Genomic DNA, 72,089 nt, shown 5'->3' with positions numbered 1-72,089 from the left:
TATTGAGCAGAACAAGATTGGGAAGGAAATCAAGAAGATTTGCAAAGGGCTAGCTTTTGCACAAAACATCTTATGATTGTATTCATACAGATAAACGTAAGATGATACAATATATCCTTTAGTAAGTGAAACAAAGGCCTCAAAAAGGTCATGCCTTATTCTTCTTGAAGCTGACACAAAGGGACACACAAATGGGACACAATGATCTCCTAGCGGATCAAAACAGTTAGAGATACAAGAAATTAAGGACTTCATAATTAAAAATAGAAATGATAGGGTTTAATTAAACTCTATGAGCTGGGGGACATAATATAATCAACTCATAGATCATCAAACCATTAATTAAAAACACATGCTAGCTTCAGAAACAATTATTTCAATAGATAATTTTTACTCCTCCAATGCAAATTCCTCAATCAAGTTTATCTTGTTGAGTGGATTGAAGGCATGAATTTCAGCACAAGCACATTTGCTAGGTAACACATAGGATCCAAGTCCATCAAGTGGTTGAACACAAGGCAATGGCAACTTACGAGCTATGACCACAGAATTAATCACCTCATCCGTTGGATGGTACACCGAAAGCACCTCGAATCCTCTGAGATCACGAGGATCAAGAACAGGATATAGAAAAGCGCGCGCATCATGTGCACTCCTGAGCATCAGGGTTGCCCCTGGAGCCATATACTTAGCCAGATGATCGACAAACTTAACTTTCTCTTCCTTATCCATACCAACCAACGCGGCCAAGAAGACTACATCGTAGTCCTTCAGGGCACACGTTACATCCATGACATCCGTCGTGTGAAAAGTCATCCGATCAGACAAGTCAGGATCGGATGCCACGAGACGAGATGCCAGGGAATTAGCCTCAGAACTAATATCATAGTTGTGAAAGTATGTAGTTGTAAGATGTTTAGTAGCCAAAACAAGAGAAGTGAGAGGGAGAGGGCCTGATCCAATAAATGCTATTTTGTTTGGGGGTTTTGTAGTATTTTTGGTAAGGATGTTGAACTCAAGCAAGCTGAGTTTGATGTAATTGTCAAAATATGGGAAAATGTCAAGATGGTGAAGGGGGTTTTCAAAAGAGCCAAGAATCTTGGAATAGTGACTCTCTAAAAGACCTTCAGCTTCACCACATAGTTTGATGAGATGAGACCTAATTTCTTGAATTTTTTGACAGAGTTTTGAAACATCAATGGGATTAGGGGGCATGCACGTGTGAACAAGCTTTGTAAACAGTATGTTGACATCTTTGGAAGGGCTAAGGTTCTCCAATCTCGAGATCTGTTCATATAATTCACACACTTGTTGTACTACTGGATTGCTATTTGGGCACACCATGTCGACACTATGAAGATATGAAGAAATTGGCAAAGAGAACAAATAGCTAAATAGCTAGAAATTTTCCTTGGAATTATCAAAAAGGAATTGCTCTAAATTTTCTTTTTTTGAAGTTCGAAGGACACACTCAATGATCTGGTGCTCATGAGGTCTCCACAAGTCGCTATTTATTGAGGATTTTTTGGAGGGACCCAGAGATACACGAGAGATGGGGGGTGGGGTCATTTATTATTATTTTGTTGCATCATTTATTGTTCATTGTTAGAGATTTTTTTTTATTTACTCAGTAATAATTGATTTGAAATTAGAATGAGTAGTTGGGCTTCGTTTATTTCATTTACAGGTTAATCAGTTAAGCATTTCACCTTGATGAGCAAAGTTACGTCCACCGTTGAGAAATTAAACTAGTACATGGCATAACGTTCAAGAAAAAAAAAAACTTTTTGAAACATGTTGTCCCAAAAGGTTAGAGGATAAAAGCTTTGCCAGACCATAATATTTGTATGACAATAAAAGCTTTTCATTAATGACAAAGTAGATAAAATAAAAAGTTTAAAGTAAAAATTATTTCTAAATATAGAAATGCATCATTATTTTTAGAATAGACTAATAAAAAAAATGTGTCATTTAAATTGAAACGGAGGGAGTATTACATTACGTATATATTAATAGTTTAAAGGTTTTAAAATATATTATTGCAGGTAATTTTCCTTATTTTCATGAGCCTAATGTACAACTCTCTTTGTTTTGTTAGAAAACTTTTTTGTCTTGGATCAACGGTATATGATGTTTTTTTCCCACGAATATGTTAATTGCTTAACAGGTAGTAAGTCGTAAATTTAAAGCATGAACTTCATTGAAAACTTATTTCATAGTATTTCTTTGGACCTTTGTTGTTTTCTCGGTTTTGCATTTCTATGAAAACCCTAGTGTTCCTGGTGAGTAGTTAGGCTTAGTTGGCCCACAAAGTGATAGTTTCTTGGGACTTGGGACCGATGCATATATATTTATTGTACTCCAAGTTATTAAGTTATAGTAAATTTCATGATCATCCAAATTTGTGTTTCACTTTTCTTTCTTTTGTTACATAAAATTATTTTACTTTACTCTATTTATCACAAAAATTATATTTTTCAGAATTATAATACTTTTACTTGAAAAGTCTATTATGTCCTTTACATTAATCCTCTCATTTGTGTAATGCCTTTTATATTATATACTATAATATATTTTTACCTAGGTATTTTACTTATAATTAAAATAAATTTAAATTATTTTAATTATTTTAATAATATATCCATATATTTAATTTTTTCATGACACTCAATTTGTTTAATCATATTCAAACATAAACATATTTTAAATATAAAAATGATAAAAGAAATTTATTTTTTTAATACTTATTGAAAATAATAAAAACGGATTTGTTTAACAAATGATAGTTTTTTATAGTCAATAAAATTATAAAAAAAGTTTCAAAGATATTTGAATTTAATATTAAGTTTTTTAAAGCTTTATCTGTTAATATTATTTATTTGAAAGTATTAATATGATGTCTCATTTTGCTAAATGTGGGTATTTTATTATTAAATTAATGGGTATGGCTTGGCTGATAAATCAATGAGCTTTGATTTTTTAATTTTTATTAAACATATTTTATTAAGCATGATTAAGAACGTGGACTTGAGATCCATGGTAATGTTACTGGCAAATTAAATAATGCTACTTATATATCTTGAAAATTAATATTAAGAAAAAATTAAATGTACGAATATATTATAAAAATAATAAATAAAATAATATTAAGTTATTTTAATTATAAATAAAATACTTGAAAAAATGATATTATATAGCATATAATATAGAAGGTATTACATAAATGAGAGGATTTATAATGTCAAGGGCATAATAGACTTTTTATGTGAAATATTTGTAAAATCTGGTCAAAGTGATTATTGTGATAACTAGAGCATAGTAAAAAGAATTTTGTGTAACAAAATAAAAAGAAAAGTGACTTTTGGGTAATGAACACAAAGTTGAATGACTTTTACGTAATAAAAGAAAGAAAAATGACTTTTGGGTAATGAACACAAAGTTGGATGACCACCCATGAAATTTACTCTCTTAAGTTCAATGCAAATGACTGCATGCTAATAACTTCTCATCTTTATTTTATTACTCCCTTCGGTCCACAACAAGTGATCAATTTACCTTTGGCACACACATTAAGTAAATATGAACTTCTAGTGAAAAAAAGATGTATTTACCAAATTAACCTTAATTAATTATTATCTTGACACATTGAAATATGTAAATAAGGGCAAATTTTGAAAAAATAAAATTAATTCCTTCTTGATTATGTAAATGAACACTTATTTTAGATCAAAATAAAAAAGTAAAATGGTAACCTATTGTGGACCGGAAGGAGTACCGTATAACGGAAGTAACTAAGGAAAATCCATCCTTCAAATCATACCATCCAGCGTCTGGTCTAATTGTTTTTTTTTTCTTTTTCTTTTTTTGTTTGTTTTCGATTATGTAAAAATAGTCATTTTGCACCCCTTAAAGCTTCAGAAGAACATTTTCCCTCGATAACATATTGAAAACGCATTCTTTGTGAAAGCCATTTGCACATCAATTACGACGTGAATAGCAAGACGGAATTTTCTATTTTACATGAACAGTAAATAAAACTCAACTTATTTGAAATTGCGGCAAAGTAATTATCGTTGTACATGGACAGTAATTATTCTTAAAATGAACACTCATATTTCGTTTCTAATCTTTAAGGCATCATCTATCTCTTGTTTTTTTCTTTATTTTTAATACTAAAATCAAAACGTCATGAATGACAATGGGAAGAACGAACTTAGAAGAAGGAAAAAACCTAGGAATACTGGGAAAATGGCATGGATAATGCATAAGAATCTTGTAATACAACATCTACCTAGTCAAAATCGTCGAATAGGGCAACTTTGATTATGACATCGGATTCTCATTCTCAAACTTCTTATGCTTTCCCACTTTGATTGTCCACACCACGATTCCACTGCACGGCCAAATTAGGTGCTTTAATTCTAAGCTATTTTTTCTTTTGATTTTATCCTATACCTCTCTATCTCGAAATGGCGTTTCCATTAGGTTTTCGAAAAGTCAAAACGAACTTCGACCAAGGTTCTTAATTAACCTATTATTCTGTTGTTTCCAAATAAGAAAAATTTGCAAGTTATAGTAATTCCGATTCGATTTATGAAAGTACTACCTCTTGTTCATGTTATATGTCTTTTTATATCTTTTTACATCCTTTAAGAAATACATTTAATAACCTTAATCATAAGAGTATTTTTTCATACTACTCTTTATTTCTTCTTTAAGCATTTCACTTGATTACTACTCTCTACTTAAAACACTAAAAGCAAGAATATATGAGAAAAAATAACAAATGATTTCTTATTTTTTAAAACCTCAAGTATTTTGAAATAAATAATTTACAAAACCTACAACTAATATTTGGGACCATCAGGAGTATGAATATTTTTACTTTTAAAAGAAAGTAACTTGTATATAATCTAAATTAAAGTTGAACAAATAGCATTTCAAAACTATTTTTGAAGGAGGCAGTATTTCTTATTCTCAATATTGAATGGACTGCCTCTATCATTTTGGGGTCAAGGAAAGGTGGCATATTTTGGTTTCACACCAAGTCTGGCAATTAAATAAGAATTGATGTACGGACATAGAGAAACTGTCAATTTTCTTGTAACCTTGCGTGCAAGCATTTGGGTCCATGCCTATCTCAGCGATTTTCCACATATATATGGTTCCAATGGACATGATTTTACGTTCGAAAGGTTTTAGCAACACATCTTTTTTCGACTTTTTCTTTAAGTATTCATTAAGTCACTTTCATATACTTCTATTCAATCTTCAAACCTTCTATATCTTTATTTTTTGGGAGATACATCAAATCTCATGAATAATTAATCGTAATTAGCATCATGAAAAATTACGCTTATAATTTTTTTAAATGTGTTTACCCTAAAAAAACGGATAACAACTGAATTTATATGTGATTTTAAGGATATGTAAACTAATTCAATACAAGTGATTAATGACGTTAGATTAAGCAAATGAAAGACGTAATAAATGGCCAAACCAATGATAAGGGTGATTCCGAGCTCGGTTGATGGCTCGATGAGGAACCTGCCCTCGATTCCGAACTTGTACTTATGAAGAACTTAAGAACAAAAGTAAGAACTTTAAACAACAAAGAGAATTGAAATAAATTGCTTTGATATGCGAGTTACAATGTGTCACATGAATAATAAGCTTTACCCTAAGTACAATTCTAAGAAAGGTAAAAATCTTTTATTTTGCTAATCACTGGTTTTCAGCCGATACGGGCCGAGATTCACGCCGTGATATCCGGTTGGTCACGGACATCACGACCCTTTATTAGTCGTGTGCAGTTGTTTGGTAGTGCTCTCCGAAGTTTTGATCCTCAAACCGGACCCGGAGGACATGACCCTGATATCCTCGAGGTCAGGTGTTTTGCCCGAGCCCCGATACGAGGGGCTCCTCGCTCTGGCTCCGATTCATTACGGTCACGTTCCTGCTCCGTTTGACTTACCGGAAAATCGAGGTGTTCAGTGGGCCCGGTTTACCCGTATACAAAATGGTCATCAATCATTTTTTGCAAAATTCATTTAACCAATTCTTATTATCTTAAGATCGTCCAAGTTATGATTTTTCTATTAAATTGTCACTAAATTAATTTTTGTCACGTTAAAATTACTGAATTTTTAGCTGGCTACCCAGAAAATAAATCTAGTCTGGAAACCCATTAAATCTAGCAGGCAAGTGAAGTAGGCATGTCAAATGAACTACGTACTTAAAATACCAAGGTGGCATTTTATGGAAGATTTTGTTCTCCACCCTCATTATTTTGTCTTGTCAAGAAAATAGAAAAATTTCATTCTTTTTTTTTACTTCTTATAATAATGTTTTATATATATATATATATATATATATATATATATATATATATATATATATATATATATATATATATATATATATTTAAATAAAATCAGAAAAAACTAATTCACTTTAAAAAACTGTGTTGTGACCCTCTTATTAGTTCGATCCCCTTCACATAAAATGGGATATGCGAAATGCTTTCGCCTTCAGTTATAACATTAAATGGAATAATGTTGAAAAGAAACCAAAAAAGTGAGAGTTTTCTACTTGGAAGCACAATAGCAAATTATAGTTGGAAAAAAAGAGAGAAAGAAAGACTTGGAAAGAACAGCAGTTGGACAGACTGTAGCTCCGACATTGATACTTACGTAAAAGTTGTTAATTTTAATTTCTTAACTTATCTCCATCACTCCATGTGCTGCAGCAACAACGAACAGCATTAGCCCTTGATAGTGCATATGAAATTAGCAGCACTATTGTGGCATTTCTAGAGTCATTGTGACAACACCTCCTCTGGAACAAATATAGCTTAGTGATGTTTATAGCTATTGTTTTGGCTAATATGTTTAACAAATAAAAATGTTATAAGAGGAGAGAGGGATTCGACAGCTGCAAACCCTTAAGGTAGAGGGGAGAGAGGCAGATGCATAGCCACAATTTAAAGTTTATAAATTCTGAATTTGTTATTATGTCATCGTTTTATTTATTAGGTTTACAATCAGATATTTATACGTAATTAATGAATTTTTTAATACAAATACAAAATTTAAAAAAAGTTACTGAATTCGTCCGAACACGTAATCAACATTATAGCTCAGCCCCTAAGAGGAGTGGGGTGGGGGTAATGCTCCTAAGAGTGGTCAATTTACATCTTTCGTCGAAAAATTATATTGTGTATAAAAAATATATATTAGGTTTTGGAGGTATATAACATATATTGAACACCCTATATCAGAGAATTTGTTTTACTTATTTCAAGTTTGAACACCTTTGGAGAATTTATTGGCTTCGCCACTGGGTAACACATCTTCTTGAGGAATAGAGCATCTACAAGAAAAGGAAGGGGGAAAAAAAACAAATGTATATTGGATGAGAAACAAATGAAAATTTTATTTGTTTTTTCCTCTTCTTTTCTAGTGTTGTTGATAAACCTGCACAGAAAGATAGCATATATATATATATTTGGTTAAATGATGACATGTATTAAGCTTTGGTTATCCTTTTATTTATGCAACTACTATACACCAATATGTTAACAATCTGGATTTTCTTAAGAAGAAAATGTTCTATTTATTTGAGTGCCGACCTACAACTTTCTTTATTACTCCTAGTTACTTTCTATGAGTGTGATATCATTGTTTGTGGCAACTAATAAAATATTACAGTTTCAAATTAGATTATTGTTCTTTTCGCGTTGCTATGCCTCGACTAAGGTGTATGCATGGGGAGCTAAGCTCTAATAATCGAAGTGGTTCAATTAACATGTTCTGGTCACTGTACTAACAACTTACTTGGCGACAATCCAACGGGCTGTCATTTCAGCTAAGCGTAAACTTCACAACTTACCAACCATAATGTTTTTGCGCTTAATTATACCATGAGCTAGGCGGAGCTAGCCATCCTCTCGACACTAACTAAAGGAGTACCCTCAAACTTTTCCATAACTATCATTCTTAATAACAATATTTTATTATCATAGTCAAGTTTTTCTTAAAATTAATTATTTATGTTATGTTATAATATATGTTCTCAATAACAATATTTCGTTATAATAATAAAATAATATTTAAAAAAAGCTATTATAGAGAAATTTGTACTTTATTTTTTATGAAAGTATTTCTAGCTGTGCATGTTTTCAAAATCGAGGGGTTATTTTGCGCTTTTTATGCTCCAATGCTTGCGTCCAAATTTTAGACGGTTTTAACTTTTGGAAAATAGGATGATAGTCTAAATTTTCAACACTATCATTCACTTAAAATGTACTTTTTGTCCCAAACGTATTTTATATGAAGATGTTTGATTGATAATGTAATTTAAGAAAGAAATTTTTTTTTTTTGGGCAATAATCTGTGAATAAATAAAGATTTTTTTTAACGTGTAGTCTGAAACATCATAGACATTGTTCTAGTTATAAATTTAATATTAATAAGGGGTAAAATGAGTAGTTTAGAATGAGGGAGGGTAGAAGGTGAGAATTTGGTAATTACATTTACGTATATTTTATGCTAACGCAACCCAGTGATCGAATATTGTAAGTTGACAACTAAGTTATGTAAGAATAATAAATTACTGGTAGAAAGTTCGACAAACACAAGAAAATGGAATAAGAATACCGTAAGGAAGAAGCAGCAATAGATATAATTAACTATCTATACGGTCAAAATCGGTGTCGACCTTCGTATGATTAGTCAAGATTGGAACATAATGGACCGAAGATATCAGGTATGAGATCCGAAACCAGGTTACCGAGCTCAAATTTCTGGGACCGATCAAATACCGAACTCGAAGTCATTACCGAGCTCGAATCCAAATCGAACTATGATGCGAAACGGCGTTATCGAGCTTGAGAGCCAGAGACCGACAAATACCAAGCCCAAGTTAATACCGGGTCCCGAGTCAATATCGAGCCCGAGTCAATATCGGGCTCTAAATCTGAAAACCAACCAATACCAAGTCCGATCAAGATCGAGCCAAGGGACAGGAGCCGTTACAGTCGCACTAAGGAGAGAGAATCTCGGCGGGAATTAGGGAAAAACTATTTTATCATAGGTTCCCAACTATGTTTTTAATTATATCCAAAGTAGGATCCCTCCACTATAAGAGGGATGACTATTATTTCTGTAAGAGATCCACATTAAGGCATTGATACACTCTCATATTATTGATTATTGATATTCACAGAGAAAAACATACTGATATTCATATAGAGATTATCCTTTTTTAGGTTTTGTATATTGATTCGTCTTGCTTGTTCATAAACCATTTTCCATTCAGTTTGGTTCGTATTTCATTCTTTATATAGTCAATACTCAATATATTTCTACTCACTTTCCGATTTGTGCCAAGTTATACCACGTATCCTTAGAACTACGTATAAATTCAACTCTATCTGTTTTTCGGGTAAACAGTTTGGTGCCCACTGTGGGACTAAGGATAACAGTGGTTGTTTGGTACGAATCTCTACAAAACATACCATTTTACACTTGCTCATGGAAGTATCTTTGATTTCAGGTTGAAAGCGATGAATTCTCAATTAATGGACCTACCTATCGACAACGAAGCTAGCCTTCAAGATGAGAACAACAACTTAACCCCTGGGGGTCGAAGGCCACTCGTCGATCCCGTTGGAGTTCGGGTCGAAGAGCCAATAGACGTCAATTCGCATGCGTCCGTCGAGGTGAACCAACATTCCGACCCTGAAAATAACATTCATGGTGGAACTCGGTCTGCAGCTCGAAATACCCAAAACGCTGAGGAAAACGGAATCAGCTTGCGTATGATCTTCGAGATGTTGCAAGCTCAACAAGAAGCAATAGCCCAGTTGCAGAGCCAAACCCAGGCACCGACCAGACTCGAGCCCAGTCAATCGAGCAAGAATTGGGGACTAATCTCGAAATTGCTAATATGCTCGAAGAACTGACAAAACGAATAGAGTCGGGAGAAAGGAGGATCAAGGTAAACGACAAGAAAGTGGAAACATATAACTACAGGGTTGATCGGGCACCACCGATATTGAAGGGCTTAGATTCCAAAAAATTCGTACAAAAGCCTTTTCCCCCGAGCACGGGTCCTAAACCGATCCCAAAGAAGTTTCGCTTGCCCGAGATTCCTAAATATAATGAAACGACCGACCCCAACGAACATGTCACCTCTTACGCATGTGCCATCAAAGGGAAAGATCTAGAGGACGATGAGATCGAATCTGTATTATTGAAAACATTCGGTGAAACCCTGTCAAAGGGAGCAATGATATGATATCATAATTTACCGTCTAACTCTATCGATTCTTTTGCTATGCTTGCAGATTCTTTCATAAAAGCACATGCTGGGGCCATAAAGGTCGAGACCAGGAAGTCGGGCCTATTCAAGGTAAGAGAAAAGGATAACGAGATGCTAAGAGAATTCGTATCTCGTTTCCAAATGGATCGAATGGATCTACCACCAGTTACAGACGATTGGGCTGTTCAAGCTTTCACTCAAGGTCTAAACGAACGAAGCTCGATGGCTTCACGGCGGCTGAAGCATAACCTGATTGAGTACCCAGCTATTACTTGGGCCAATGTGCACAATCGGTATCAATCCAAAATAAGAGTTGAGGACGACCAGTTGGGTTCTGGGTCCGATATTAAAAGGGATATCAACCGAGAACCAAGGTCAAACAAGGATCGATATCGGCCGTATAACGGAGATTGTAGGGGTAGCGAACCTTCACACAACCCCGTACGAGGCGAAATGAGAAATGATCGAGGCCAAGGGCCTCGAGGGCTGATGAACAGGAATGGGTTCGACAGGCATACCGTACCTAAGGAAACACCTCGGTTATCGGAGTATAACTTCAGCATCGATGCATCAGCTATCGTGTCATCTATCGGATGCATCAAAGATGCTAAATGGCCTCGACCTATGCAGAACGATCCTGCCCAGTTGAATCCAAATCAAATGTACGAATATCATGGCACTCATGGCCACAAAACGGAAGATTGCAGGCAACTAAGAGAGGAGGTAGACCGGTTATTCAATAAAGGGCATCTTCGAGAATTTTTAAGTGACAAGGCCAAAAACCATTTCAAAAACAGGGATTTCAGTAGACAAAATGAACAAGAAGAGCCACAACACATCATCCACATGATCATGGGTGGGATCAATACCCCCAGGGGCCGGTGCTTAAACGCACTAAGATGTCGATCGTAAGAGAAAAGCGATCTCGGACTCAGGATTACACCCCTGAAGGAACCTTGTCCTTTAATAACGAAGACGCGGAAGGAATCATGCAACCACATGACGATCCACTGGTAATATCTGTACTTATGAATAAAACTCAAGGTAAACATGTGATAATTGATCCAGGTTGTTCGACCAACATCATTCGATCGAGGGTCGTAGAGCATCTCGATCTACAGGACGAGGTCGTGCCCGCAACCTTGGTACTAAACAGATTCAATATGGCATGTGAAACAACTAAGGGCGAAATAATCCTGCCAGTTAACGTGGCCGGGACCATCCAAGAAATGAAGTTCCACGTGATCGAAGGCGATATAAGATACAACGCCCTGTTTGGAAGGCCGTGGATCCACAATATGAGGGTTGTACCCTCGACCCTCCACCTGGTTTTGAAGTTCCCAACATCAAAGGGAATCAAAATGGTCTATGGGGAGCAACCGACCGCAAAAGAAATGTTTGCCGTCGATGAAGTGATTCCGATATCATCATTTTCACCAGCAAAAGGATCGGATTCGAACGAGGAATGAAATACCAAATAGCAATCACAAACGTCAGCTTCGGCCCAATTAGAGAATCAGAAGACTAACGAAGATGATGAACACGGGGTCCCTCGATCCTTCCTGGTTCCCGATGATTCCGACGTTACCCATTCAACAATCGAAGAACTGGAGCAAGTCATACTAATCGAATATCTGCCCGAACGAAAGGTATACCTGGGCACGGGGTTAGATCCCGAGCTAAGGAGAAATCTTATTCAATTTCTTATAGCTAATATAGACTATTTCGCTTGGTCCCATCTTGACATGACAGGGATCCCACCGGGAATCACCACTCATAAACTAAGCTTGAACCCAAAATTCCACCCAGCACTACTAGAAATTCGGTAAAACTCTACCAACTTTGGTCGGTAATGGCCAATAACCATCCAAAACGTGATCATTTACGTGTGGACGGTATTTTAGAGGTAGGAAAGGCATACCGACCAAAGTTGGTCGGAAATTACCGACCAATTTTGGTCGGTCAATTAAATTCAAAAAATAAATATTGCAAATGAAAACGACCAAAGTTGGTCGGTTTTTTCCGACCAAAGTTGGTCGGTATTTTAATTATGTAATCAAAAGATTCACCATCTGGAATCGAACCGGGGTCTGTACTGTGATAGGATACTATTCTACCACTAGACCATTGGTGCATTTTGTTTTAAGACTATTTTATTTGATTTATACTCTTTATTTGTATTTTCGCATGAAAATAACCGACCAAAGTTGGTCGGTTTTATTAAAAAATAAAATTACCGACCAAAGTTGGTCGGTTTTTTAAAATAACTGGCCGAATTAACCGACCAATTTTGGTTATTTTTTTAATATTGATTTTTATTTATTTTAATTGAATAACCGACCAAAGTTGGTCGGTTTCTTGAAAAATAAATTTCGCAGGACTCAAAAATAGTTTCCCACATTTTGTGCCAAAGAAAACCGACCAAAGTTGGTCGTTTTCATAAAAAAAATTTAAAAAAAATATTTTAAAAAACCGACCAACTTTGATCGGTTTTTTGGCCGTTTGTTTGACTGACCAAAGTTGGTCTGTCGACCTTGGTCGGTTTTTGCCGAATTTTTTGTAATGCGGTAAATCAAAAAAGAAGGCCCCGGTCCGAGGTCAAACATGCCTTCATCAAAGATGAGGTAACCAAACTTCTTAAAATAGGGTCCATTCGGGAAGTGAAGTACCCCGAATGGCTAGCAAATGTGGTGGTAGTCCCTAAAAAGGGGAACAAGCTTAGAATGTATATAAATTATAAAGACCTGAATAAAGCATGCCCTAAGGATTCTTTTCCTTTGCCTAATATCGTTCGTATGATCGATGCCACGGCCGGTCATGAGACTCTCAGTTTTCTCGATGCCTATTCCGAGTACAACCAAATAAAGATGAACCCGTAGGATCAGGAAAAGACCTTATTTATCACTAAGTACGGGACTTACTGTTATAATGTAATGCCATTCGTCCTAAAAAATGCTGGTGCAACTTATCAGCGCCTAGTAAACAGAATGTTCGAAAAGCAAATAGGAAAAACAATGGAGGTTTATATTGATGACATGTTAGTTAAATCCCCACGAGCAGATGACCATTTAAAGCATTTGCAGGAAACTTTCGAGGGATCGAGATTAACCCAGATAAGATTAAAAGTAATCGAGGACATTACAATAGTAGATAATGTAAAGGTCGTGCAAAGGCTAACGGGATGGATAGCCGCCCTGGGATGATTCATATCGAGATCTTCGGATAGGAGCCACTAATTTTTCTCTCTTCTTAAAAAGAAAAATCAATTTTGCATGGACTCTGGAATGTCAACAGGCTTTAGAAGAGCTTGCACAGTATCTATCGAGCCCTCCGTTGCTTCATACCCGGAAGGCAGACGAACAACTTTACCTATATCTAGCTGTCTCGGAGGTAGCGATAAGTGGAGTCCTAATTCGAGAAGAACGAGGTACGCAATTCCTTATTTATTATGTCGGTAGAACTCTAGGTGAGGCCGAAACTAGATATCCACACTTAGAAAAATTTGCGTTTGCTTTAATAAGTGCCTCTAGGAAATTAAAACCATATTTACAGTGCCATCTGATACATGTTGTAACACTTTATCCTCTACGAAATATTTTACACAAACCTGAGCTTTCAGGTCAATTGTCCAAATGGGCCATGGAGATCGGCGGGTACGACATCGAGTATCGACCTCGAACCGCTATCAAATCTCAAATCTTAGCAGACTTCGTGGTTGACTTTACGCCGGCCTTCGTACCCGAGATCGAAAAGGAATTACTGATAAAATCGGTTACCTCTTCGGGAATCTGGACCCTCTTTACGGAAGGTGCATCGAACGCAAAGGGGTCCGGACTGGGCATCGTACTAAAATCGCACACAGGTAATGTAGTTAGACAGTCTATTAAAACTACAAAATTGAATAACAATGAGGCCGAGTATAAGGCCATGAATGCAGGTCTCGAATTAGATAGAAGTTTGGGAGCCGGGGTCGTAGAGGCTAAATGTGATTCCCTCCTCGTGGTAAATCAAGTCAACGGTACTTTTGAAATCCGGGAAGATCGAATGCAGAGGTACTTGGATAAATTACAAGTGACTCTACATCAATTTAAGCAATGGACTTTGCAACATATACTTCGAGAGTAGAACAGTGAGGCCGATGCTCTTGCAAACTTAGGTTCGTTGGTCGAAGATGACGAACTCAACTCGAGGACTGTCATACAACTCATGAAATCGGTAATCGAAGAAGGCCACACCGAAATAAACTCCACAAGGTTAACCTAGGATTGGAGAAACAAATATATAGATTACTTCAAGAACGGGAAGCTTCCGTCAGATCCAAAAGAATCGAGGGCTCTGCGCACAAAGGCAGCACGGTTCACCTTGTCCGAAGACAGAACGCTATTTAGGAGGATGTTAGGTGGTCCACTGGCAAAATGTTTGGGACCGGGAGACACCGACTACATCCTACGTGAGATTCACGAGGGCACTTGTGGGAATTATTTCGGTGCCGATTCATTAGTCCTCAAAATAATCAGAGCAGGGTATTATTGGATCGATATGGACAAAGATGCAAGGGAGTTCATTCGAAAATGCGGCAAATGTCAAAGACATGCGCCCATGATTCATCAACCCGGGGAACTTCTCCACTCGGTCCTAGCTCATTGGCCTTTCATGAAATGGGGAATGGACATCGTCGGCCCCCTCCCATCGGCCCCAGCTAAGGCTCAATTTATTTTGTTTATGACTGATTATTTCTCTAAATAGGTTGAAGCACAGGCTTTCGAGAAAGTCCGAGAAAAAGAGGTGATAGACTTAATTTGGGACCACATCATATGTCGGTTCGGGATGCCATCCGAGATTGTATGTGACAATGGAAAATAATTCATCAGAAGCAAAGTAAGAAAATTTCTCGAAGACCACAAAATCAAAAGGATCCTATCAACGCCTTATCTTCCCAGCGGGAACGGACAGGCCGAATCGACCAAAAAACCATCATCCAAAATCTTAAGAAAAGATTAACCAATGCTAAAGGAAATTGGAGAGAAATACTACCCGGAGTCCTATGGGCATATCGCACAACATCGAAACCGAGTACCAGAGCGACACCATTCTCGTTGGTTTATGGTGTCGAAGCTCTTATCCCGGTTGAGGTCGGAGAACCTAGCATCAGGTTTCGATATGCGACAAATGAGTCAAATAACGAGATGATGAACACGAGCCTAGAATTATTGGAGAAAAACGAGAAACATCTCTCGTCCGATTAGCCGCTCAAAAACAGCGGATCCAAAGGTATTATAATCAAAGAACCAATCTTCGATTTTTAAAATCGAGGACTTAGTGCTAAGAAAATTCACCCTCAACACCCAAAATCCAAATGAAGGAAAACTGGGTCCTAACTGGGAAGGACCTTATCAGGTTCTCGAAATCGCCGGTAAAGGATCCTACAAGCTCGGTGTGATAAACGGCAAACAACTACCAAACAATTGGAATGAGTCACACCTAAAACAATACTACTGCTAAGGTACGACCCTCCCATGTTCATTTATATTTCGAAACTAACCCTTGTAGGAGTTCGACCAGGTACAGGGATGGATTATTCAACCTGAAGCCTTTAGGCCTGAAAGCATGCGTTGCACTCTTTTTCCCTTAGACCGGTTTTATCCCAAATGGGTTTTTCAGCAAGGTTTTTAATGAGGCAACTATTGATCGTGCTAACTTAGAACAGTTCAACAGTATTTAAAGCCTCTTTACAATCAACCTCGAATACTGGGGGACATTACCGTCGAATATATCAAGTTCGATCATCAAGTTCTATACAAGGAAATTACTTCATGACAACAAGGTTTCGATAGGAAAAATTGTAAGAGCCAAATGGTCAAAACGAACCATGCTTGTGTAGTTTGCTCGATCCCTGGCACAAAACATGAATACATGTATAATGACATAAAAAGAAATTTCTCCTTTACCGATATCTCATATCTCAGAATCCATCCTCTATTTCGTGATCTATTATGCAAACAGGCTCAAGGGCCGATCATTACCCCATAAATCAGGGACTACCAACCGAAAAATCAACGAGATCAAGCCCCACATAAGTCTACTGGCTACATAAGCCTACGGGATACATCACTTCAAGTTTGAGCAATCACTCACTCGACTACCAAACCTAAGGGCTAATCTTATGTCGCGTTCGAGCAATCACTCACTCGACCACTAAGCCTACAGGCTACATTACTTCGAGTCCGAGCAAACGCTCACTCGACTACTAAGCCTAAGGGCTAATCTTATTACGAGTTCGAGCAATCACTCACTCGACCATAAAGCCTACGGGCTACATCACTTTGAGTTCGATCAATCATTCACTCGACTACTAAGCCTAAGGGCTAATCTTATTACGAGTTCAAGCAATCACTCACTCGACTACTAAGCCTAAGGGCTAATCTTATTTCTAGTTCGAGCAATCACTCACTCGACCATAAAGCCTACGAGCTACATAACTTTGAGTTCGAGCAATCAATAACTCGATTACTAAGCCTAAGGGCTAATCTTATTACGAGTTCGAGCAATCACTCACTCAACCATAAAGCCTACATGCTACCTTATTTCAAGTTCGAGCAATCATTCACTCGACCATAAAGACTACGGGCTACATCACTTCGAGTTCGACCAATCACTCACTCGACTACTAAGCCTAAGGGATAATCTTATTACGAGTTCGAGCAATCACTCACTCGACCATAAAGCCTACGGGCTACATCACTTCGAGTTCGAGCGATCACTCACTCGACTACTAAGCCTAGGGGCTAATCTTATTACGAGTTCGAGCAATCACTCACTCGACCATAAAGCCTACGGTCTACATCACTTCGAGTTCGAGCAATCCCTTACTCGACTACTAAGCCTAAGGGCTAATCTTATTTCGAGTTTGAGCAATCACTTACTCGACCATAAAGCCTACGGGCTACATTACTTCGAGTTTGCGCAATCACTCACTCGACCATAAATACTACGGGCTACATCACTTCTAGTTCGAGCAATCACTCACTCGACTACTAAGCTTAAGGGATAATCTAATATCGAGTTCAAGCAATCATTCACTCGACAACTAAGCCTACGGACTACATTACTTTGAGTCCGAGCAAACGCTCACTCGAGATTACTAAGCCTAAGGGCTAACATTACTTTGAGTTCGAGCAAGCACTCACTCGACTAATAAGCCTACAGGCTACATTACTTCGAGTTCGAACAATCACTCACTCGATTATTAAAGCCTAAGGGCTACTCTTATTTCGAGTTCGGGCAAGCACCCACTCGACTATTAAAGCCTACAGGCTACGTTACTTCAGGTTCTAGCAAACACTCACTCGAACTTAAAGCCTATGGGATACCTTATAAAGCCTAAGGGCTAACATTACTTCGAGTTTGAGCAAGCACTCACTCGACTACTAAGCCTAAGGGCTACTCTTACTTCGAGTAAGAGCAATCACTCACTCTACTATAAAGCCTAAGGGCTACTTTTACTTCGAGTTCGAAAAACCAAATACACTCGACTATTAAACATAAGGGGTACTTTTTATTTCAAGTTCGAACAAACGCTCACTCGGTTATAAAGGCTACAAGGTCCGACTTCGATCAAATTGCCTAAGGCCTCGAACTTATGAAAACTTTCATAAGGCATGAATAAAACAAAATCTTCACAAGGCAGAGAATAAAACAGAGACAAGTCGGGAAAGGAAAAATCTTTATATATATAAGAGTATTTGCAACGTCCGGTTAGGACCCTACACAAAAAGATTAAAAATAAAAAAAATCCTAAGGTAAAATAAAAATAGAAAAAACCCTAAGTTTCCTGGTTATCTCCGGGGGCAGTCTCTTCTCCATCGGGCTCCTCCCCGCTCTCAGACCCACTCTTGCTCCCCTCATCATCATCATCATCGGAAGCCAAGGCTACGCGATCGACTTCATGCTCTTTAGCCTTTTTTATCTCTTCGGTAAGATCGAAACCTCGAGCATGGATCTCCTCGAGGGTTTCCCTCCGAGATTGACATTTGGCGAGTTCAGCAACCCAATATGCTCGGGTTTGAGCGGTCTCTGCTGCCTTTTTTGCTTGTACTTGAGCGGTGATAACTAGGGGTTTTAGCCTATTATTTGCTCTCTTTTGCTTAGGTTTTGGGTAAAAAAATACGTAAAGGTATTCTTGAAAACTAACTTAATGTGCTTGCTTGCAGGGTTTGGTCAAAATGGGGCAAATAAGCCATAATCAACTCATGAAGGAGTCAAACTTGCATGAATCCAATGTTGAGACATGAGCGCTGAGAGCGGCAGAAAAGCGTAGCAGCATAAGGACCACCGTTGACGCGACCACTATTACGCGGTCCGCAAAAGTAGATTTAGAGAAGCTGCTTTGAGTACTAAAATCACCGCTAACCGCGTTGGAAAAGCGCGGCCGCAAAATCTTTGGCGCGGCCGCGAGGGGATTTTTCCTAAGAGCGTGGTTCGAGGTTCAGAGACTCTACAGTTTAGGCTCAAATGAAGAACGCGGCCCGCGTCCAAATTACACGGCCGCGATGGAAGCACACGCGGACGCGGTTGAAATTATGCGGTCCGTGAAACTAAGCCCAATCCAAGCCCAGTATTGAAGAAACGCGGACCACGCTCATTATTACGCGGCCACAAAGGCTCAAGCGCGGACGCATTCAGAATTACCCGTCCCCGAATCCTCCGCAGGGGCATTTTTGTCCAAAAATTTCAGCTGTGTATAAATAGACCTTTTTGACATTTTTAGGTTAAGTTTTGTTTTAGGAGAGCACGCGAACGGCTGGTTTTTCCTTTTTTGGGCAATTTTAGAGTAGATTTACCTTCAAACTTTAGATTTTCATCTTGTACTTTTATATTATGGCTTATATTTCATCTTTATCTTTGAATTCTGCAGTTATTATGAGTAGCTAGACTCCGTAGCTAGGGTTGTGACCCAACCCTAGTGTGGGTATTTAATGGGTTTTGGATTTTAGGGCTTAATTATTTATGGGTTAGTGATATTTAGCCTAATTCATGCTAAAATTGTAGAATTAGTGGTTGCAAACACTGATTCATGCCTTTACGACTTAGGCTCTTCTTGAGAAAGAGGACTAAGTCTAGGAAAATTAGGCTAACAAGGAATTGGGGTGAACTCAGGAGATTGATAGCCCCAATTAAAGGGTTAAACCTAGAGATAGTAATACCCGACTTGAGCCAATTTCACTTGTATTGTATGAACACCCAATTGGGTTTGAGAAAGCCAAATGTGGCAAAATCACTCAAACTACCGAGAGGTATAGAGTGAGCACTTATGTGTCATGGTTATATCATGACCTCAATCGTAACAAGCTTGTCCTAGATTCTTGATACCCATTAGATACTCACCTAGGTGAAAGTCATTTCCCTAGTGCCTTTTAACACTTAAAAACTTTCACCAAAAATATTGTACTTAGCTTACACTTAGCATACAATAGTATAAAATTAGAATAGAATCAATCACAACAATGTTTGGAAGTGCAATTAGGAATAACACGCATATCTAGATTAGTTAGATACCCAACTCCAAGCCAAATTAACTCCCAGTGGAAATCGATCCCGACCTCGTTGGGTAAAACACCATTGACCATTCTCGCTACTCTATAGTAGTGTAGGTTTGGCCCCGATCACTTTTTGGCGTCGTTGCCGGGCAGTTAGACGGTGTTGGCTATTTATCTAACTATTTGTGTGTCTTGCTTTTCTTTCCTTATGTTTTTCTAACTTTTGTGTATCAATCGCTTTAGGTACCAAATGGCTCAGAATGATGCTCTCGGACATGTTCTTCCGGGGGAGGAGGTAGATGACAATGATGAGGATGAGGTTAATCTAGAACCTCAAGTCCAAAGAAGAGGCCGTCAGGCAAATGACAACATTCCAAACCTTCCCCCACCTCCTCCACGGGCAGCACATCGGGTGCTACCCAATTAAGGTTACGCAAGTGCAATTTTTCCGCCCTGGATTCGGGCGGGCAATTTTCAAATTACAAATGTCATGCTAACCCTATTGGAACAAAGGGGCTTCTTCACTGGAGCTCCTCATCAGAACACATACAAGCATCTAAAGGGTTTTGTACACCCATGCTGGGGGAGCAAGCAGACGAGCGTGTCGGAGGACGCTCTGAGATTGAAACTTTTCTCATTTTCACTTAGAGGGAAAGCTTTGGACTGGCTCGAGAGGCTACCCAACCACTCCATACAAATGTGGGATGAGTTGGCAGAAACGTTTATAGCCAAGTTTTTCTCACCGGGTCATATGGCAACATTGAGGGATGAGATCTTAGCCTTTAAACAAGAACGTAATGAACCCCTACATGAAATTTGGGAGCGATACAGGACAATGGCCAAGGAATTCCCAAACAATGATATGACTAAAGCAATGATTCAGCAGACATTCTATAGAGGCGTCAACACGACCGACCAGTGTGTGGTGAATCAGGTAGCTGAGGGAAATTTTATGAAAAAGCCTTATGCCGATGCTTGTGTCATACTTGATGAGATGGCTGACACATCCTCAGCTTGGCAGAATCGGGCAAATGTTCCTCAAGGTGACCCTAATGTCATTCATCTTCACAAGGAACTTCATGATCACGGACAAGCCATAGCCGAGTTGACAACTAGTATGAATCAGTTAGCAAAGGCCCAGCTTCAGCAAGTTCAAAGGACAAAGCAAGTAAATGCCATGGAAGGGGTAAATGTCATGGTCAACAAGAGGAGACAGCGTGGTCAACAAGTGCAAAACAATCAAGATCAATATGAGCAAAGTGGTAGTGGTGACAATCAAGACGATTCTTATGATGATCAAAGTGAGGAAGTGTTATATGCCAATAACTACCAAGGTCAACAGAGCAATGCTCCAAATCAACAATGGAGATCGTAAGGGAACAATCAAAATTGGGGCAACCATGGCCAAGGGAATTGGAACAATTGGGGGAACAACAATCAGAATTGGGGCCGAAATGGAAACCAAGGGGGTTGGAATAATAATAATCAAGGCAACTGGGAGTCGGGCTTTCAAAGGCCCCAGATGTATCAACAACCCAACAATCCTCCTCCATATTCGTCTCAAGGGAAAAGTTTTTCAAACAATGAGATGGGGCGGATAGAGAGTATGTTCAAACAAATGATGGAAAGGAATGCTGACTCTGATGCCCAAATAGCCTCCCATACTACCTCTATTCGCAACTTGGAAGTACAAATAGGTCAAATTTCTCAAGCATTGAATACTCGCCATAAGGGGGCACTACCAAGTGATACGGTAGTAAACCCGAAGGGTAGGAATAATACAGGTCATGCTATGGCGATGACCACAAGAAGCGGTAGAGGTGGAGATGCAAGTACCTCTAATCCAAAGAAGATTGTGAGTGATGATGTTATGTTGCAAGAAAATGATGAGATTCAAGCCAATGATGAGCATGTGAGGATCGATATTGATGATAACATGGAGGAGACTCAAAATGATGTGAACCCGTCTAGGGAACACATGAAAGACATATCGGAAACGGTAGTGCCTAAAGACAAGGCCCCTTTGCCAAGGCCTCCTCCACCGTATCCTCAAAGGCTTGCAAAGTAAAATAATGAAAACCAATTCAAGAAGTTTATTGAGATGATGAAAAGTTTATCAATCAATGTGCCCTTGGTGGAAGCTCTCAAACAAATGCCGGGATATGCCAAGTTCATGAAGGACTTGGTAACTAAGAAGAGATCTATGAATTGTGAGACCATCAAAATGACTCATCAAGTGAGTGCCATTGTGCACTCGATGCCTCAAAAGCTTGAAGATCCCGATGCCTTTACAATTCCATGCACCATTGGTAGCCCCGATTTTGCAAAAGCCTTGTGTGATTTGGGAGCAAGTATTAATTTGATGCCATATTCCGTGTTCAAGACACTAGGTATTGGGCAACCAAGAGCTACTTCCATGAGATTACAAATGACGGATCGGACAATGAAAAGGCCACTTGGTATTATTAATGATGTTCTAGTCCGGGTTGACAAGTTTATTTTGGCTGTTGATTTTGTGATTCTCGATTGTGAAGTCGACTATGAGGTGCCTATAATATTGGGGAGACCTTTCCTAGAAACAGGGAAGGCATTGGTTGATGTGGAAGCATGGGAGCTCACCTTCCGAGTGGGCGATGAAAAAGTTGTATTCCACGTGTGCAAATCAATGAGGCAACCAAATAGCAATGAAGTTTGCTCTTTGTGGATCTTGTGACAGAGGTGATAATTGATGACACGAGTGCCATGATCAATGTGGAAGACCCTTTGGAAGCTATTTTGTTAAACCATGATGATGATGATGATGAAAAGGAAGGCTTGGTTGAATGTGCAAATTCGTTGCAAGGAATGGGATCCTACTCATATGGGGCCCGTAAACTTTCCTTAGAGTTGGAAAACCGGAAGACTCCACCAACAAAGCCCTCAATCGAGGAGCCACCAACATTGGAGTTGAAGTCGTTGCCTTCACACCTCAGGTATGTATTCTTAGGCTCTTCTTCCACATTACATGTTATTCTTTCTCCTTGCCTAACTAACATGCTGGTAGACTCCACCCTTGCGGTGATTCAAAGAAGGAAAAAGGCAATTGGATGGACTTTGGCTGACATTTGGGGTATAAGCCCCGCCTTTTACATGCACAACATTATACTAGAGGATGATGCCAAACCCTCCGTAGAACATCAAAGGAGATTGAACGAGGCTATGAAAGAGGTCGTCAAGAAGGAAATTATCAAGTGGCTTGATGATACAGGGGTTGTGTATCCTATTTCGGATAGCTCATGGACTTCACCGGTACAATGTGTGCCGAAGAAGGGGGGTATGACTGTGTCACAAATGAGAAAAATGAGTTGATCCCCACTCGTACTGTCACCGGATGGAGGGTATGTATGGACTACAGAAAGCTGAACAAAGTGACCCGCAAAGACCACTTTCCATTGCCCTTTCTTGATCAAATGTTGGACAGACTTGCCGGGCGTGCCTACTATTGTTTTGAAAGACCAAGAGAAAACCACCTTCACATGGCCGTATGGCACATTTGCATTCTCACGGATGTCGTTTGGTTTGTGTAATGCACCGGCTACCTTTTAGCGGTGTATGATGACAATATTTACGGATATGGTGGAGGACTTCCTCGAAGTGTCCATGGATGATTTTAGTGTTGTGGGGGACTCATTTGAATAATGCTTGGATAATCTTGACAAAGTGTTGGCCCGATGTGAAGAGACCAACCTAGTGCTTAATTGGGAAAAATATCACTTTATGGTTGAGGAAGGCATTGTCCTCGGCCATAAGATCTCAAAGAACGGTATTGAAGTGGACAAAGCGAAGATTGAAGTTATTTCAAAACTCCCTCCTCCTACTTCCGTCAAGGGAGTTAGGAGCTTTCTTGGGCACGCAGGGTTTTACCGAAGGTTCATCAAGGATTTCTCAAAAGTGGTGAACCCCTTGTGCAAGCTGCTAGAAAAGGATGCAAAGTTTGTGTTCAATGAAGATTGCATGAAAGCTTTTGAGCTTCTCAAGTATAAATTGACAACCACTCCCATCATTACCGCACCCAATTGGAGCTTACCATTTGAGCTCATGTGCGATGCTAGTGACGTGCGGTAGGAGCGGTTTTGGGGCAAAGGGTCAATAAGATATTTCACCTGGTCTCTTATGCAAGCAAAATGATGAATGACGCCCAAGTCAATTATACGATGACCGAGAATGAGTTATTAGCCATTGTCTTTGCCATGGAAAAGTTCAGGCCATATCTCATGGGTGCCAAAGTGATTGTGCACACCGATCACTCGGCACTCCGTTACTTGATGACCAAAAAGGACTCGAAGTCTAGGTTGATGAGATGGGTTCTTCTTCTTCAAGAGTTTGACCTTGAAATCATTGATAGAAAAGGAAGTGATAATCAAGTGGCGGACCACTTGTCCCGCTTAGAAGAGGAGGGGAGGCCCTACGATGGCCTCGAAATTAATGATTCGTTCCCGGATGAACAACTCATCTCCGTGTCTTTGAATGGTATGCCTTGGTTCGCCGATGTGGCTAACTTTCTTGTGACCGGCATTATCCTGAGTGAGCTCTCTTCTAACCAAAGGAAGAAACTCAAACGGGACATCTTGGATTATTATTGGGACGAGCCCTATCTTTTCAAGATTTGCAATGATGGTGTGATTCGGAGATGTGTCCCGGAAGAGGAGCAAATGAATATTCTTGATGCTTTCCATTCCTCGCCCTACGGTGGTCATCATGGTAGGGTGAGAACTGCTTCAAAGGTTCTTAGCTATGGATTTTATTGGCCTACCCTGTATAAAGATGCAAGTGAGCTTGTTAAAAGGTGTGATGAATGCCATAGAGCTGGTGGAATTTCCATGAAGGATGAAATGCCTATCACCACTATTCTTGAGATCGATATTTTTGACGTGTGGGGCATAGACTTCATGGGGCCATTTATGAGTTCCTGTGGTAACATTTACATTCTGGTTGCTGTTGATTATGTTTCCAAGTGGGTTGAAGATGTAGCTTTGCCCAACAATGAGGCACGAAGTGTGGTGGCGTTCTTAAAGGAGAATATCTTCACACGATTTGGCACTCCTCGGGCAATCATCACTGATGGGGGTTCTCATTTCTGCAACAAGGCCTTCGACACTTTACTTTCCAAGTATGGTGTCAATCATAAGGTGTTAACCCCTTATCACCCCTAGGCTAGTGGACAAGTTGAGGTCTCTAACATGGAGATAAAGTGTATATTATCAAAAACTGTCAATGCAAACCGGACGGATTGGTCAAGGAAACTTGATGATGCTTTGTGGGCTTATAGAACTGCGTACAAGACTCCAATTGGTATGTATCCGTACCGGTTGGTATTTGGGAAAGCATGCCATCTTCCGGTTGAGTTAGAGCACAAGGCCATGTGGGCACTCAAGAAGTTAAACCTTGAATGAGATGTAGTAGCCAATCTCCGGGTAGAGCAACTCAATGAACTTGATGAATCTCCGGGTACCACCCTCCCATGTTTATATTTCGAAACTAACCCTTGTAGGAGTTTGATCAGGAACAAGGATGGATTATTCAAACCGAAGCCTTTAGGCCTGAAAGCACGCGTTGCACTTTTTTCCCCTTAGACCGGTTTTATCCCAAATGGGTTTTTCGGCAAGGTTTTTAATGAGGCAACCATTTATCGTGCTAACTTAGAATAATTCAACAGTATCCAATGCCTCTTTACAATCAACCTCGAATACTGGGGGACATTACCGTTGAATATATCAAGTTCGATCATCAAGTTCAATGCAAGGAAGTTACTTCATGACAAGTGACAACAGGGTTTCGATAGGAAAAATTGTAAGAGCCAAATGGTCAAAACGAACCATGCTCGTGTAGTTTGCTCGATCCCTGGCACAAAACATGAACACATGTATAATGACATAAAGAGAAATTTCTCCTTTACCGATATCTCATATCTCAGAATTCATCCTCTATTTCATGATCTATTATGCAAACAGGCTCAAGGGCCGACCATTACCCCATAAATCGGGGACTACCAACCGAAAAATCAATGAGATCAAGCCCCACATAAGTCTACGGGCTACATCACTTCGAGTTCAAGCAATCACTCACTCGACTACCAAGCCTAAGGGCTAATCTTATTTCGCGTTCGAGCAATCACTCACTCGACCACTAAGCCTACATGCTACATTACTTCGAGTCTGAGCAAACGCTCACTCGACTACTAAGCCTAAGGGCTAATCTTATTATGAGTTCGAGCAATCACTCACTTGACCATAAAGCCTACGGGCTAATCTTATTACGAGTTCGATCAATCACTCACTCGACTACTAAGCCTAAGGGCTAATCTTATTTCGAGTTCGAGCAATCACTCACTCGACCATAAAGCCTACGGGCTACATTACTTCGAGTTCGTGCAATCACTCACTCGACCATAAAGCCTACCGGCTACATCACTTCGAGTTTGAGCAATCACTCAGTCGACTACTAAGCCTAACAGCTAATATTATCATGAGTTCGAGCAATCATTCACTCGACCACTAAGCCTACGAGCTACATTACTTTGAGTCTGAACAAACGCTCACTTGAGACTACTAAGCCCAAGGGCTAACATTACTTCGAGTTCGAGCAAGCACTCACTCGACTACTAAGCCTACGGGCTACATTACTTCGAGTTCGAACAATCACTCACTCGATTATTAAAGCCTAAGGGCTACTCTTACTTCGAGTTCGGGCAAGCACCCACTCGACTATTAAAGCCTATGGGCTATGTTATTTCGAGTTCTAGCAAACACTCACTCGAACTTAAAGCCTAAAGGATACCTTATAAAGCCTAAGGGCTAACATTACTTCGAGTTCGAGCAAGCACTCACTCGACTACTAAGCCCAAGGGCTACTCTTACTTTGAGTAAGAGCAATCACTCACTCTACTATAAAGCCTAAGGGCTACTTTTACTTCGAGTTCGAGAAACCAAATACACTCGACTATTAAGCATAAGGGATACTTTTTATTTCATGTTCGAACAAACGCTCACTCGGTTATAAAGGCTAATAGGTCCGACTTCGATCAAATTGCCTAAGGCCTCGAACTTATGAAAACTTTCATAAGAAAAGAATGAAACAAAATCTTCACAAAGCAGAGAATAAAATAGAGACAAGTCGGGAAAGGAAAAGATCTTTATATATATATAAGAGTGTTTATAACGTTCGATCAGGACCTTACACAAAAAATCAAAATAGAAAAAACCCTAAGTTTCCTGATTATCTCCGGGGGCAGTCTCTTCTCCATCGGGCTCCTCCCCCCTCTCAGACCCACTCTTGCTCCCATCATCATCATCATCATCAAAAGCCAAGGCTACGGCATCGACTTCAAGCTCTTTAGCCTTTTTTTATCTCTTCGGTAAGATCGAAACCTCGAGCATGAATCTCCTCGAGGGTTTCCCTCTGAGATTGGCATTTGGCGAGTTCAGTAACCCAATATGCTCGAGTTGGAGCGATCTCGGCTGCCTTTTTCGCTTGTACTTAAGCGGCTTCAGCATCGGCCCGATATACGGCCACGAATGCATCCACCCCGGCTTTTGCTTTTTCGACTTCAGATTTGGCCTTGGCAAGTTAGGAAGCCAACCGGGCCTCGAGCTCCTATATTTTTCTTGCTTGAACCGAGCTCTTTTCCTTCACACCTTGAAGTTGACTTTCGGCCGATGATAATTGGGCTTGAGTAGTCTCTTTTTCTACAGCGAGGCGGTCCATGCCTTCTTTCCACCCCAAGGTCTCCGCCCTTATCGTATCGACCTCCTCACGAAGCAGCCCGATCACCTCAAGCTTCTGCTGCAACTGTGAGATCGAAATATTAGCCGCTGTTCCCGAATTGAGCCCATGTGTTTTTAAGATTATCATTACCTGCTCGGTCAGGTCGGTCTGATCTTGGTATGCCTTGGCCAACTCGGCTCTAAGATATTTTATCTCTTCCTCTTTCTGCCCATTAAGAAGTTTGAGGGCATTTGTCTCCTCCGAAAGCCCTCGGAAGTCGACCTCACGTCGGCTCAGCTCCGTCCGAGACTTGGAAAACTCCTCTTGATGAAGAGCTAAAGCCTATACGAAAAAGAGAAAATGAAAGGCAAAAAATGGAAAAATATGACATCAACAAATAGAATCGAGACTTACCTGATTCAGGGTTCATTAAACCTCGAAGAAAAGACCCGACGCGTCACTCGGGCTGGCAGCATCCTGAATACCGATAAATAAATTGCGAAAGGGGTCCTCTCCCTCATGGGCTCCATCTACCTCGAGGGTCCCCAGAGCTCGAGCTTCCCGAATCGCCCCTTCGGAAAAAGCAGGGAGAGTAGGCGAGTCTCCGATTACTATTGCCCCAAGCGAGTCGCTTGGGGCATTCTCCTCAGTTGGAAGAGCTTCAAGGCCGGCCCCTTTAGATATACCCACCGTTTGTTGACTTCGGTGGGAGGCATCCTCGATCTCCAACGACTCGGGGACTTTGCCCGAGTCCTTCTATGACATCCCCTCAGTTCAAGATGGAGCCTCATCAAACGCCATTGACCCAGCTGCCTTTGGGGCATCAGTTTTCTTCACTCGGGCCACCAGTATGGACCCGTCGTTTTCTTATTCTCCTTAGTCTTCATCCCTTAGATGCCGAACTGATTCTTCGGTCAAAGGGATGGTATTCTTCCTCGGCTTACGAGCTATCCTTGTCTTAAGATTTGGATCCTCGGAAGTAGAGGCCCTTTTTCTCTTGTTGTCCTTCGCCAGTTTTGGAATCGGGGCCAAAGTCTCTTCCTCGCCAGACGGGGGCCTCATAACCGCATCTTTGCCGAGGCCTACACACAAAGAAATTGGTTAAGTATAAGAAAAACATTTTGTTCGAATCATCAAAGATACGGAAAAGAGGCTTACCATGATTTTTGGCCTTCCATCGGCCCTTGATAAATCGACGAGCGCTCGGCATATGTAGAGGTCGAAGCCAGGTCCCGTACCCAGCTCTAAAGGTTAGGAACTGCACCGGGCATACAAGAAACCGTTGCATCGCAAAAAGGATATCAGTGAGAAAGAAACGAAGGAACAAAACAATAGGAGCTAACCGTAGAATTGTACTTACGCTTCATGTTCCATTCCTCGGGAAATGGCATCTTCTCGGCCGGGATTAGGTCTGAAGTCTTCACTCGAACGAACCTACCCATCCAGCCCCAGTTCTTGTCCTCGTCTATGCTCGAGAACAATACTTTGGTAGCCCGGCTCTGGAGTTTTATTAACCCACCTCGATAGAGGCGGGGGTTGTACAATCTAATGAGGTGGTCGAGGGTGAAAGGCATGCCCTCGACTTAGTTCACGAAGAAGCGGATCAGAATAACGATCCGCCAAAAAGAAAAGTGGATTTGGCCTAGAGTTATTTGGTATTGGCGGCAAAAATCGATGATAATAGGGTCGAGGGGCCCCAACGTGAAAGGGTAAGTGTATACACTTAAAAACCCTTTCACATGAGTAGTAATATCTTTTTCGGGAGCCGGGGTTATCACTTCTTTGTCCTCCTGGTTGCAATCTTTTCTTAACTATTCAAGATCGCACTCGGTTATCGAGCACATATACCTTGATACTGGCTCACATCGACCAGGAACCGGCGAAGCTTTGTCGATCTTAAAATCGGAGGTAATAAGATACCCCTCCCTCCCTCCCCCCCCCCTCCGGAACACACTCCTCAGGCCGTGGCTTCACCGGTGTTTTGTCGCCGATAGGCCATGAAGAAGAAGCTTTTTCTTTCTGAGGAACAATTTTTGACATTTTCGCCATTGGGATTTGAAGATTGAAGAAAAAGGAAGATGACAAGATCTGGTGTTCTAAAGAGGGATTTCTGCAGTGAAAATCACAAATTCACAGATGAAGAACTCAAAAGATGCGAAAAGGAACTTAGAAGATTTGGAGATGTAAAAGTAAGAAGTGGTAAAAAGAGGGGTTATTTATAGGGTTGGCAATGACGGTTTAGTGTCAACAATGGCCGACCATCGTCTGACACGCATTTAATGCCTTAGTAAACTGAACCGACGGAACATCTATCACGTACGTCATGGTCGGGCTCGATACAAACGTCAGTTTGTATCGAGTAATACCACTTGAAAATCATATCGTTTCTCGCCACATTCTTTCCGAAAAACGAGGGGACTATCTGTATACTGTCAAAACCGGTTTCGACCTTCGTATGATTAGTCAAGATTGGAACATAATGGACCGAAGGTCATTTTCATAATATCAGGTATGAGATCCGAAGCCAGGTTACCGAGCTCAAATTTCTGGGACCGATCAAATACCGAACTCGAAGTCATTACCGAGCTCGAATCCAAATCGAACTATGATGCGGAGCGGCGTTATCGAGCTTGAGAGCCAGAAACCGACCAATACCGAGCCCAAATCAATACCAGGCCCCGAGTCGATATTGAGATAGAGTCAATATCAGGCTCTAAATCTGGAAACCAACCAATACCAAGTCCGATCAAGATCGAGCCAAGGGATAAGAGTCGTTACAGTCGCACTAAGGAGAGAGAATCTCGGCGGAAATTAGAGAAAAGCTATTCTATCATAGGTTTCCCACTATGTATTTTTAATTATATCCAAAGTATGATCACTCCACTAGAAGAGGGATGACTATTATTTCTGTAAGAGATCTACATTAAGTCATTGATACACTCTCATATTATTGATATTCAGAGAGAAAAACACACTGATATTCATATAGAGATTATCCTTTTTTGGGTTTTGTATATTGATTCGTCTTGCTTGTTCATAAACCATGTTCCATTCAGTTTGGTTCGTATTTCATTCTTTATACAGTCAATACTCAATATATTTTTACTTACTTTTCGATTTGTGCCAAGTTATACCACGTATCTTTAGAACTACGTATAAATTCAACTCTATTCGTTTTTCGAGTAAACAAACTATCTTCTGAATTATGAGCTTAACTCTTCCATCCAACACTAATGCATCTTATCTTATCCTTGTTTGTTTCGAGCCATTTCATATACAGAAGAAATTGTGAGATTACTACAAATACCGAAGTAACTAAATTAAAATAAAAACATAGATTGTTTCTGATGTAAAAGAAGAGGCCCCGTTTGGACTTAGACAACTCGTTGAAGATGTTGCAAAAGACCGTTAACAGCTTGTTTGGATGGTTGTTACATATCGTTTCATAATATATTGTATCGTATTATATTATATTGTACTGTATCGTATGATGAATATAATGTTTGGATAGATTGTATCGTTTGCCATCGTTTTATGATATCACGCACCAGCAATATAAAGAATAAACTTAAAATATTACAAAGAAAAATTATGATACGAGGTAAAATTATTATATAATAAAATAGGAAAAATGATAAAATAAGATTATTTATTAATAATGAAGGGCGAAATGAGAGAAAAAAATAAGGAAACAACGTGACCACACCAAATTGGTCGTTACGTAAAGTGACACTTTTGTCGTTACGTAACGACGAATTTAACGATACGATACAATAAAATTTAAGTAACAATCAAAACAAATATAGTATTTGTCGTTACGTAACGACGGATTTAACGATACGATACAATAAAATTTAAATAACAATCAAAATAAATATAGTATTTAAAATAACAATACGATACAATACAATAGGTAACAATCATCCAAACAAGCTGTAAAAGGGCGTCTAAGAAGGGTTGAGATTTTTCTGCTGTTAATTAGATTTTGAGTTCGAACTCTAACATATAAAATCTCCGCATTTTTCTGTCATTTAATAAGCCTACTTAACGTGAATTAGAATTATAATAAATTTCGATGTCAAATATCTAAAATAAGATTTTGCAAAAGGAGTAAAGGACCCGATAGATGTTTTAGGCTTAGCAATGTTTTCTTTGTACTATACGGCTCCATTTGTCTCGTTTTATATGACTCACTTTTCTTTTTAATTTATTTAAAAAAGTATTAATTAAAATTTTATTTTATTTTTAATGAAATAATTTATAATTAAACAAATATTTTTGTTTTAGACCATAAGTTTTTTAAAAAAAATTGCTTTAACCCATTGAACAATTAAACACCATTAGGACGGAGAGAGTAATATAATTATACTACGATTTATTAAGTTAAAGCTATGAGGAAAACAGAAGTGCCCTTTATGCAATCTGAATGGTCACCCCTTGGAGAAGTACCCCAACAGGCTACTACAAAACTATAATGTTGACATTTCATGTCATGAGAATTATATTACTTATTAATTCAACTTACTTACGATGTGATGTTGCTCTTCCTTTTTGTGTCTCTATCTTTATTTACTAGTATTCCTTTGCTTTTTTCCCCCTCAACTTCAATGGTCTAAAATAGATATAGGCATTCACTTTTAGCCTTTCTGTTAGTGCTCACCTCAATTGGCTGCTTGTGAATCATTTGGACTTCCCTTTTCATTTATTTATGATACAAATTTGAAAAAAATAACGCTTTCAAAATAATAACCGAAAATATATATTTTATACTTTATATATATATATATATATATATACATATATTTTGTGTGTTATATACAAAAATAATACAAATTTTATATATTTTTTCGACTAACGAATATAAATAGTTTCTGATGCGGGTTAAAAATAATAATACCCCTACAACTATGCGTTCTCTCAACGGAAAAAAACAAGTTGATTTCACTGTCTTTTAACTCTATATATGTTAATATTGCAAAAGAAAAAGAAAGTAAAAGTAATGCTCATACGAGTAACTCTCTTTTAAAAAAGAAGCATTGAAGTGCAATCATGTTGATGAAGAATATTAAAAAAAAAATCAGAAAGAATGTATTTATAAATACAAGTAGGGATATTTAGTGGTTTAATTTACTAAGGAAATGTCATGAGGCATTAATGCGTATCTTCTATTACTATATAGATTTGAACAGACAGAAAATATTTCGGTACTTTTATGGTCAAGTTGGAACAGCTATAAATGCTTTGCATTTTATTTGATATCATTGGCCTATACACTATTTCACTCCTAAAAGTAGGACTAATGCGACTACTCGACTCTGAATTTGATTTCACTATTCATTTTTGTTCTGTTTCTCTTTTTAAAAGTGATTGGACACACTTTGGAGAGCTTGTCTCATTCCCCTGTAATTTTCTTATTCTTCTTCTTCTTTATTTTTCTTTAATAAAAAATTGGTAACATTGAGCCTGTAAAAATTGAGGAAAGAGATAAGCTCGCTCTTAATCAAAAAATTAAAAGAGGAGGCTTTTCTTATTGAAACCTCATGTTAGGGAGAAACTTTACTTTGTCAATCATATAACTGAGACAAGTTATGTGAGGGTTGTCTTTGTTTGGTAAATAGTGTTTGTGACTCAAAAATTTAAGATTTTGGGTTGTAAATTTAACTTGTCAAATATAGACGAATTCTCAAACAACTTGTGCTAATTGTGTGAGACACAAATTAATTTTTTGTTTACCTTGAATAATGTAAATTGTGCACGAAGTTGACTTTAACATGGCAGTACAATACAATTGTTTATACTATATATTCCAGATTCACCAAGCATAACAGGATACTTACTATATATTCTAGATTATCAATTAATGGTATTAAATATAGTTATTTGTAATTATTTTTTAACTAACCTGATAGTGAATATGTTTACACCGTTAATTCAAAGAATTTAAATAAATTTATGGCCTAAGGTTCACTAACTCTGTCTCTCTTTTATTCTTTTCTTCCTAGCGTTCCTTCTGTGGGCTCTAATATTAAAACAATTCACTTCATTGGCTTAATCGTTGTGCAAAACTCGGGTAGGAAGACAAAAAATAGATAAATAACAAAAATGGTAGTAATCTGTTCTCCTCCGTATCTTAGCCTTATTCTTTTATATCTGTTCTTTTAGTATTCCCTTTCCATTAATTGATTCAAGAAGAGTTTCTAGTCTTTAAGCAATCTCTATATTCTACGCAAGTTTGGCATAAAAATCTAGTAAATGATAAAGAAAGAATCTGTATATCCAAATTGCATAATATTGAAAAGTGAAACATTATCAACCAGAAGAATAAATCAACTAGACGAATATTATGGGGTCAAATTATATAGCATGTTCTTGGGCTGCAGTGAAAGTCAAAATGATTGGCCCGTGGCAACCACAAGACATCGCGTGTCACATTCTCATATGTCTATTTCGGATTTGACATTTTTATGTTCTCTACCTCGCGCAGCATAATTTTTGTTGAATTATTTCTTTTCCATTATAACGTATTTGGAAAGTAGTGTATCAAATTTTATGGAAAATAAATTAGCTATTTCTTTAAAAATACGAAAGAGGATTTGGCGGATCCTATCTATTTATAAACGAAATGAGATATTACAAAAAGGTTTTAAATTTTTGTGCATATGCAAAGTATAATTCTTTAATAGACCATCGGGTTAAATTAAACTATAAATACATGTAGATAAGTAAGAGATATTAATTTGGTAACATGGAAAATCAACTATATAACCAGTTAAAATGTATCGATGTGTAAAATAATTTAAACCGTTAGTGTAGATAAGATAAATGTGCTACTTTAATAAGAAGATCAAGACTTTGGAAATTGCTGGCTTACTTTTTCGTGTGCGTTCTATTATGATGGGATGGTTAGCTGCTCATTTTGGACAAGCAATAAGAGGGTTCTTTTTCTTTATTTATTCTTTGCAACAAGCAGGAATAGGGATTCTTTGTCTTGTTTGTGTCAGTATTCTTGTTGGTTTATCTTTTGAGAATTCGGCACTTGATTGCGTATTCTTCTGGTATTTAACTGTCAAGTTATGTACACTTCAAATGAGAGAGAAATGCATTTGAAGAAGCAAGAATTGGAGACGTTTTAACCTCACTACTCACTGGCTCCTGTAAAATTGGCGCATTCGGAACATCAGCCTCCACATTTTTAAACTTCAGTGTCTCAGAAAATCCGTTGGCAATAAAGCAACTTTCTTTACTATCTTTACTTTACATATGAGCTGCTTTTAAAATGCAACATAACCACAATCAAGGGAACAACAAGTCTAATTCCTGCTTTCTCATCAGAAATATATCCAAAGCTAAACCAAATTCATTATGTGTGGGCTAAGAAATTCTACTGTGGTGTCATTTTACAAGTCAATGAGGTAAAAAGGTTCCTATAACAGACTCAAATATAAACCTCCTCCTCCCCTCCCCAAACAAATCCCTGTACAAATAGTGATAAAGCAAAGGACAAATGATTCATAATATGAAAAGAACCATGTATAACACAGCTTGAAATTAATCTGATCTAAAATTCTTCACGGACTTCAGGGTCCTCATAAGCAGGAGCCTCATAACTACCAGACTCGTCAGAAGCTTCGCTTGAATACGTAGTTGATTCACCATAATTGGAGTCCTTGGGGACCTCGGAACTTTCAGCTATACTATCCTTGTAAAATTCATCTGACAGAGTTGCATCGACTTCTATTTCCTTTAGTTGGAGAAATACAAGTAAATGATCCATTCCGTTAACTAAATCATACACCATCAGCCCAACCTTTCCTCCAACCCAACTGCCCAACTCGCTTCCAACCAGGTAACCAAACCTACCCATGGTCTGCTCCCCCAGATAGCCAACCCAATAGGCGCCAAATAAGGTACCGGAACCCCTCAGGAACCCCTCAGTTGGTGTACCTCCAAGATAAAGTGCTTCAAAAAAGTCCCATCCCCCAGAAATAATCGGACCAACAATGCGCTTGGTTTGTCGCACGGCCAGTTTTGCAGCTTTTGCTCCTTCTTTCTGAGCTAGCTTAGCTGCCTCTTTTGCTGCCATGCCTTGCGACACGGCATCAGTCAGAGCAGCCTCGATTGCTGAGTTCCTTGCTCTCTCCACATGAGAAGACCTGATGTTATAAGCGTACAGCTTCACACCTTCCTTGACCAGACATGCTACGGTTCCCGTACTCCCATCAAAACAGTGCAACCAAGTAAATTCCCCACTCTTCGATGCAGCCTCTTGACCAACCAACTCCCTACATTTTTCAGCTATAAAGCAACAAGACATTAGAAAATTATTGGTATATATAAAATAAGGTTGAGCAGAATAAGCAAAACACCAAATAATGGTATGTAGGACGGTTAAAACCAAAGGAAAAAACCCTTATCCTTAAATGTTGTGACCATGTCAATGATATAATTCAAAACACAAAATACTAAAAAAGAATTGCCTTAATATAGCCCCTTGGTGAAACTGATGCTATCTAGGGAAATACATGCAAATTATGAAGTATGAACATAAAATTATCCTGTAGCAATTTACCTTACCTTATCAAGAAAAAAAATGTATCCTGTAGCAATGAGTGCACAATATGATAACAAAAGTGGAACATATCAAAGGTTTAAAAACTTCCAACATTCAATGCAAAGCGATTGCTAGATTGAGAACATGGTAAGTAGTCGACCCACATAGCACTTAACTTCAGGACTTAAGCATGAAATATTTCTCTACATGATATTAACCACGACAGGAGTAAAAACTTTAAAGGGTCAAACCACAAGATTAATCTAGAGAGAGAAAATGGAAGAAATGAAGAATTGATGCTATAAAATTGATTACTGTATCAGAAATGGAGTGCGCTTTAAGTTTCAGGAGTTGTTCTCAGCAATTGACTCATCCAACATTCTAATATGAAGACTGAATGAACACTTATATTATAGGAGATGCTTATACAGATTGGTTAAGCCATCCAGATAGTCCATATTCGAACACTATATTTGATAAACGAAAACTTGACATGTGTGATTTGGAGCAGCATCTTTTACAGAATTAAAAGCCATAGAAGTCTGCTTCGAACACTATATTTGATAAACGGAAACTTGACATGTGTGATTTGGAGCAGCATCTTTTACAGAATTAAAAGCCATAGAAGTCTGCTGAGAACTACTCTCAGGTGTCAGGAGTCAGGTCCAATAGGACCAAGAATCTTGCTCCCCATCATTGACACCCCTAGGAAAGAAGAAGATTCTTATGGTGTCAGAGAACCCCCTTTTGGCTCCATAAAAAACTAAGAAGCAAGATGTGGTTGCATGGAATATCAACTCCAACACATTCCCTAAAAGCTAGATGTTTAGTTAGTTTGTTCACTTGGAACCTTCTTTCCCCTGTCAATAGTGTTGACACTTCTTTGGATTTTGTTAGCTCCCTGGTTCTAGCATAGGTACTCTTGTACTGGAGCTTACAATGTTTTTTGTCTCTTGTACGGGAGCTAACATAATTTCTGTTCTTGTAATTTGGCATCTTCCTGGTGCCCTTTCAATGATATTATCTTACTTCATCAAAAAAAAAAAGCAAGATGTGGTTGCAATGTCCAAGGTAGAAGACGAGAACCGAGCTATCGCCGTAGTGACATGTGAGCTTATGTGATTAAAACAGCTATTTCAAAAGCTAAATTCGGAAAGATAACACAAATGAAATTTATAATTGACAAAAGGCACGATAAGGTCTCCAATTTAGTCTTCCATAAAAGTAAATATCAAACATATTTGAGATCGACCGACACTTTATTTGTGAAAAGTCCAGTCTTCACTCACTCCATCGCATTCATTAATCCAAATGATCAGCTAGCAGACACGTTCAACAAGACGCTCTGAGGCCTGAGAACCACATATGTGACAATCTAGGAGCCTTGACCTGTATGCTCCACCTTGAAGGAATGTGTCAAGATAATTTCCTGATTCATCTAAATACTCCAGATTATTCTGTAATGATTAAGATATTGTTTTGTTTTCATAGGATCCTTGTAAATATGGTTACTTGTTAAAACAGGTAAATGATTCCTCAACAAAGAGTCGTGCATCGACTTTAACCATCAAGACAAGTAGTCTTTGTCTCCTCTCATCTCTCTTTTTAGTTTTTACTTTTTACAGGATTCAGCATTCCAATATAGATATGTGCTTCACAAGTCACAAAGATAGTTCTCACGCCTTCTTTTTCCTAGAATGTAGGCATAATATATAAAAGACAAAAGTTCATAAGATGAGTATTGTTAATTTCACAACATATTTACCTATCACTATCACCAAATCAGGAACTGGAAACCTAGGATTTTGCGATATAACTATAAGCTCACCCATCTTCTTTCCTTTTCTCCGTTTTACTCTTTCATTTGTCTTTTAATCTCTCATAATCATATAAGGAGGGGTTTTCCCTTTTTGATTAAAACCCGCGTTTACATGTCAACTTCTTCTTCTTTGCTTATCTCTTTATTTTATATCCTCTCAAATGATTAAAAAAACCCTAACGTTTCCACTTCATGTCATAGCCACCAGATTACACCTCCTTATAGATGCCTTCTCCCGATTTGATTTTTTTAGGGGAAATATCTTCTACACCAATTAATAGACTTTGTCTACCTTCTATCATCTCCACATGAATAAGGACTGCCAGCAATTCACCTTGTTTTTCTAAAATCATGTGTATTTCACAAAAGAATATAATGTGGGATAAAAGGGATAGGAAAGGATATACAATCTTGATGAGAGGATAATAGCCACCTAATCTATCAAGAACAGGGTTTGTTGGTAAAGGATGCCAAGCAGTTTAGTTTGGCTGGTATTGTTGAGCGGATGACTGTCAGTCCTCTACCAAAAATTTAAAAAGGTTAGCAGGCCGGGGGTTACAAATGTGGATGTTCTGCCCTATAAGGAATTGGATTTCAAGATCTTTATCAGACAAAAGGAAGTGGTTCCAAGATATGCAGAGTAGGTTTTCTTCCTTTAGTAGAAGGATTTCCACAGTACAATATTTAACCAAACAAGAATGAAGCAAAAAGGAATTAACTGCCACCTCCAAATTGGAAGTATTGATTGCTTCAGTTTGAGGTAATTTGTAGACTAGGTAGGTGAAATTGCGAAATATGCATTTTGCTTGCGGATCAACTGGAACAGTATTCCTCTAACCACCTGTAAGGATATCCAGGTTTCCTTTATACGGGGTTCTTTACCATTTTTTCGGTCATAAAACCCGTGTTTACTATGTCAAAATAAGAAAGGAAAATAAATCAAAAGCAGACTCCCCAAACTCTACATCACAATGTAGTGCATTTGCATAAGCAGTACAATCTTTCATTCTTGTCACCTCAAGAATGTCGAGAGCATGCTTATACTGTGAGATGTGCTTCATTTAGACTTAGCAACCTTACAAAATCCTTAATCTCAAGAAGCTAAAAGAGATGTCTCGGCATAACAATGTCCTTCTAAATACTGTCTGTAGTAAACTATCTCATCAAGACTCTGTAATAACTATGCCATCAACATAGCTCAATGCATTTTCTTTAAGCTAAACACAAAACCTTTTAAATTTTAGTAAAAGAGGAGGTACAAGTGACTATATAAATAATTTGGCTATTCTTTCGCCTTTTACTAAAGAATACCGTGTGCGCGTTGCATAAAGTGGCATACGCCAATAAATAATTTGGACAGCTTGTTTGCTAATAGTGATTAAGCCATTCATTCACTTGTATATAATTTGTTCCACACTGAGGGTACTGAATAAATGAAAAATATTAAAATTACCCAAAAGTCGCTAAACTATGTGTCCTTTTCTTTGAAACCATCTTGGCGCATATTCAATAAATCGATTGTTTGATTTATCAAAGAAGAAAAGGTGCAAGACATTACTTTTCGCGCATTCTTTCTCTTTTCCTTACTTTACCTTAAAGAACGAAAGTCTGCATGGGAGAGTGTTTAATAAAGCATTTGACTAAAAGAATGACACTGATCAAGAAAACTGACGTGTGCATTTGACGCTTGCAAGTTGCAAGAAAGAGCAGTTACACTAGTGCAAGAACTTAAAAACTTAATGACACTGATAAAGAAAACTGAGTCTTTGCACATTTCCAAGCATAGACTAAACATAGATAAAACCTTCACTTTGCCAAATTTATTTCGACTTTGACAGATTATATGCACCTTTCTACATCCATGTGTCAGCCAAGAACCCCTAGATCTAATCTTTAACTCAGTGGCACAGGCAACAATACCCTCTGTCACTTCAATTTCTTTTTTGTAAAGCTACATTAAATAAAAAATCCTGTTATGTTATACACATTTACCTCCAAGTCTCTACAACCAAGAATTAATTTTGGATCGTTGTCTCCAAACAAACTAACAGAGTTCTCAAATCCACACTGTTGAACTCTCACTTATGTGTAAGTTATCACCCACACTATATGCTTGAGAACTTAAAAATGTAATTTCCTTTCACTACAAATCAATAGAGCTGTAAAAGTCATTTATCACCCAGGCGGTCAGGTGCGGACCTACCATATATCCTAACCCAGTAGCTTTTGTACAAAGCATGTATCTGTATTAAGAAATCCACTAAATATCAATAAGTGTTTGATTGTGAACCCAAATGTTATTGTATATTAACTTTGAGGTCGTTGTAGGAATCCATAAACTTCAAATCATGAATCCACAATCAACATTATTGTTGCATACTAAAGCCCAAAATCACACAGTGGGTCATAATAAACCTAAAGCTAAGCAGTCGAAAAGGTAAAAGTCATGGCTTTGTTAGATCCCTAACGATTAATCTTAAGTCAACTTCAAGTTTTGTTCAATTTATACTCAGCCCTTAATAAACACATAACCCTCAACATGAACAAATACTTACAAAATCAATAGCAATTAAACCTTTTTTACAAGAAAAAAAGAGAAGAAAAACATCAATTTGGGTACTTACCAGTGATGCTGAGAAGGAGGAGACCAACGAGAAAGAGAAGAACTTGAACCCTCTTTTTCTCAATCATTGAACCCTAAGGGGATAAATTGCGTAATCTAAGAAGACGGGAACGATGGATCTGCAGTAGTTGGGTAGAGTATAAACTTAACTCAGAACTCAGAAGGCAAAGAGCGATTTGGAATAAATGTGAAAGCAAAATAGTCAACCTTAACTATTTTATCTTTAATTTTTCAGTTCGTTAATAAGCGGGAGACCCCACACACCAAAAAAAAAAAAAAAAAAAAAAAAAACACGACCGGAACTAACTTGGAACAGGCACACCGTACTGTTCAACTCTTACCGTTAAAGCAAGCTCATTAGTCATTTCTTTCGGAGTTAAATAGAGAAATTATTATACTCTTATTCATAATACAAAAATTCTCGTTAATGATAGATTGATATTCCTAATGCAGAGTATAATACAGCAAATTAAATGCTGCCTTATTTAGCAACTCCCTCTGCTACACTTTAATTGATATTTTGGTTATTCTCGCACATATTAATGAATCCACATTTTAACATTAATTATATTAACCTTTATTATCTCTTTGTTATAAATATAATTGTATTTAAGGTGAATGTCTATATATTAGAGAGATTTTAAGATTTGTTACTTTGTGGCTAAGTCACTTTTTTCCTATAAATAGAGGAATTTTATTCCATTGTAAATCATCCCAAATCAATAAGAGTTCTCTCTCTACTTTTCTCTCCAATATTCTTCTTCTTTTATTGTTTCATAACACGTTATCAGCACGAGACTCCAACCAATTGAGTAAAGGCTCTGGGATATGTGCATGGTGCTCAACTTATACATAATATTGAGTATAATGAGTGTCAATTGTTCTATGAACTTCCCTCAAGAATAAATTCTAAATTTAAGGTAAGTATTTTACCTTATTTTTATCTTTTAAATTCTTGAAATTCTATAATTTAATTTTAAATACAAGCAAAGACGATAAATTTCGATTATAAATCTAATAGAGTTTGTGAGAAATTATAACTACTCGAAGTATTAAATTTTTATGCCTTGCCATCATCAAATTCATGTATGATTGTGGGCACAAAAAGTGGAAACCCGACCCATTGAATTTGCTACATTCTCATTCCCTTAAGAGAATATGGTAGCAATATGTAATAAGTCTCAAAGAAGACAAAATTATTATCGTGAAGGTATCAATAGATATGGACGTGGCAATAGACGGGATTATAATCGTTATCATTGTGGTAATGAGAACAATACGGATTCTCAAAATAATCCTTCACTCTCTGAAAGTAATGTTTGTCATCACTTTGACATGAGATTTTATAAAGCACACATATATATGATTATGTTTCATTCATGATGTGAATATTACAACACGTGATTTATGAATACATATTCATTCTTGGATGAATATTAGTGGTAATGAATGTAGACATGTAATTTTTTACCCTCCCCGTGATTTTTACACCTTTTAGTGCTTAGATGTTTCTTTTAGTTCTAATATTGTTACTTTGTGTGTTTTTGATCATTTTGCTTTAGTTTCTCTTAAAATGAAAACTACAAAAATATTTTCCTTTATTAGTTACTTTTAGTTTATCTTACTTTTGATAATAAAAAAAAGAAAAGAAAAAAACACACAAGAGAAAAAGGTCACATGGGTTTTAAAATTATGGAGTTTTATTATGTTAGTTTAATTGGGTTAAGTAGTGCTAGTTTTATTCTCAAAAAAAAAAATCAAAAATAGTTTTCTTTTAATTTAGTACAAATTTAGATGTACATAGTATAAGTGGTTAATACGTAGTATTTTTGCTTTTCTCGTAACTTTTCATTATTGCGCAAAGTTGATATGTTATTTTCTTTTTAATTTAATTAACTAGTTATATTTTGATATTTCAAAATTTTTTCCCGGTCAGTTCAAGAAAGAAAGGTACCATTAGCTTTTTGTCTTTTTCTTTAACAAACTTTGGAACCTCACGTCATTTTTAGAAAGAAACAAAGCACACACAATATACATTCTTGCAAACTTTCACTCTTAATATTTGGTCATTCCTCGTGTCACCTCTCACCCACATAAACAACAAAATCATCAATTGAATTCTCATAGGATTCCATTCACATATTTGTCCAATGGAAAAGCACACACATAAACTGTTGGTTTTTGTTTTTTAAGCTTAAATGTAGCTTAAAAGAGGGTGAATTGAAAATGGATGGAAATTGAAAATATTTGAGTTTTCCTCATTGACAAAGGAATATTGTCCCATATTGGAAGAGGAAGAGATTTTGATGGGTATATATATAATTGCACTTCTTCTAGCTCTTAAAGAGTTAAGAAGAAGGAAGCCTCGCGCCGTCATCGCTCGCTCGCTCGCTCGGCTCGGCTTCGGCTACGGCTTCAGCTTCGGCTTCGGCTTCAGATTCGGTCAAATGATCGATTGACTGATTAATTTTTTGGATCAAATTTATTTGTTAATAGTAAATATTAATAGAATTGTTATTAAATATCCGGATTTTTGTAAATGAAATATTAATATTAAATCCAAACGTAATAGTATATGCCCTTCGCTTTTTGTAAAAGACATTTACAAAATAGTTTGCACCTCTTCAGAAGAACAGTTTGTACCTCTTCAAATCTGAAGAGTTGAAGAACAGTTTGCACCTCTTCAGATTTGAAGAAACAGTTGGCACCTCTTCGAATTTGAAGAGTTGCACCTCTTCAGATTGAGCTCAACATTGGCTATAAATACCAGTCCATTCTCTCAGATTTTCCATACGAATTTCTGACTTCTCCTCCTTTCTTCTGCATTATTTTAACTACAAACAAAGCATCAGTAAGTGTGATTTGCTACCGATTTTGTGTTCGCTGAAACATTGGTGTTTGAAGTATCGCTACACCAGTGTATAATTCGTTCTATCCTGGGAGGAAATAATTCACAGCCTTGGGTACTAGGAGGGGATTAAATTTCTTAAGGAAACACTGTGAATTCAGTGGGCTCGGATTAAATTCTGTTTCATTTACATTTATGTTATTTTATCTTCTCCATAATTGTTTTACAAATACAGCTAAACAACAAGCTTAAGGAATTTAATATTTTCTGTATTTGTATTATATTCACTATTTCTGGAGACTAAAACCTGTGTAGTTTTCTACTCCAGTGGAGATTAAAATCTATGTGATTTTAACATTTGTTTGTGTCATTCTTTTACAGAAATGACGAACGATAACGGGAACCAGACTGTTCCTATGGTAACTGCCAACGCATCGACAAGCCGAACAACACCGGCACTAGCACCGGCAGAAAAATTCGAAAATTTTTTCGGGATTGACTTCAAGCGCTGGCAGCAAAAGATGTTCTTCTACTTGACGACTTTAAGTCTGCAGAAGTTCATTATGAAAGATGTTCTTATTCTGCCCGACGAAACTCCAGAAAATAAACGCTTTCTCGTGACTGAGTCGTGGAAGCATTCTGATTTTCTATGCAAGAATTACATTCTTAGTGGACTAGAGGACAATCTATATAACGTCTATAGTAATATGGAGACGTCAAAATAATTGTGGATAGCGCTTGAAAGAAAATACAAAATGGAAGATGCCGGGTTAAAGAAATTCGTTGCCGCTAAATTTTTGGACTATAAAATGGTAGATAGCAAGTCTGTTATTACCCAAGTCCAAGAATTGTAAGTGATTATTCACGATCTCCTTGCTGAAGGTATAAGTCAAATTAATACTAATGTTGAAAGTATTAATTATATTGTTTCTACTAACAGAATTTTCATTGAAGGTCTTGTCATCAATGAAGTGTTCCAAGTTGCAGCAATCATTGAAAAGTTGCCTCATTTGTGGAAGGACTTCAACAACTACTTGAAACACAAAGGAAAGGAGATGTCCCTTGAAGATCTCATTGTTCGGTTGAGAATCGAAGAGGACAATAAAGTTGCTGAAAAGAAAGGACGTGGAAACTCAACAATAATGGGAGCAAACATTGTTGAGGATAGAAAGAGGAAGAAGGCTTATGGACCGAAAAGCAACCCAAGCAAGAAGCGGTTCAACGAAAATTGCTACAACTGTGGAAAAGCTGGACACAGATCTGCAGATTGTCGTGCTCCAAAGAAAGACAAGAAGAAGGGTCAAGCAAACATGGTTGAAAAGCACGAAGATATCGATGACTTGTGTGCTATGCTTTCTGAATGCAACCTGGTAGAAAATCCTAAGGAGTGGTGGATTGATTCTGGAGCCACTCACCATGTTTGTGCTGTTAGAGAAGCATTTGCTACATATGCTCTTGTTGGATCCGAAGAGACGCTTTCTATGGGAAATTCTGCAACGGCAAAAATTAAAGGATCTGGAAAGATATTTATGAAAATGACTTCTGGTAAGGTGGTGACCTTGAATAACGTCCTTCATGTTCCCGAGATTAGAAAGAACTTAGTCTCTGCTGGACTTCTTGTTAAGAATGGTTTTAAGTGTGTCTTTGTATCTGATAAGGTTGTAATAAGTAAGAATGAAATGTTTGTAGGAAAGGGTTACCTCACCGAGGGCCTTTTCAAGCTGAATGTAATGGTTATTGAGAATAATAATAAAATTTCAGCTTCTTCTTACTTACTTGAGTCAAATGAATTATGGCATATACGTTTGGGTCATGTCAATTACAAAACCTTGCGAAAAATGATTAATTTAGAAGTATTGCCTATGTTTGAATGCCACAAATCAAAATGTCAAATATGTGTGGAATCTAAGTATGTTAAACATCCTTATAAGTCAGTTGAAAGGAATTCAAATCCTTTAGACTTAATTCACACAGATATTTGCGACATGAAGTCAATACCATCTCGCGGTGGAAAGAAGTATTTCATAACTTTTATTGATGACAGTACTCGATATTGTTATGTTTACTTACTTAATAATAAAGATGAAGCAATAGATGTATTCAGGCAATACAAAAATGAAGTTGAAACGCAACTTAACAAGAAAATTAAAATGATAAGAAGTGATAGGGGTGGCGAATATGAATCTCCTTTTGAAGAAATATGTCTAGAATATGGAATAATTCATCAAACAACTTCCCCTTACACGCCCCAATCCAATGGGATTGCGGAAAGAAAGAATCGCTCATTAAAGGAGATGATGAACGCATTGTTGATAAGTTCTGGTTTGCCACAGAACTTGTGGGGGGAAGTCATTCTTACGGCTAACCGGATACTAAATCGATTACCCCATAGCAAAACACAATCCATTCCATATGAAAAATGAAAAGGAAAGAAACACAACTTGAATTATTTTAAAGTGTGGGGGTGTTTGGCAAAAGTGCAAATTCCTAAACCCAAAAGAGTAAAAATAGGACCGAAAACCGTTGATTGTGTTTTCATAGGATATGCGACCAATAGTAAAGCATATCGATTTCTGGTTCATAAATCAGAAAAATCCCGACATTCATAATAATACGGTTATAGAATCAGATAATGCTGAATTCTTTGAAAATATATATCCGTATAACAAGGAATGTGAGTCGATTGGTGAAGGATCTAAACGACCTCGGGAAGAAACAAAAGAAAGTATATTTAATCAGGAGGATCCAAGATGTAGTAAACGTCAAAGAACGTCTACTTCATTTGGACTAGATTTTGTGACTTTCTTATTAGAAAATGAGCCTCGAACATTTAAAGAAGTTATGTCTTCTTCGGAATCATTGTTTTGGAAAGAGGTAGTCAATAGTGAAATAGAATCCATATTGAATAACCATACATGGGAATTGGTTGATCTTCCTCCTGGAAATAAACCTTTAGGTTCTAAATGGATTTTTAAGAGGAAAATGAAAGATGATGGCATTATTGATAAATATAAGGCAAGACTTGTAGTCAAAGGGTATAGACAGCGAGAAGGTCTTGATTATTTTGATACATACTCTCCGGTTATAAGAATTACGTCCATACGAATGTTAGTAGCATTAGCTGCAGTTTATGGGCTTGAAATTCATCAAATGGACGTTAAGACGGCCTTCTTAAATGGAGACTTGGAGGAAGAAATCTACATGGAACAACCTGAAGGGTTTGTGGTTCCTGGTAAAGAAAAGAAGGTATGTAGACTTGTTAAGTCTCTTTACGGACTAAAACAAGCACCCAAACAATGGCATGCGAAATTTGACCAAACAATGTTGTCAAATGGTTTTAAGATAAATGAATGTGATAAATGTGTGTACATTAAAAATGTTCCAAATCACATAGTCATTGTTTGCTTATATGTGGATGATATGCTAATAATGAGTAATGACATTGCCAACATAAATGCGACTAAGCGTATGCTAACTAGCAAGTTTGATATGAAGGACTTGGGAGTTGCTGATTTAATTCTAGGGATTAAGATCAATAAGATTCCTCAAGGTCTGGCATTGTCACAATCTCATTATATTAAGACAGTACTTGGAAAATTCAAGCACTTAGGGTTTAAAGTTGCAAAGACTCCAATTGACGTGAATCTTGCATTAGCAAAGAACAAAGGCCAAAGCATATCACAATTGGATTATACTCGTGTGTTGGGATATTTAATGTATATCATGAATTGTACACGACCAGATATAGCTTGTGCTATAAGCAAATTGAGTCGATACACGAGCAATCCAGGTCAATCTCATTGGATGGCAATGAAACGAGTTTTGGGATATTTAGAACATACCCAGGACTTTGCTTTGCACTACAGTAAATATCCTGCGGTGATTGAGGGATATTGTGATGCAAATTGGATCACCGGTTCAACTGATTCTAAGTCCACAAGTGGATATGTATTCACTATTGGTGGATGAGTGGTATCTTGGAAGTCGTCCAAGCAAACTTGTATTGCTCGCTCTACAATGGAAGCTGAATTCATAGCCTTAGATAAAGCCGGTGAAGAAGCTGAATGGCTCAGAAATTTCTTGGAAGACATTCCATTTTGGCCCAAACCGTTGGCACCAATATGCATACATTGCGATAGTCAAGTTGCAATTGGAAGGGCTGGAAGCGTGATGTATAACAGTAAATCTCGTCATATACGACGAAGACATAAAACCGTTAGGCAATTACTCTCTAGAGGAATTATCACGATTGACTATGTAAAGTCAAGCGATAATGTATCGGATCCACTTACAAAAGGCCTAACTAGAGAGGTAGTTGAGAAATCATCGAGGGGAATGGGACTATGGTCGAGAACAAGCCATTGCGGCGGTAACTCTACCTAGAAGACCGGAGATCCCAAGATCTAGGTTCAAGGAGATCAAACAAAGTCATTAATTACGGTTAAATATTGTCATCTAAAAGTTTGGTCCATTCTCGTGATGAGATAATGTTCAGTACCAAGGATAAAACATTAAGGCTTTTTAATGATTTTTAAATTTGATACGGGGTATATCAAATAATGTATCTACGGGATGACATATTTAGGAATCACCTATGTAAGTGTGAAGTATTAGCCGCTTCAAGGAGAATTTTGTAAGGCCAATTCTCTACGCACTTATTAAACCAGTCGGTGTTCATAGCTGAAACGAACACAACAATGAGAGCCAAAGACGGTTAAGGGTCGGTTGTGTGACTTATGATTGTCTAGGTATACACCAAAGTTCGACGGTTCAAAGATATCAAATCTACCGATTGATCGAGTATATCCGACATAAGTTCACTACGGAAAGTTCAAAGGGAAACCTACTTATCCTGATACAATTAATCCTTGCTTGCGAATCACACAGTTTTTCATGCATATTTCCGTGATATAGCCATTCCCCATTCATGTGGGGGATTGTTGGGTTTTTAACCTTAAATGTAGCTTAAAAGAGGGTGAATGGGAAATTGAAAATATTTGAATTTCCCTCCTTGACAAAGAGATATTGTCCCATATTGGAAGAGGAAGAGATTTTGATGGGTATATATACAATTGCACTTCTTCTAGCTCTTAAAGAGTTAAGAAGAAGGCAAGCCTCGCGCCGTCGTTGCTCGCTCGGCTCGGCTTCGGCTACGGCTACGGCTTCGGTTTCGGCTTCGGATTCGGTCAAATGATCGATTGATTGATTAATTTTTTGGACCAAATTTATTTGTTAATAGTAAATATTAACAGAATTGTTATTAAATATCCGGTTTTTTGTAAACGGAATATTAATATTAAATCCAAACGTAATAGTATATGCCCTTCACTTTTTGTAAAAGACATTTACAAAACAGTTTGCACCTCTTCAGAAGAACAGTTTGTACCTCTTCAAACCTAAAGAGTTGAAGAACAGTTTGCACCTCTTCAGATTTGAAGAAACAGTTGGCACCTCTTCGGATTTGAAGAGTTGCACCTCTTCAGATTGAGCTCAACATTGGATATAAATACCAGTCCATTCTCTCAGATTTTCCATACGAATTTCTGACTTCTCCTCCTTTCTTCTGCATTATTTTAACTATAAACAAAGCATCCGTAAGTGTGATTTGCTATCGATTTTGTGTTCGTTGAAACATTGGTGTTTGAAGTATCGCTACACCAACGTGTAATTCGCTCTATCCTGGGAGGAAATAATCCACAGCCTTGGGTACTAGGAGGGGATTAAATTCCTTAAGGAAACACTGTGAATTCAGTGGGCTCGGATTAAATTCTGTTTCATTTACATTTATGTTATTTTATCTTCTCCATAATTATTTTACAAATACACCTAAACAACATAAACAGCAAAATCATCAATTGAAATCCCATAGGATTCCACTCACATTAATGGAGTCCACTTTGATGTTCACTTCTTCTTCTTAAAAAGATACCCAAAAAGCCGAAGTAGAGGAGGTCACAGACAGAGGGAGGATTTCTGGAGATAAAGTTCGTCGTTTGTGAGTTCGAGGTCCGATCGTATAGTTCATGTTCGTGATTTCGGTTAAATTTTTATGCTGATTCTCGCTTGGATTTTGTAATCAAGGATTTTGTATCCACAGATTCTTCTACTCTGATTAAGGAAAAGTTTGGCTTCAACAGGTTCATTACTTTATCCCCTATTTATTTAATTTCAAAAGTAATTAAAATATGAGTTGAATCAATAGTGAGAGCTAGTGTTTATTAATTTGTTAGTTTACGTAAATGTGGCTACTTGCTTCTTCGGGTGAATTTGTTTATCGTTCTGGGTGAGTTTAATGCACGTTTGAATCTGCAGTTTTATGGCTTTTTTGTTAAATCTGAGCGTTAGTAGTCGCGGTTCGCAGCTTTCGAGTAACGACTAATTCGGTTGAATTCTCTTTCGTTGCGTGTATTCTGTTTCATTTACGTATTTGAATGTCTCATAGTTTCGAAACTGCTTGGTTTCAACATGTTGGGTTGTAGTCCGATTTGATCTTGTGATCTTCGATTTGGTATTCGATCGCTTGAATTCTCACGGATTAAGGATACAGGTCGATTATTTAAGAGTTGATCGAAAAAAGAAATATTTATCTACTTGCTTTAATGAAGACCATGTTGTGTTTTCTGCCAAGTTACAGTGCTCACGTGGCAATTTGATCCAGGAAAGGGTTTGTTAGCATTCATCAGTTGTTCCACTTTGTTTAATATGATATATATGATAGTAGGGAATATTAATTTGAGCTTTATCCATTTAAATATTTTCTTATAAGATAAGTTGCTCATTCTTGTTTGTAGACCCATTCTTTGTGTTGGTGTGTAGTGAAGTATGCTTTCTGAATACTGTCAAAGTTAGTTGCATCATTAAGTATTTGTTTAATCATTTCACAAGTATGATGGTCTACTTTATTTATTTTAATGTCTTGGGATTCATTTTGTTCCTTTAGAGTAGTTAACGTATTTGGCAGAAGTTTTATTTTCTTTGCTTTCTACTTTCATCCATATTCACATATGAGATTATTTTAATTGGCTCAAATAAATTTTGCAAAGTTTTCTTGTACTAACAGTATTTAGGAATGGCACGGTGATATATTAAAGGTGCTTAGGTCTTAAACGGCTCATATATGTTTTAGTACATTCTGTTCCTTTCGTCCCTTATGTGAATTGAGATGCCTTAGTTGTATGTATGTTTATTACTAGTTGCTTGCAGCCAGTGCGCTGCACGGGCCCAACATTATAAAAACAAACTTCAAAACGTTTAATGAATATGCGATCAATATATAATCAAGCTTTATTAATACCAAGTAGGTATGGATACATATTTTGAGTTACAACAATACAAATCGTTAGAAAACAATAGCAAATTCTCACAGTCCCTGAACAATGCCTAAATATTTTGAAGGAACTAAAAAAAAACTTTCTTAGTCGTATACATTTTTAAGTTAGTCCAAAAAGATGATAGGTGCAAACATTTATATTCTAATGTGTATATTGCAGATGCGGCATCTTCTAACCATCAGTTGTTCCTTTCCTTCCAAATTGTGCAGTCTCTAGATTATGGTTGTTCAACGGGACGGGACGAGACGATATTTAGCCGGGACGGTGGCGGGCCGTGACAAACGGGACGAAACGGTAGGCCCATCCCGTCCCGCTAACAAACGGGATGAGCCGGAACGGGACGGGACTGAACGGGACGGACGGTAGGCCCATCCCATCCCGCTAACAAACGGGATGGGACGGAACGGGACAGGACGGATTCGCGGGCCTTAAGTGTCATTTTAAAAAAAAAATATTTAAGCATTGAATTTGGCAACCGCTATTCTTTTGACAATGACTAAGTTTTTAAAGTTTGCAACAACTAGTTTTTTGACTTATTTAATAAACTTAAAAATTAAACAGAAATTAAGAAACTAAGTAAAGAATTATAAAATATTAAAACAAATGACTTGTAATGAAATATTCTAGTAATTATAAATTTATAATAGAGTTATAATTTATTTAATATAATTTTAAGCCATTAAGTAACTAAGTAAGAGTGTAAGACAATTCATAAAAAAAATTCAACGCTTAGAGCCTTTTATTTTATTAATAGAACTTTCAAATCTCACATACAAATATAATTCTTTTGAAGAGCACCTAATCTATGCAGCCACCTTCTAGGAAGGGTTCTGTTTGAACTAGGCCTCTTAGTAGCCAATTACAAATTATCATACTAATATTTATAAGCTCCTATATAATTTCATTGTAACTTATCTATAATTTCTCCCGGACATTGTTCTGGAATTGGCAATGTTGATTGATGTTCCATGAGTTCCGTGTCGTCATAGCTCCCAGTGCTAAGTATCATATTGTATTCTTCATCTTCCCTAGTTTCACCATCTGTTGTTTTCATAGATTTATATTTATCAAATATTGATCTAACATAAGAATATATGTTAGCTTGGCAGTCTTCGAGAGATGGTTGTTCATTTTCTTGAATCGCTAAATTCTCATAAATTTTACGAACAAGTCCATTTGCACCTCTTAATTTTAAAGATGGGTTAAGTATAGTAGAAATTAAATAAACTTGGAAAAACATATGGGACAGGACGGGACGTCATTTCTAACCGTGGTCTTAGAAAAACCTTGAAAAGCAGGATTATAAGTTTTTTGTATATGATGCACAAAAAAAAGGACGCGGGACAGGCGGGACAGGACGGGACGGGACGGGATGTGACAGGACGGAACGGGACGAGACAGGTGGGACGGGACGGGACGGGACGAAACAGGACGGGACAAATGGGACGAAATGGCCATCCCGTCCCATCCCGTGTCCCGTTTAACATGAGCCCATCCCGTTTAGAATTAAGTGGGACGGGACGGCCCGTCCCGTTGGACAGCCTTACTCTAGAGTATGCAGACAGGTACAATGTTTCAGATGGCCTTATATTTTTTTCTCATCTTCCTTCCGAGCTAGCTGCTGGTAGCACCTCTTAGATTGGATAGTCGGATCGGTTGTAGCTATGGTGTTTAGCTAAGAGAATTGGGTAACTTTTGTTAATAAAAATACAATAAGAATAAAAATTAGAATTATGTATCTGTTATGCAGCGAAGTAAAATCACAACCCAAAAAATTGCCCCTAAGTCCAACTTTGATTCTCTTGGAAAATAAAGTTTAGTTCTACAAACTAAATGCCTTTCTTTATGTGTGTTTTGCAAAAAGAAGAAGAGAAATCTTCTATGTTAAGGAAGAAGAAGATTAACGAGAAAGGGAGAGTAATTCCATTTTTGTTGTTCGTTCTTACCCATCTGAAGAAGAAGACCAAAATCAGTTTTTAAAGTGAAAGAAATAAACTGCTACGGAAAAACTGCTCTCAACTACACCTAAACGTATAGTAACTTCTCCAAAGAAGTTATTTTATTTCCAAATTATATCTCTCCCCAAATGGATTGGGTCAACCCACATAAAGCGACCTAATATCCTAATTTAATACCCAACAACTTTCAAGATTACAAAAATTTTATGATAATTTTACCTGAGAGTTTGATGCAAATCCATCTTTAACTATTTCAAATCATTTCCATTTGAACTCTGAAATAACCTACTATTGCAAATGCTTTAGGATGAAAAGAGTAAGAAGATAAGGGGCAACAATTAAAGAATGTGAACACTGAATAGAAAATCCAAAAAATGGAGAGATTGAGAATGCGCGAATATGTGTGTGACAAGGAACATCTAAATTTCTTTTAGTCCTCTTTGCCTTGGAATGATCTATTCAATAGTCATCGGTGAAGCGATCATGATCTACACCTCCCCTAGTAACATAAACATATACTCCCTCCGTTTCAATTTATATGAACCTATTTCTTTTTTAATCTATGCCAAAAAGAATGACATTTTTCTCTATTTGAAAACAATTTACCTTTATGCAATGATTTATAGCCACACAAAATATATGTGACTCATTTTACAACACAAATTCAAAAGTTTTCTCTCTTTTCTTAAACTCTGTGCCCAGTCAAATGTGTTCACATAAATTAAAACGGAGGGAGTAATAAAAAATTTAAAGTGCTAGTATTTCTTAAGAAAAAAATAGCATGGTCAAATAGTTCATAATTCTGTTCACGAACAGGCAAAAGATGCACATAAACATGAAAAAATTAGTACGTCTGCCAGAATCCTGCTGGGGACAGAAATGCTAGTGGTATTCAGGAAACATCTAGTGGCAGGTTGAAATCATCATCAAAAGAAGATGGGCACAAAGCCAAGCTTCCAAAGACATCAAGGCCACAAACTGACCACTATTTTCAAAACTCACAATTTTTCTTTGTTTGCAGCATGAACAAACCAGTGCAGAATGGCGATTTCTAAAGGACGAATGTCACCAAAGGTAAGTTTCCTCAAAATCTCCATTTTTCTTTATTTTCAGCATGCATCACTATTGTTCATACCTCTCATTTTCGTAGCTTAACTCAGGTAGAACCTTTTTGCCTAGAGGGATCCAACTCATAGTTCCGGGTAGAAGTACTCTTTGCTCAAGCTATTTTTCATAGCTTAACCCAGGTAGAAACTTTTAGCCTAGGGGGATCCAGCTCATAGTTCCGGGTAGAAGTACTCTTCGCCCAGGTTGTTTTACGTAGCTTAACCCAAGTAGAACCTTTTTGCTTAGGGGGATCCAGCTCATAGTTCCGGGTAGAAGTACTCTTCGCTCAGGCTATTTTTCATAGCTTAACCCAGGTAGAACCTTTTCGCCTAGGGGGATCCTGCTCATAGTTTCGGGTAGAAGTACTCTTCGCCCAGGCTTGTTTTTCGTAGCTTAACTCAGGTAGAACCTTTTTGCCTAGGGGGACCCAGCTCATAGTTCCGGGTAGAAGTACTCTTCGCTCAGGCTGTTTTCCATAGCTTAACCCAAGTAGAACCTTTTCGCCTAGGGGGATCCTGCTCATAGTTCTGGGTAGAAGTACTCTTCGCCCAAACTTGTTTTTCGTAGCTTAACCCAGGTAGAACCTTTTTGCCTAGGGGGACCCAGCTCATAGTTTCGGGTAAAAGTACTCTTCGCTCAGGCTGTTTTCTGTAGCTTAACCCAGGTAGAACCTTTTCGCCTAGGGGGATCCTATTCATAGTTCCGGGTAGAAGTACTCTTCGCCCAGGCTTGTTTTTCATAGCTTAACTCAGGTAAAAACTTTTCGCCTATGGGGATCCAGCTCATAGTTTCGAGTAGAAGTACTCTTCGCCTAGGCTTATTTTTTGTAGCTTAACCCAGGTAGAACCTTTTTGCCTAGGGGGATCCTGCTCATAGTTCCGGGTAGAAGTACTCTTCACCCAGGTTGTTTTACGTAGCTTAACCCAGGTAGAACCTTTTCTTCTAGGGGGATCCAGCTCATTGTACCAGGTATAGAAGTACTCTTCGCCTAGGCTTGTTTTTCGTATCTTAACCCAGGTAGAACCTTTTCGCCTAGGGGGATCCAGCTCATAGTTCCGGGTAGAAGTACTCTTCGCCTAGACTTGGTTTTCGTAGCTTAACCTAGGTAGGACCTTTTCGCCTAGGGGGATCTAGCTCATATTTCTGGGTAGAAGTACTTTTCGCCCAGGCTTGCTTTTCGCAGCTTAATCCAGGTAGAACATTTTCACCTAGGGGATCCAACTCATATTTCCGGGTAGAGGTACTATTCGCCCAGGTTTACTTTTTGTAGCTTAATCCGGGTAGAAGTACTCTTTGTCCAGGTTTACTTTTTATAGTTTAACCCAGGTAGAACCTTTTCGTTAAGGTGATTCATCATTTTCTTTTCAGTAATATAGGACGCCAACCCCTGGTTACATTTCCTTTCCAGTAATACAGGGTACCAATCCCTGGTTACATTTCCTTTTCAGTAATACAGGGCGCCAACCCCTGATTATATTTCCTTTCCAGTAATACAAGGTGTCAACCCCTGGTTACATTTCCTTTCCAGTAATATAAGGTGTCAACCCCTGTTTACATTTCCTTTAAGTAATATAGGGCGCCAACCCCTGGTTACATTTCCTTTCCAGTAATACAGGGCACCAACCCCTGGTTACATTTCCTTTTCAGTAATATAGGGCGCCAACCCCTGGTTACATTTTTTTTTCAGTAATACAGTGCGCTAACCCCTGATTACATTTCTTTTTCAGTAATACAGGGCATCAACCCCTGGTTACATTTCTTTTTCAGTAATATAGGGCATCATCCCCTGATTACATTTCCTTACTAGTATAGGGTACACCAATCCCTAGTTATGTTCTCTAACATAGGGTACATCACTCCCTAGTTGATTTGATTTTAAATGCAGGATACACCACTCCCTGATATCATTTCCAATATAGGGTATCTCATTCCCTGGCTACATTTTTCCAACATAAGGTACACCAATTCTTAGTTGAGACATTCTTTTGGGACAATAAAAAAAAATCATCATGACCTTTTCAGGGTACATCATTCCCGTTTTTTTTTCTTATTGCTTTCAATAAAGAAGTAGTTTAGAATTTTGTTACAATAACTCACGAAATTTTTCTAGTGAAAACTGGGGCAGAAAAATTTCGTTCGTTTGTTTGTTGTGATATCTGAGCAGGTTTTATCTCGAGGCACGGGGTTCGAGATGAACAAAAGAAGAAGTCTCAATCCAGAATAAAGAAAAGAAAAGGAAAAGAAGTGAATCCTAATGCAGAATCTGATAGAAAGGATATGGACTGCTCAAAACATGACTGAAGTTACGAGCTTCACATTTCCCGTTTTGCTCAGAAGAAGCCGTAGAAGAATGAACTAGCACCTACAGCTAGCAAGTATCAAGGTTCAGATCAGAGTCTGCATGAACAATCAGTCAAGACTCATGATCAAGCTTCAAAAGACTTATAAATAGGAATCTTATAACTTAGAGCTGATAGGCTTGTTTAGTTCCTTTAGATTTTGATGTAATAACAGGACCACGGACCGGAGCCTCGACGGAACCTCACTCGATTCTCCAACTCATTACTCTATCATTCTACTTGAACTACACGCGACCTGATTCCCTTATAACCCGGGATGTGTAGGTTGTCCAAACCAGGACTCGGTTGCACATTTTTCTTTTATTTTTCTTCCCCTTTTGAATAACGGTACGACCAAAAATTAGTCATATTGCTCATCTTTTCTTTGCCTGAAAACTCTTTATGTTTCCAAGCAAAGAGGGGCATGCTGTGAGCACCTAATTTTTGACTGTGCTTGAATATTTTTTCACTTATCTCACTTATTACTCTATCTTCCCCACTCTACTTTTCTTTGTCCCCCATGCTTTGTTCCCTATGCTTGTCCCCCACTCATAAACCCCATGTCCAAAATCAGCCACAAACGCCAACAAACCAGGACCCTTTTGGCAGCAAATTTGAGCTAAAAATGAGGTCCAAAAATCACTCAAAAGGGACAGCTAAAATCACTCTAAAAAGGCAGCAAAAATAGCCATGAAAGCTAGAGGTTCTTCACCCAAAAGCCAGCAATAAAATCATCCCAAATATACCACTTGTTTTGGCCATTAAAACACACCAAAACCTACATTAACGTAGCTTCAAAAATTAGCCGTGTCGCTCCAACGACCACCACTAGACTGCTGCTCATAACCAGCTGTAAAACAGCCCACCTAAACCTCAAACTTAGCCCCAAAAATGCAGCTCTAAAGCCACCATAGTTGCTGCCACGAAACAGCCCCAAACCCATCCAAAGCTAGCTGAAACGCAGCACCAAACCACCCCAAAAAATAGTCGATGTCGCACCATGTTTACCGACGAATAGAGTTTGGTTTTAACTGTGTAAGGCCACCCAAATTCAGTCGAGTTCTTGAGTTGGGTTAAAGGTTTTTGGCGCCTGCGCGGGTCTCGATCGGATCGCTGTTTGTTTGTTGTTGTTTTGCTTCATTTGTAGCCGAGCTTCAGTTTGTGGCTGTTTTTAGCCTTTATTTAGTTCTGCTAAGTTCGTTTCTTGCTGTCGAGATATGTATCTCAGTTTTAGACAATGCAATTGCTATAATCGCTAATTAAATGTCAAGATATTATGCAATCTTTTCACTTTTATGTTTGTTATGTATGAGGTTAGTTATTTATGTATTTGTTGACTTTAAATTACTACAACTTTGGTTTGAAAAATATGAGAATCATGTGGCAAATGAATGATTTTGTAAAGCTAGAAGTGGGTTTGGTTTAATTCAGTTTATTAGTAACTATAGTTAACTCAATAGGAAGACAATTGATGTTCGTGCCATAATTTCTAAAAAAGAATAACCGGTTATGTTTGTCTGATCAATTCATTTTTTCTTTTGTATTTAATTATGAATGTGAAATGGATATGACTTGATGAAATTTATTCAATTTAACATGTGGGATTAATCTCCTTCCTCCTTATCATATTGGGCCTCGCATTTAGCCCATCCCTTATGATCAATAGATAATGACATAAACCCATAAGGTGCCGATGTAGTAGTAATATGATAATTGTGTCAGTTTTGGGACATATGACCAAATATACAAGTTGACAAGTTGGCAAATTATTTATAACCATAATCCCTCTCTCACCATCTTTTTCATAGTCTTTGGCCTTACAATAATCTCAAACTAATTTAGGAAAATAACTCATAAATTAAATAGCGCTAGTATGCTTTAGGCGCGCAGTAATAAATCAATCATCGTGATTATGTACACGTTCGCGTAACATAATTATGATTTCCAAAATAAATCAAGGTACGTGCTCGCTCGACTTTGGCCCAAAACAATTTTAGTAAATAATAAAGCGTGTTTAATTGTGTACACGTACGCATGACATAATTTTAGCGCACTAAATAAAACGGATTTACACACATGTGATTCGTTTCAAAGATAATTTTATATTTTAATAATTAAAAGCGGATAGATAAAACATGAAAATCAATAAATCACAGTATGTCAAAATTAATCCAAGCCAAGTTATAGTCAATAAAAAGACCGTGCTAGAATCATGGGACTCGGAGAATGCCTTATACCTTCTCCCCGGTCAACAGAATTCCTTACCCGGACTTTATTTTCGCAGACCAATAATAATAGAGTCAAACTTTCCTTTGACTAGGGATTCAAATAAAAGGTGACTTGGAATACCCAAAAAATTAATTCTGAGTGGCGACTCTGTAAATAAAATAATCCCTATTTCAAAATTGACACTTTTTAGAAAAAATTCTTTAACCCATAATCCATAACGCACATATTATTTGGGGGGTATAAAAGTAGGTGTGACAAAAGGTGGATTTTCAAAGTTGAGGAAGCAAGTTAGTTTTTCTAACATGAGGGGGTGAGATGATAAAGAGTTGAGAAAAAGTTGTGTGGAATGAATTATCATTTGTGCATTTAGATCGTCAAATAAGATAATTTGAACTTAAAGTTCATAAAATGATAATTCATCCGCAATATATTGCAAAGCATGCCAGAAGGACAAAGTTTATAGTATGTTTAAAACGTATAGACAAATCGGTTTCAAATAAAAATTTTGATAAAAACAATGATCAAATGATAAAAATGATCATAATAAGGAGTCAAGTGATCTAGAAGATTACATTACATAACACTTCATAAAATCTCAGGAGAGGTTCAGGTACCTGAAAATATGAATGAAGAGTTCTTTATGTTATGCATTTATGAAAAAGAGGAGGTTGGAACCGATATAAAATGTCCGTCGACTACATCTATGATAATTCTAAATATATATGAGGATCTTAAGTTTGAAGAAACAATTCAAGTACAGTTATTTATCAAGAATGAAGACTTCAATGAGGATCTTATGCCTCTATGGAGATATTGAAAAAGTTATTCCTATCAAGAAAGAAGACATTACATACCTATCAAGAATGATGATTTCAAGGTGCAACATATTTATTCAAGTTAATATGGTTAATTTGTTTATCGAATCTCTACCAACAATCCTTTGAAGATGGTGCACAAGATTGGAATGCAAAGGCTCAAAGATGTGAATTGATTGTCTCATCAAGGGGGCTAACCATGTTGTACTCTTTTTTCCTTATAAGGTTTTGTCCTACTAGGTTTTCCTTTCACGGTTTTTAATGAGGTAACCAAAAGGCGTATTTCTAAACATGTGTACTTTTTTTTCTTCTCTAAATTTTTTTCCCACTGGGGTTTATTTTAGTTAAGATTATAACGAGGCACGTTATCTGTTGAATAGACATTCAAGGAGGAGTGTTATAAATAGAATTATATTTAAGGTGAATGCCTATATTTTAGAGAGATTTTAGGGTTTATTACTTTGTGGCTAAGTCCTTTTTCCCTATAAATAGAGGGGTTCTATTCCATTGTAAATCATCCCAAATCAATAAGAGATCTCTCTCTACTTTTCTCTGCAATACTCTTATTCTTCTTTTATTGTTTCATAACACTCTTTAATTTGTTCATTGGAAATATAAATATACTCCAAGACCCTTTACTCCAAGAGCAACTTTGAAAAAAAGAAGTTAATTTCTTCTTGATATCTGAAAAAATCAAATATTATGAACCACAAAGAAAATGCCAAAAACTCAATTAAAATAGACCAAAAGGAGTAAAGTTTTAGAGATCCAACATTGTATTCATAAAGTATAAATTAAATTGTACTAATGCGGAATATTTTTATGTTAGAAGCCAAACGATGTACTATATTGTGTTAGAATTATTTTCTCCTATGTAGCCAACCTAAAGACCACTTTCGTCTTATTATAATTTTGTGTATGTTACTAAATGATCCACAGTCTATTTTGCTAATTACATTTTTCTTTTTTTCTTTTTTCTTTTTAGGAGGCTCAGACAAGTGATGGGATAAAGAAAGAAATGAACTTGAACCTTTAGAATACAATACATGTTAAGCTTTCATTTTATTCTCTACCAAGTTAAATTTACTGTAATTTATTTGAAAGTTAGGTCGCTAAATTTTCTCCAATGAAGGTTCTCTCTACAATATATTCAAGAAAGGAAAGAAGTGATAAGGGAAAGATTTCACGTGCACTTTTACAAACCTTTTAATTATTGGATCGACTTTCTCAAGGGTTTTAGTTTAGGGACAAGGTTAAATATTTCTCAGCTTTCACTAATCTTTGCCTCCCTTAGGCGCACAATGTATCACTAATAATGATTCTACTACGGTGCCACAAATTTGCTGACAATAAATTTATCCCTGCAATTACTGTTTTATGTCATATTTGCTCTTTGTTTCCAGCTCAACAAATAGAATTCTCGTTAGTTTTTATTATTGTCATGTAAGCTTGACACGTGTATATGCATGATAAAATTTTTTATGTAACATTAAGAACATGTGGGGTTCATCTCCATAAACGAAAAAAGAAAAAAAAAAGGAAAAGTGTCAAATTCCATAACAAGTTTTAGTTATGACTTGTTTTGGATTTGATTTGTAAATATGCAAATTATCAAGTTGGCAAAAATAGTAGGCATCAGACAAAGTAATTTGCAAGAAAATTTGCAAATTATCAAGTTGGCAAAAATAGTAGGCGTCAGACAAAGCAATTTGCAAGCAATTTGCAATTGCAAATTGCAATAACCAATCATTTTGATTGGTGGAAGATTGGGTGCTCAACACTATAAAATGAGAGTTTCGGCTCTCATTTCAACACACTAATCTCATAGAGAAATATATCTGCGAGCATAGAGAGCAGTGTGAGGTATTAACAAGCGGTGTAGTCTGTGAGGGAAAATACAGAGCGTGAGCAATATTGTAGTAAGGTGGGAATCTCAAAAGAAGGTTATTATTTTGAGTGTGTTGGTCCCTGGAGTACTTTACTCGGGACTACGGAGTGTAAAATTTCTCATTATAGTAGATTACTTTGCTCCTCTTGGGTCTGTGATTTTTTCCTTTATTCAGAAGGGTTTTTCACGTTAAAATCTTTATGTTCTTGTTGTTCTTTTTGTTGATTGTCATATCTCGGTACTACGTTATTATGTAGTTGTTATTACCGTGAATATTATTTATGTGGGGAATTTATTCCCAACAACTGGTTTCAGAGCACATGTTCTGCTCGTTCACAAAAATACTGTTCATGATCGATACTCGGTAGTACTATACTCGGTGAATAAAATGTCCGGAGTAAAGTACGAGGTAGTAAAATTCAAGGGAGGTAGCGGTTTCTCAATATGGCAAAGAAGGATGAGAGATCTGCTCATCCAACAAGGATTACACAAGGTATTAAATAATGATGCCAAGAAGCCCGAAACCATGAAAGTAGAAGATTGGGCTGACTTGGATGAAAAGGCTACTAGTGCAATCAGGTTGCACTTATCAGATGATGTGGTAAATAACATCATTATTGAAGATATTGCATGTAGAATTTGGACAAGGTTGGAAAGCCTATACATGTCCAAAACGCTAGCAAATAAATTGTACCTGAAGAAGCAGTTATATGCCCTACATATGGGTGAATGTACAAATTTTTGTCATATTTAAATGTGTCTAATGGATTAATCACACAGCTTTCCAACCTCAGAGTAAAGATCGAGGGAGTGGATAAATCCATCTTGCTCTTGAACTCATTGCCATCTATGTACGATAATTTGGCAACAACCATCCTACACGGTAAAACAACCATTGAGTTGAAGGACGTCACATCAACTTTTCTACTCAATGAGAAGATGAGAAAGAAGCCTGAAAATTAAGGACATACTCTCATCACAGAAGGTAGAGGCAGGAGTTAACAAAAGAGTTCAAGCAACTATGGTAGATCCGGAGGTCGTGGGAAGTCCAACAACAGATCCAAATCAAAAGCCAAAAATTGATACAATTACGATCAACCGGGTCTTTTCAAAAGAGATTAACCAAATCTAAGAAAGAGCAAATGTGAAAGCAGTGGCCAGAAGAATGACGAAAACACAACCACCATGGTGCAAAACAATGATAATGTTGTCCTCTTTATAAATTAGGAAGATGAATGCATGTACTTGGCAGGTCCAGAGTCGGAATGGGTGGTTGATACAACAACATCTTACCATACCACACCGGTAAGACAAATGTTTTGCAGATATAGCAGGTGATTTTGGCACTGTGAGAATGGGTAACACGAGTTACTCAAAAATTGCGGGGATCTGTGACATTTATATCAAGACAAATATCAGATGCACATTGATTCTAAAGGACGTGCGACATGTACTTGATTTACGGATGAACTTGATCTCGGGAATTGCTTTAGACCGAGATGGATACGAGAACTATTTTGCAAATCAAAAGTGGAGACTCACCAAGGGATCATTGGTGATTGCAAAGGGAGTTGCTCGTGGCACGTTATACAGGACAAATGCAGAAATATGCCAAGGTGAATTGAACGTGGCACAAGATGAGATTTATGCAGATTTGTGGCACAAAAGAATGGGTCATATGAGCGAGAAGGGATTGCATATTCTTGCCATAAAATAACTCATTTCTTATGCCAAAGATACAACGATAAAACCTTGTGACTACTGTTTATTTGGTAAGCAGCATAGAGTCTCATTTCAGACATCGTATAGAAAAAAATGAATATACTTGATTTGGTATATTCTGATATTTTTGGTCCAATGGAAATTGAATCGATGGGCGGTAACAAATATTTTGTTACTTTTATTGATGATGCTTCACGAAAATTGTAGGTTTATATTTTGAAAACTAAAGATTAGGTGTTTCAAATTTTCGAGAAGTTTCATGCTCTGGTAGAAAGGGAGACAAGCCAAAAGCTAAAGTGTCTCCGAAGTGACAATGGAGGTGAGTACACTTCAAGGGAATTTGAAGAGTACTGTTCGAGTCATGGGATCAGACATGAAAAGACAGTTCTTGGAACCCCACAACACAATGGTGGAGCTGGGAGAATGAACCGCACCATTATTGAGAAGGTGAGAAGCATGCTTTGAATGGCTAAGCCGCCTAAGTCATTCTGGGGTGAAGTAGTTCAGAAAACATGTTACCTGATCAATAGGAGTCCATCAGTTCCATTGAAGTTTGACATCCCAGAGAGAGTTTGGACCAACAACGAGGTGTTCTACTCACATCTGAAGGTGTTCGGTTCCAGAGCTTTTGCACATATACCAAAGGAGCAGAGAACAAAGTTGGATAATAAGTTCGTTCCCTATATATTCATCGGATATAGAGATGAAGAGTTCGGGTACAGATTGTGGGATCCTGTAAAGAAGAAGGTCATTAGAAGTAGAGATGTAGTCTTCCGAGAAAGTGAAGTTGGAATTGTTGATGACCAGTCAAAGAAGGAAAGGAATGGTATAATCCCTAACCTTGTTACCATTCCTTCTACTTCTAACTATCCCACAAGTGCAGAAAGTACGACTGACAAGGTTGTCGAGCAAGGGGAGGAACCTGGTAAGGTTATTGAGCAGGGGGCAACTTGATGATGATGTCGAGCAAGTGGAGTACCCCAGTCAGGAAGAAGAATAACCTCAACCTCTTAGGAGATCAGAGAGGCCAAGGGTAGAGTCATGCAAGTATCCTTTCACAGAATATGTCCTCATCAGTGATGAGGGGGAGCCAGAAAGTCTTAATGAGGTGTTGTCCCATCTAGAAAAGAATTAGTGGATGAAAGCCATGCAAGAAGAGATGGAATCCCTGTAGAAAAATGGCACGTACAAGCTAGTTAAAGTTCTAAAGGGTAAAAGACCGCTCAAATGCAAATGGGTCTTTAAAGTCAAGATATATAGAATTGGCAAGTTGGTCAGATACAAATCTCGATTGGTGGTTTCGAACAAAAGAAAGGTATTGATTTTGACGAAATTTTCTCACCTATTGTCAAAATGACTTCTATTCGAACAATCTTGTGTTTAGCAGCTAGCCTACATCTTGAAGCGGAGCAGTTGGACGTGAAAACTGTATTTCTTCATGAAGATTTGGAACAGGAGATCTATATGGAGCAGCAAGAATGATTTGAAGTAGATGAAAGGAAACACATAGTGTGTAAACTGAATAAGAGTCTTTATGGGTTGAAGCAGGCACCAAAGCAGTGGTACAAGAAGTTTGACTCATTCATGAAAGGTCAAACTTACATAAAAAAATATTCTATTTCATGTGTATACTTCAAAAGATTTTCTGACAATAACTTTATTATTTTGTTGTTTTATGTGGATGACATGTTAATTGTAGGAAAAGACAAGGAGATGATCGCAAAGTTGAAGGGAGATTTGTCCAAGTTATTTGATATGAAGTACGTGGGCCCAGCACAACAAATTCTTGGGATGAAGATAGTTCGAGAGCGAACAAGCAGAAAGTTGTGGTTGTCTCAGGAGAAGTACATTGAACGTGTACTGGAACGCTTCAACATGAAGAATGCTAAGCCAGTCAGCACACCTCCTGCTAGTCATCTGAAGTTAAGCAAGAAGATGTGTCCTACAACAATGGAGGAAAAGGAAAGCATGACCAAAGTTCTGTATTCCTCTGTCGTCAGAAGTTTGATGTATGCAATGGTATGCACTAGACCTGATATTGCTCATGCAGTCGATGTTGTCAGCAAGTTTCTTGAAAATCCTGGAAAAGAACACTGGGAAGCAGTCAAGTAGATACTGAGGTACCTGAGAGGTACCGCGGGAGATTGTTTGTGCTTTGGAGGATCTGATCCAATCTTGAAGGGCTATACAGATGCTGATATGGCAGGTGACATTGATAACAGAAAATTCACTACTCGATATTTGTTTACATTTTTAGGGGGAGCTATATCATGGCAGTCGGGGTTGCAGAAGTATGTCGCACACTCTACAACTGAAACGGAGTACATTGCCGCTACTAAAGTTGGAAAGGAGATGATATGGTTGAAACATTTCCTTCAAGAGCTTGGATTGCATCAGAATAGCAAGAACTCCATGTACCATGCAAGGACCAAACACATTGACGTGAGATATTACTGGATTCGAGAAATGGTAGAGAATGAATCTCTAAAAGTCTTGAAGATTTCTACAAGTGAGAACCCCGCAGATATGCTGACCAAGGTGGTACCAAGAGACAAGTTCAAATTGTGCAAAGAACTTGTCGGCATGTGCTCAAGCTAGAAGTCCGATGTTACCTCCTTCAGGTGAATGGGTCTAAAGGGGAGACTTGTGGGGTCCATCCCTATAAATGAAAAAGAAAAAAAAGAAGGAAAGGTGTAAGATTCCATAACAAGTTTTGGTTATGACTTGTTTTGGATTTGATTTGCAAATCTGCAAATTATCAAGTTGGCAAAAATAGTAGGCGTCACACAAAGCAATTTGCAATTTCAAATTGTAATAACCAATCGTTTTGATTGATGGAAGATTGGGCGCTCAACACTATAAAAGGAGAGCTTCAGCTCTCATTTCAACATACCAATCTGTGAGGGAAAATAGAGAGTGTGAGCGATATTGTAGTGAATGGGGAATCTCAAAAGAGGGTTATTCTTTTGAGTGTGTAGTGGTCCCTGGAGTGTGAGCGATATTGTAGTGAATGGGAAATCTCAAAAGAGGGTTATTCTTTTGAATGTGTAGTGGTCCCTGGAGTGTGAGCGATATTGTAGTGAATGGGGAATCTCAAAAGAGGGTTATTCTTTTAAGTGTGTAGTGGTCCCTGGAGTACTTTACTCGGGAGTACGTAGTGTAAAATTCCTCACTATAGTGGATTACTTTGTTCCTCTCGGGCTCGTGATTTTTTCCCTTATTCAGAAGGGTTTTCCACGTTAAAATCTTTGTGTTCTTTTTGTTGATTACTGTATCTCGATACTACGATATTATTCCTTGTTATTACCGTGAATATTATTTATGTGAGGGATTTATTCCCAACAGAAATAATCTGTTCAAAATAACAAGCCGTCCAGCTGGTAAGCAGTTCCTTCCGGATAATGGTCTCTTGAAAAATGGCAATAATGCCAACGCAGATTAACCAGAACTACTCCAGAACTACAGTGCATGTTTGAGCCAAAGAAAAGCTACGGAAAAAGAACAGAAAAGGCTTAGGATTTCACAGGTTTTGCTAGAGAACCAATCAAAATAAAACACACAATTCTGGGATGTGAGTAAAGGAGGAAAAGATTCTACAACGACAAGAAATGTCTGAATCCAAGTCAAAGAATTTGAAACACAAACACTTTCCAAAATCCTAACTTCCGTAGAAAACCTCTACTATTTTCGCAAGGTAGCATTAGAAAACTTCAATGCAATTATAACGTAGTAATCCTTGAGAGCTACATCATGCAGTAAAGAGGAGGAGCACCAGAATAGAGAAGTTAGTTATCCCCAATTATTGAACTTATCAAAGGCAACAGAGATGTATGATCCTCAGAGGCGAAACCGGGATTTAAAGCTTATGAGTTCAGGACTCAAGTTCTTTTAAGTTACTGGATTCTAATTTAATATTTTGTGCATATTCAATGAATTTGTTAAAACAAATATAAGGTTTGGACCAAAGCTACTGGGTTCGGCCGAAGGGCTGGTGATGATCCGAATTCCCAAGTATTACATCTGATGTAAGTTACAATGCAGATGAAGATATGGAATGTATCTGTCGAGCCCCACGAAGAAAATGAACTAGAGTTTTCCAAAGAGCATAGATTCAAATGTTGCTGAGACTTCCTCTGTCTTTTTACATATTTGCTCTGGGCCAATCATCAAACTGTGACCAGCTTTTCCCTCTTAACATTCAACTTTCTAGAATTCCAAGAAAAGGAATTTCATTATTTAAGATTAAGAACTCACTACCACGGTTACAGTTTCCACTAATACCCAAACATCCTATATGAACATGAGAGGTAAATTGTTGTCTTAACATCATTCATACAAGAACATGCTTAATGCTGTTATAAGAACTAAATAGGAACATGCTTAATGCTGTTATAAGTACCTAAATGTTGGGATGACATGATAGGTTACTGACATATCCACCTGATCCAGCTACACAACTGATCAGCAAAGATGACAATGAATCTTGCAGAATTTGTATTAGCCCCTTATACATACTTCATGCAAACCCTAGTGAAGGTAACTTTCTTCCCCAGGAAACACCTTACTTCCTACAACTAAGGCATCAGAGTTATCCCACCAGGGTTTCCAGCCATTCGCCGTTTTGTTCTCAAGGGCTGGGTGACAGGAACCATTGTGGAGTTCGGTTCCAAGCTAAATGCTATCGCTTTGACCTGTGAAATTTCAAGTCTAAGGGTTCTGTCACCAACGAGTGTATCTCTATGCAAGGAGCACTAGAACTCAAAACACATTTACTCCTACTTTGAGGCCAAAACTTGGCAAGGAAAAGTTCCTTTAGTTCAATTTAGAAACCATAGAGCTTGATTATAATAAAAACATATACTTTTGAAACTGATTCCCTACCATGATCAGGCCTCATTATCAGCAAGCTGAAGAGCTGAAGTTTATTCCACTAGTAGCAAGATATTATGAACTAAAAACATTATATATACAGTTTTTACCTTTGACAGCATTTTGACATATAGTGATGCAATCAAATCTAAGAAATCGGTTTAAAACATAAACACAGACTTCAATGGTGCCCAGCAAATATATAACTCTATTTTGAAAGGCAGCACCATGACTTCTATCAAGAACCTCACCACAAAGAGAGAGAAAGGAAGGCCTCATCGTAGCTATATAACATTGGGCGGAAGGACTGTTATATTCCAATCTAGGTGGAGTAAAATGAAGAAAAAAAGGATAATTTTATATAGCTATCTCCTTAATAAAATATTGTGAACCATGAAATCATCCGGCATCAGTTATCTAGCTATATTCTATTACCAATTGACACCATTTTGGATGCAGCTCTCCTGACAAAGAGTGAAATTCCACCCGCCCCTTTCCCCTCTTGAAACTTATGCACGCTTTGGTGCACTTATTGAGCCTAAGGAAGACCCAAACCTAAAGGCATTGGACGAACTGAGGGTAAGCGAGATAACCATGTGTTCTGCCACTGTCGGTAGCATTGACAATACAACAATAGCAACAACTACTGCTCTTCAAGCCCAAACTAGTTGCTGCCCCAAGAATGGATGAAGGAGGAGGATCGGGTGGCCAGTGCAATACTAGTCAATAAATAGCTTACACTATGATCACTCCCTGAATTTTCAATATCAGCCATGACAGGACAAATCAGTTATCCCTCATTGTTAATATCATCATAAACAAGAGACCAGCAAGCAAGATAGAAACATCTGATTCAACAACTCCCAGATAATTCCTGGTATATACATGGTTCAAAGAGTAAGCAGACACAGCATACACTAAAGCATAACCAACAAAGGCATAACTAACATGACATTACCATCCAAAAGAAACCACTCATATATGGACTAAAGGAAGCAAAGCTATCCAACTAGCCACTAAAGACAACCAAATCGACGTCAAAATTTAAATAAGCCTGAAGAAGCAATGGGCTGCATTGGACGAGGGATCTGCAACGGCTTCAGCAAAGGATCAGCAGCATCCACAGCTAAACCAGTGTCATTAATAACATCATTTAAGTACCTCAGCCTATCATTCAATTCCATTGCATGTGCCTTCAACACATTATTCTGTGCAGTACAAACTGTATACCTTTCTGTGGTCTCTTCAATTTTTGCCAAGATGTTCTTGTTAGCAACCTGTAATCTGCTCACTTCCCCAGTCAAATCTTGCAGAAGTTTTTGCTTCTTCATCCTCGAGCGCCTCGCGGATTCCCTGTTAGAAATCATCCTTTTCCTCTTCTTTTCATCCATTCCTGCGTACCTTTGATCATCTTCTGATGCAGATGAACTAGCACTCTGCCTTAAAGCTGACATTTTTCCTTCAAATATTATGGCTATAAATTCAATAGTACCCCAATTCTCTGATTTTAGAGAAGACCAATTTGTACTTTTGGGACAATCAAAGAGGTTGCTTTGTTCTTCAATAAAAGAAAGCTTCTATTCAGACGGTGTTTCCAAAAGTGTCTTCATGAAAAAACATAGAAATGATAGAGGAACAATACAGAGAAAGATTGAAGAAGACAAATGCCTAACAGAGTGGTGGAAATCACAGATATCATAGAGTGATTCCTAACTAGAGAAACCTCAAATTCATTGTCGAAAGTAAAATCAGCAACAAACCCAAAAAAACCCACCTTGGAATCTCCTAAAAGAATACAAACAACAACGTTAGAAATGTGATTTCAAGATATGGTTTTGTCACAAAAAGGCAAATCTTTGTTTGAGACAATGATCAAAGGTTGTCAATGCCAGAGCAGATTGAGAAAAAGAGAAAAAGGGAATCAGGAGGAAAGAAGAAGCAGAAATCAATAAGCCAAAAATAGGAAAGAAGATTATGAACGCCAAAGACAAAAAATGGTAGGTGGAGATAATTAAGGAAGAGATTAATAAGGAGAAACCAGAAAGTTATTTTGGGAGGAGGAGAAGAGGATTACGTTACTCAACCTTTGAAAGGTGATTTTGAACTGGTACAGGATAGTTTGAAGGCGAGAAGAATGTTCGTGATGACAATTGTAATGCACAGCTGTGGAATACTATATGAGTATTATTTCTCAAAATTAATATATTAATGTTTATCCCTTAATTGTTTTAACGTGTTGAACATGTGAGTTATCTCCCAATACATTATTAATTACGTCAACGTTTCCTTTCCTATAATAGTTATTGTTAATAATATAATTAAAATGCTCATTTGTATTTCCACTTATTGCTTTTATAAAATGGAAATTTATAATCAAATGGAAATTTAAAGATTCGTCAATTGTGCCTTAATTTTCATTCCAAGAGAGGAAAAATATTTTTTAGGAAATAGATTTTTTGGCACTTTGTAAATTTTGCTCAAGTTGACTAAACTCGTAAATTCTGAATGATAGAGGGTTTTCTTGTAAGATTGTAGAGTAAAGATGGAATTGCAGCCTAACTGATTGCAACTCTAATCACAAAACATTCAGTTAGATATTCAAAATAATATCTAATCGAATAATAATCATTTTCATATTTAAATAATGTCAAAGTTTGTTGAATTGGATAAGAGTAGCAATGGATGGCGCGAAAAAGATAGATTAGGATAGGACTGGACTTTATTATTAGTAGTATTTGTTTTGGATGGAGGAATTATTAAATGCTTAAAGCGTGGATTAGATTAGATGAATGAGGTAAAATTCTTGCTTTGATTTAAAAGGAGGGGTTTGTTTGTAATTTCAACAAAACAATCGGTTTAAGAGTACATTAGAACTTCATTACCAGAATGGGTTCGTTGTGTTGTTTTATCCAACCCCTAATGAGCCATTTTCAGAAAAGGCTTCTAGATATATCTCGACTAAAAAATAAGTAAATGCTTCTAGAGACAATATTTTGGTCAAAAGCATGTCGCAAATAACGATTGTTCGACATATATTAAATTAAACAGTAATTTTGTGAAGTTTTGTTGATAAATACAACAGTTCTACAATCAAACGATGTGCAAACTTATCATGAACAAGATCAAAGCATAATAGAAACTAGAAATTAAAATGATTTAACTCTATCTCTTGTAATCTTCTAGGTTACGCCCACCAAAACTTTACCAAGAAGCAAACACACATGACCTTTTTTGGGGAGGGGAATTAGTGCTCTCTCTCTCTCTCTCTCTCTCTCTCTCTCTCTCTCTCTATTTCAGTCTATATGAAAAATAGTAATAGTGTCATATAAACATTTTCTTTCTCATGTTTGGCTGAAAACACTAGAGAGTGAACACAAGCAATGGGGATTTCAGAACTTGGTTGGATAGTTCTTTCATAAAGTAATTGGAATTCCCATGCATTTTTACAGTACCAAATAGATTAGTAGGGGTAAAAGAAAAGAAAAAGAAGAGGATTCCATTCCTGGTGATTCCAGGAAAGAAGCATCAGATTTGAGAATTCTATACCAATTTTCCACCAGAAAAACATCAAGCTTCTGTTCCTGGCTCCTGCATTTTCTCTTGAAAAAGTACTAACAAAGAGTGCCTCCTCCAATTCCCTACACAATTCTCTTCAAGAATACTCTTTATTATCTTTCTCTACCTTTCTCATCGAGATCTCGATACATAGTATTGTTCCAAAAACCTAATCAAATCAAAATGTCTTGCCGTGTTTTGCAGAATAGATTGATGAGGCATACTCCTAGCTAGCCAGACAAGAGTTATCGCTCACCATAAATCACATTGTGGAACGTGGTCACCAACAAGTCAAGGATCCATCACGGGCCTCTAGCACGCTTCAAATTTTGCAAACACCACCACAAAATCATATTTCTTGAAATGCCCAAGGATTTTCAACTCATCGTTGTACCTGACAGCCTAAAATGTTATTTCAGGCACAGATCCCAAAAGGGAAAGAACAACTACTTACTTAGGTCAGTAAGACCTTGAAGAGGATTTATCCAAGCACAATTAAAAGGCTAACTTCAAAGCAAGAGTAACATACTGTGATTTCCAATGGGCAAGCTAGAATACAGTGAAAACCAATCTGATACTAGATCAGGGACAGATAATATTTCAAAAATTTTAACAGAGGTCTATTATAATTTCTTAATTGAAAAAAATGAAAGCTTAGGCAAGGACAAGACATCCTTCAATCGGAAAAGCAAAGATATTAGACAAAAATCAAAAGTCATATTCCGACAATCCTCTGCAGCTACATTCCAACTCCCACCACCATAAACACTGAAAATACCACCTACTCTTGGATTAAAGAGAAAAAATGAGTAGGGAATACCCGTTTCTTCTAA

General features: G+C 37.5%; 4 protein-coding genes and 1 long non-coding RNA gene across 5 annotated transcripts in view; 1 reads left to right on the top strand and 4 right to left on the bottom strand.

Annotated features, from left to right (window-relative positions):
* Positions 1-54: 54 nt before the first annotated feature.
* On the bottom strand, positions 55-1,496 carry LOC107808712 (nicotianamine synthase). The gene has a single exon (XM_016633252.2). The coding sequence runs from the start codon at positions 1,342-1,344 to the stop codon at positions 391-393; it is 954 nt and encodes a 317-aa protein (XP_016488738.2). The 5' UTR covers positions 1,345-1,496; the 3' UTR covers positions 55-390.
* Positions 1,497-34,937: 33,441 nt separating this feature from the next.
* Positions 34,938-40,788, bottom strand: LOC107770452 (uncharacterized). Its single transcript, XM_016589758.2, has 2 exons — positions 40,597-40,788; positions 34,938-35,897 (listed from the first exon to the last, which is right to left on the bottom strand). Exons 1-2 carry the CDS (start codon positions 40,661-40,663, stop codon positions 35,161-35,163), a joined length of 804 nt encoding a protein of 267 aa, XP_016445244.1. The 5' UTR covers positions 40,664-40,788; the 3' UTR covers positions 34,938-35,160.
* An 8,536-nt stretch (positions 40,789-49,324) lies between these two features.
* On the top strand, positions 49,325-57,015 carry LOC142173294 (uncharacterized). The gene is made up of 2 exons (XR_012702943.1): positions 49,325-49,580; positions 50,984-57,015. It is a non-coding gene; the product is annotated as an uncharacterized LOC142173294 (long non-coding RNA).
* An 11,522-nt stretch (positions 57,016-68,537) lies between these two features.
* On the bottom strand, positions 68,538-69,851 carry LOC107808808 (bZIP transcription factor 53). The gene has a single exon (XM_016633373.2). It carries the CDS (start codon positions 69,153-69,155, stop codon positions 68,739-68,741), a length of 417 nt encoding a protein of 138 aa, XP_016488859.1. The 5' UTR covers positions 69,156-69,851; the 3' UTR covers positions 68,538-68,738.
* A 1,168-nt stretch (positions 69,852-71,019) lies between these two features.
* The window catches only part of LOC107798605 (uncharacterized), a 7,789-nt gene continuing 6,719 nt past the window's right edge, over positions 71,020-72,089 (bottom strand). The window contains 1 exon segment of the mRNA XM_075238544.1: positions 71,020-71,650. The gene's annotated coding sequence lies outside the window, so the exon portion shown is untranslated.

This window comes from Nicotiana tabacum, chromosome 19 (genome assembly GCF_000715075.1).
Source record: "Nicotiana tabacum cultivar K326 chromosome 19, ASM71507v2, whole genome shotgun sequence".
In the NCBI taxonomy this organism is placed as follows: domain Eukaryota; kingdom Viridiplantae; phylum Streptophyta; class Magnoliopsida; order Solanales; family Solanaceae; genus Nicotiana; species Nicotiana tabacum.
Note: the sequence above shows the minus strand (reverse complement) of the source record. Positions and strands in the feature narration are given on the sequence as shown.

Bases quoted from the DNA above. Each gene is read 5' to 3' on its own strand.
- LOC107770452 (XM_016589758.2), bottom strand. From the start codon at position 40,663: ATGATTGAGAAAAAGAGGGTTCAAGTTCTTCTCTTTCTCGTTGGTCTC. The intron at 35,898-40,596 runs GTAAGTACCCAA...GTTGCTTTATAG, and splicing joins CCTCCTTCTCAGCATCACTG to CTGAAAAATGTAGGGAGTTG.
- LOC107808808 (XM_016633373.2), bottom strand. From the start codon at position 69,155: ATGTCAGCTTTAAGGCAGAGTGCTAGTTCATCTGCATCAGAAGATGAT.
- LOC107808712 (XM_016633252.2), bottom strand. From the start codon at position 1,344: ATGGTGTGCCCAAATAGCAATCCAGTAGTACAACAAGTGTGTGAATTA.